This window comes from Raphanus sativus, chromosome 4, assembly GCF_000801105.2.
Source record: "Raphanus sativus cultivar WK10039 chromosome 4, ASM80110v3, whole genome shotgun sequence".
Lineage (NCBI taxonomy): Eukaryota > Viridiplantae > Streptophyta > Magnoliopsida > Brassicales > Brassicaceae > Raphanus > Raphanus sativus.
The window spans coordinates 26144255-26216343 of NC_079514.1; the positions used below are offsets into that span (position 1 = coordinate 26144255).

At 36.0% G+C, this 72089-nt stretch overlaps 3 protein-coding genes, 1 long non-coding RNA gene and 1 other non-coding gene across 5 annotated transcripts; 4 read left to right on the forward strand and 1 right to left on the reverse strand.

The window, feature by feature from the left end:
- The first annotated feature begins 13956 nt into the window (after window positions 1–13956).
- On the forward strand, window positions 13957–14064 carry LOC130512140 (small nucleolar RNA R71). The gene has a single exon (XR_008945701.1). It is a non-coding gene; the product is annotated as a small nucleolar RNA R71 (small nucleolar RNA).
- A 7554-nt stretch (window positions 14065–21618) lies between these two features.
- Window positions 21619–26570, reverse strand: LOC130511496 (uncharacterized). Its single transcript, XR_008944979.1, has 6 exons — window positions 23669–26570; window positions 23409–23586; window positions 23044–23323; window positions 22902–22952; window positions 22529–22697; window positions 21619–22434 (listed from the first exon to the last, which is right to left on the reverse strand). It is a non-coding gene; the product is annotated as an uncharacterized LOC130511496 (long non-coding RNA).
- Window positions 26571–26717: 147 nt separating this feature from the next.
- Window positions 26718–30496, forward strand: LOC108831088 (uncharacterized). Its single transcript, XM_018604654.2, has 6 exons — window positions 26718–27008; window positions 27285–27371; window positions 27492–27608; window positions 27693–27779; window positions 27859–27930; window positions 28489–30496. The coding sequence occupies exons 1-6, from the start codon at window positions 26823–26825 to the stop codon at window positions 30289–30291; spliced, it is 2352 nt and encodes a 783-aa protein (XP_018460156.2). The 5' UTR covers window positions 26718–26822; the 3' UTR covers window positions 30292–30496.
- An 11843-nt stretch (window positions 30497–42339) lies between these two features.
- On the forward strand, window positions 42340–42917 carry LOC108831086 (uncharacterized). Its single transcript, XM_018604652.2, has one exon. The coding sequence runs from the start codon at window positions 42418–42420 to the stop codon at window positions 42790–42792; it is 375 nt and encodes a 124-aa protein (XP_018460154.2). The 5' UTR covers window positions 42340–42417; the 3' UTR covers window positions 42793–42917.
- Window positions 42918–62514: 19597 nt separating this feature from the next.
- Window positions 62515–63029, forward strand: LOC130511241 (uncharacterized protein At4g04775-like). Its single transcript, XM_057008146.1, has 2 exons — window positions 62515–62709; window positions 62799–63029. The coding sequence occupies exons 1-2, from the start codon at window positions 62515–62517 to the stop codon at window positions 63027–63029; spliced, it is 426 nt and encodes a 141-aa protein (XP_056864126.1).
- The last annotated feature ends 9060 nt before the right edge of the window (window positions 63030–72089 follow it).

Sequence of the window (72089 nt, forward strand, 5' to 3'; positions counted from 1 at the left end):
GTCCGGGATAAGCAAGGTTTGACCAGAAAATTGAGGAAAATTCTGGACGACTTTGCTTTCCCCGGACGACTTTAAATTAAGTCTTCTGACGGGACGACTTTATATTATGTTGTCTGGTAAAAATTAAATTATGAAGTTTTACTTTTTAATTACAAAACTAACCTAAGACGACTTACACGTAAGTCGTCTAGTTTAATAAAATATTGAAATTTTAACTTTCCCAGAGACGACTGAATTATAAGTCGTCCAGAAATAGTCAAAGATCTGACACGATTCGGTCAAATGAAAAAATAGCATGTTTCTCGTAGACGACTTATATAAGTCGTCTGGAGTGTTTTTTTTCAACAAACAAAGCTGGAGGACTTAGTTTAAGTCGTACGTTTGACCAGAAGACTCATCAGTAAGTCTTCTACATAAAGATGACTTACTTGTAAGTCTTCTACGCGAACAGATTTTGAAAAAAAAATCAAGTTTGTACCTTAAACTAGGTGAGATGACTTCGTTTGCACACAGGGTCTTCTCCAACCACCCAGAACCTCAAACGAAAGCAACTGTAAGTCAAAACTAAAGAAATATGGCTCTGTCAACCATCGCCCATATTTTGAATCAAAAGCTTGAGTTTTTTGGATGAATATGGAGAGAAAGTGAAAGAAATGTTGTTTTTAGTTCATAACAATTGAAACAGAGAGAGAGTAAAGAGATTTACGTGCATTAAAGGGCATTAAAAGCTCCAAACAGTTGTACAAGGTTGTTCGCACTATTCATGGCAGTGGCAATATTGTAAATACTTGAAGAATATGAGGTTGAGACAGTAAAGAAGCCATTTTCGAAAAACAAAAAAAAATAAAAAAATTAATGGCATTTTCGTAGATAAAATGCAGGTGTGGGTTAAAAACTCAAAAAAAAAATGAGTCAAAAGAAAATGTTAGTTTTCTGTTTGACTTCAAGTTTTGAGTCACTTTTGCAAAAAGCCCAATCATTAACACAGATATGATACATAAGGTTGGTAAGATCTTGTTGGATAAGCTTCAGTTGCTTAGCCGACAAGTTATTCTAAAGATAAGAATGAATAACTAATAGATTTAGGATAAAGCTAAGAAGTCCTAGATAAACATGTAATAGGAGAAAGTTAAGGGTTTCCTAATACCTATATATAGTGATCTAATGTAAGAGGATCAATGTAAGAAAGCAAGTTAAGAAAGATTAATAAAACAAAGCAAGAGTTTTATTACGGTTGTGTTCTTGGCTACTTTATTTGGTATCAGAGCACAAGGTTTTGTTTTGGAATCGCCAAGAAACACAATGGCAGATCCTAAAGCAGTGGTAGACTCTAAAGCGTTGACAAAGGTGAAGGAGAAGGTACCGGATGCTGTTGTTTGTCCGATGCTTAGCACAACAAACTACACGATTTGGGCAATGCGGATGAAAGTAATATTTCGGATACACAAAGTATGGGAAGCAATTGAACCAGGATTAGAAGACAGCGACAAGAATGACATAGCGATTGCACTCCTGTTCCAATCTGTTCCTGAAGCTCTACTAATGCAAATCGGTGATCAGGGTTCTCCTAAGAGCATGTGGGAAGCGTTAAAGACAAGGAATATAGGTGCAGAACGTGTAAGAGTAGCTCGTTTACAGACCTTGATGAATGAGTTTGACCGTCTGAGAATGGATGACTCAGATACTATCGACGCATTCACTGGAAAGTTAACCGAGCTCACATCCAAAGCGGCCTCGTTAGGAAAAAGTATTGAAGAATCTAAGATGGTGAAGAAGTTCCTTGACAGTCTGCCAGACAAGTTTATCCACATGACAGCGTCATTGGAGCAACTACTAGACCTGGATACAACTCCGTTTGAAGATGTCGTTGGGAGACTTAAAGCTTATGAAGAACGTATAAAGCGGAAGGAGACTCAAGAAAACCATCAAGGAAACCTATTATTCTCAAGCTCTAGCAAGACATATGAAGGATCAGATAATGCAAGAGGCAGAGGACGAGGATTGAACCGTGGTAGAGGTCGTGGCAACAGAGGCAGAGGACGAGGAAGAAATAACTCACAAGAGAGAGGTAAGGAGAAGAAGGATTACTCTCAAATAGAATGTTATAACTGCCATAAGAAGGGCCACTTTGCTTCTGTCTGTCCCGACAAGAAGAATGATGATCAAGAAGCAAATAAGACAGAAACAGAAATTGCAGACGGCGCTCTATATATGCATGAAGTTGTGTATCTGAATGAAGAGAAAGTGATGCCTAAAACATATGAAGAAACCAAGAAGGAAGAGGGAGTTTGGTATCTGGATAACGGCGCAAGCAACCATATGACCGGAGAGAAGTCTTATTTCTCCGAATTGAATGAGAAGATAAAAGGAAGAGTCAAGTTTGGCGACGGTTCTTGTGTTAATATCAATGGAAAGGGATCAATACTGTTTGAGGCTAAGACAGGGGAGCAAAAGCTTCTCACAGATATATACTATATACCAGAGCTAAGGAGCAATATCTTGAGTCTTGGACAAGCTACAGAACAGGGCTGTGAAGTAAGAATGAAGGAAAGCTACTTGACTGTTCATGATCCTAGTGGAAGGTTACTTGTAAAAACGTCAAGATCATCAAATCGTCTTTACAAAATCAACCTGAAAATAGGACAACCAGCCTGTCTACTTGCGAAGCTTGATAAAGAAGAATGGAGGTGGCACGCAAGACTCGGGCACATAAGCTTTAAAACCATGAAGAATATGGCGATAAGTGAGATGGTTTTGGGCTTACCAAAGCTAGATGGAGAGAAACAGATGTGTGATTCGTGTCTGGTGGGAAAACAAACGAGACATGTTTTTCCTAAAGCTACAAGCTACAGAGCTACCCGTGCGTTGGAGCTGATTCATGCTGATCTCTGTGGACCTATCACACCTGCAACATCAGGAAGAAACCGATATATTTTTGTGCTCATAGATGATCACACAAGATACATGTGGTCAATATTGCTAAAAGAGAAGAATGAGGCGTTTGAAAGATTCAAGACTTTTAAGACACTCGTTGAGAAGGATATCAACAAGGAGATTGTAACTCTAAGAACTGATAGAGGTGGAGAGTTCACTTCTAAAGAGTTTCAAGACTTCTGTAATGAAAAAGGGATCAAACGCCACTTGACAGCTCCGATACTCCGCAACAGAATGGCGTCGTAGAACGGAGAAACCGCACGTTGATGGAGATGACTAGAAGCATTCTAAAGGCAATGGAAGTTCCAAATTATATGTGGGGAGAGGCTGTACGTCACGCCACATATCTGATCAACCGTGTTCCTACAAGAGCGTTGAAGAATCAGACACCATACGAGTGTTTAAAGAACAGGAAACCGAGCATTGCTCACCTTAAGGTATTTGGTTGCATTGCTCACGCTAAGATTGATTCAGGACATCTAAGGAAGCTAGATGATCGATCACTGAAGCTTGTTCACCTCGGAATAGAACCAGGAACTAAGGCATATCGACTTTACAACCCAACCACAAGAAGAGTTGTAGTAAGTCGTGATGTAGTTTTTAACGAAACAGAGTGCTGGAATTGGAAGAGAGGTGAAACAGAGGAAAAGGATGAATCTGGGATGTTCAGAATGACGTGGGGAGGTATTATGGATAATGGACAAGGACCATACTTGATCAACAATCAACAAGAAGAAGAAGAAGCTGCAGAAGAAAGTACAACGCAAGCAGAATCAGTTTCTGATGGAGCTAATACAGAACAGAGCGAGTCTCAACAACCTAGAAGATCAACTCGACAAGTAAGAACGCCGAGACATCTTGATGACTATATTCTTCTGGCTGATTTAGAGATCGAGATTCTCCTCCTATCACTTGACGACGAGCCATTAAACTATAAAGAAGCAAAGGTTAGTGTTCAATGGACTAACGCCTGCAAAGATGAAATTGATTCAATCAACAAGAACAAAACTTGGAATCTTGTTGATAAGCCACCTGGAGTGAAGGTAATAGGTCTCAAGTGGGTGTTTAAAATCAAAAGAAACGCAGACGGCTCCATAAACAAGTTCAAAGCTCGTTTTGTCGCGAAGGGTTATGTACAAGAACATGGAGTGGATTATGATGAAGTGTTCGCTCCTGTTGCCCGGTTAGAAACAATTAGACTGTTGATTGGTATGGCTGCTACGAATGGATGGGAAGTTCACCACCTCGACGTCAAGACGGCGTTTTTACATGGTGAGCTAACAGAAGCAGTGTACGTGTCTCAGCCTGAAGGGTTTGAAAAGAAGGGAGAAGAGAATAAAGTTTTCAAACTCTCAAAAGCTTTGTACGGACTAAAACAGGCTCCAAGAGCTTGGAACACAAAGCTCAACAAGATTTTGATCGATATGAAGTTTATCAAGTGCTCAAAAGAAAGTTCAGTGTATCGGAAGAAGGAGGGAGATAAACTTCTTATTGTGGCTGTCTATGTCGACGATCTCTTTGTAACAGGAAGCTCGTTGAAACAGATTATGGAGTTTAAGAAAGGAATGTCTAGCAAGTTCGAAATGTCTGATCTAGGAAAGCTAACCTACTACTTAGGTATTGAGGTCAAGCAAAGTAAAGATGGGATAGAGATCAAGCAAGAAGCTTATGCTAAAAGGATTCTAAAGGAAGCAATGATGGACGACTGCAACTCAAGCTCAATACCAATGGAGTTCGGTTTGAAGCTATCTAAGTCAGAAGATGAAGTAGAAGTTGATGCAACTCTGTATCGGAGGAGGATAGGTTGTCTCAGGTATCTCATGCACACAAGACCTGATCTCGCCTTCTCCGTGGGACTCTTAAGTAGGTATATGCAGTCTCCAAGACAGTCACACGACAACGCCTTAAAACAGGTTCTAAGATACTTAAAGGGAACTGTCGGCAATGGTTTGATGTTTAAGAAAGGAGGGAAACAGAGGCTTGTTGGTTACAGTGACAGTAGTCACAACACTGATGAGGATGATGGGAAAAGCACCTCGGGACACATGTTCTTCTATGGCGACACACCTGTAACGTGGTGTTCTCAGAAGCAGCAAACGGTGGCTCTATCATCCTGCGAAGCAGAATTCATGGCAGCAACGGAAGCCGCAAAACAAGCCATCTGGCTTCAGGATCTCTTAAGTGAAATCACAGGAAAGGAAGAAGGAAGAACGACGGTCTTTGTTGATAACAAATCAGCAATATCTTTGGCCAAGAACCCTGTGTTTCACCGAAGAAGTAAGCACATCCAGAAGAGGTTTCATTTCATCCGAGAGTGTGTTGAAAAGGAGCAAATTGAAGTGGAGTTTGTGCGAGGAGAAGACCAGTGTGCGGACATATTAACAAAGGCGTTGGCAAAGCTAAAGTTCAACGACATGAAGAAGAAGATTGGAGTTCAAGATAGTTTCAGAAGCAACATGAAACTTAGAAGGGAGAATGTTGGATAAGCTTCAGTTGCTTAGCCGACAAGTTATTCTAAAGATAAGAATGAATAACTAATAGATTTAGGATAAAGCTAAGAAGTCCTAGATAAACATGTAATAGGAGAAAGTTAAGGGTTTCCTAATACCTATATATAGTGATCTAATGTAAGAGGATCAATGTAAGAAAGCAAGTTAAGAAAGATTAATAAAACAAAGCAAGAGTTTTATTACGGTTGTGTTCTTGGCTACTTTAGATCTGAACATACGTATGGTTTGAATGGAGTGATAGTCACAGTATGGAAATTTGAAATAATTTTGGCAACCTATATATGTATACGAATGTTTTAAATATTAGAAACACAATTATTACTTTTTTATTATATTTTATTACTATGATGACTTAATTTGTTAATTTAATTTTAAACTGAGAGTACTGAGAGTACGATGTTTACAACCTTTTTAGCGTGAATGAAACCCGTACCGTGAAACTTAACTGTTATGGAAACGTCAATTACGTAGGAATTTTGTTCGTGTAATTCAAGAAGTTTTAGTTTATTAAAAAATCTGCTTTAACTTGGGGGAATTTTTTTTTTTTGTGCGTTTCTCGGTATCTTATTGTTGGAGCTCAAGCTTCTGTTCAAAACGAAGCTAGTGGTGACTGGAGAATTGAAAGGCTTGTGGAGATGGAGTAGCCATTCCGACCTCACTTTGTTAACACTTCCGTTCCCAATCACCGTTCGGTCATTTATGCTGTGCTTACTCTAAAGCCATCCCATCGTCATCTTCTCCGTCCATGGTGTTGGCTTCGTGTACGACTTCTAGCTTCTCCTCTCCATCCTCAGCCTTCTTCAGCACCCACCACGACAACCACAACCACCACTAATCTGCGTCTTCACTCGTGTGAATCTATACTACCCTCGATGGCTCAATCATTTCGGTGTTCTCTCAGCAGCAGATCCATCTCGCCAACTAACATCCTGGCTTCAACTCTGAGGGAAAAGACGGATGAATCTGTGGGAACCATCAAGCCGGTGGTGCCAATTTATAGGTTTGAAATCACGAAAAAGCTGAAGAGTACAGAGGTTTTGAAGTAATTAGAGAGTTACTATAAATTGAATGCAAGGTTTAATGGCTTCTTGTTTACGGTGACTCCGTTACTCAGATTCATGGCTCGAAACTCGATCGTCGCCGCCGTCGCAGCCGATAGAAGCGCACGAAGAACACAACTCACCGCGGATTAGGGTTTGTTGAAGCGACACATTCCTAGGCTGCAAAACGCGGAAGTGAAAGCCAAACAGAAGCCCATACGTAAGCACAAATGCAATACACATCATTTCATTAAATGGACACGTGTCAAGCACTAGACGACCGAATTGTTGCGCTGGCGGCTGACGTGGCATAGCTTGGAGTAAATGAATCCCTATTTTATAATAATAGATATTTATTTGTTAGTATTAACTATTATTATACAAATAAACATTCAATACATCTAACTTTATAAACTTTAATCTATATTTTTTTTATGTTTTTAACCAAATTTACAATCAACAAATAAGAGGAATCTATCTTAATACTTTTGATTATCATTACAAATAATAACTTTACAGAGCTAATAAATTGTTTCAAAATTTATTGATGCTTTATAAGCTTCAACAAATTACATCAACGTATTAATCTCTATAAATAGTTTTAAAAAACTATGGAGCTTACTTAAATATGTATTGATGCTGTGTACGTAACCCTGATCGAGCTATTTTGAAAAACTTAGAAATAAGACATCGTTTCAATGGCCATATTTCTTTTTCCTATATATTGTTTCTGTTTAACTAACTGTAATGTAATAGTTAAATGTGTATTTTGTTCACTAAAGATTAGGGATATATAAGCCTCTTAAACTGAGATAATGGTGTTGATAAAGGAAATCCAACATAATAAGAAACACACAATCAAGTTTGAAAACCCCTGTAACGAAATAAACCCATCAATGAAATAAGCCAATCCGATGAGTTAATGAAATGAGGAGTGACACGTGTCAACATGACAGCACTCGATTTTTTGACATGGCGATGACGTGGCGCGTCCAGGAGAGAGATAATATATATATATATATATATATAGGTTTAACTGTTACTAGATTCTGACCCGCCCTTCAAAGGGCGGGTATATTTTTTGTTTTTAATTTTTTTATTTGTGTTTTATTTATAATCATATTTACTATATTTAAAAATTATTAGTTAAAAGTTTTGATAATTATATTGAATTTGTGATGTTATATAACTATACACTTGTACACAATATTTTGAAACCGATCCGGATTCGCGATTAAACCGGCAAACCCGTGGATCTGGTATGTAATTCGGTTTGAGTTTTAAGAAAAACATCATTGTTTAATAATCTGGTAAAACCTACGAAACTTGGTAAAACCCACGGAAACCCGGTAAAACCCATGGAAATCCGCTAAAACTCAAAACTCGGTTACCAGTTGAACCACTGGTTAAACCAATACGTAATTTTTAATTATTAACTTTTAGATATTTAATTATATTATTAGAATATGTTTGTATTCTAATTAGGAAATTAGATTTTTGGTTTTTATATAAAAAAATATATATATATGATCTTGTGGTTTATGAATCTATTGACAAATCTAATTGTGGTGATTTGGTATTAGTTTATTTTTGTTATCAGTTATCAATTATAATTTTATGTTTTACTTTTAGATTATTTTAGATTTAAAATTTAATTTTATTATTTACAATAGACATTTAAATACTTAAAAAGTTATTAATATTTTGTAAAATTTAGTTCAAGCACATGAGCCTTTCATAGAAAACCTACCCGTATACATACATATCCACTTTCTATATTTTATAAAATAGAAGTAAGGAAAAAATACATAAATACAGTATATTAGTCCATACCGTATATGTAGAAGGCGGTTATATTTTGATTCCTGAATATTTTTGGTTGTTAAATAAATACTATGATTTTGGAATTAGATATAGGATAATTAATAGGTGAAGTAAAAGAGTAAGGAAAATGAAACAAAAATATATATATTCGTACATTTATGTTGCAATATTTGTAACCCTTAAAAATAGGACTTAGTGGTTATGGAGGTTGACTATATATTAAGTTATGCAGTTTTCTTATTATTATTATACGGTTACTTTAGTTAGTTATATTTGGATGCCACTTTTTTAAATTGGACATAACCCATATCAATTGGACATGTTAAAGAATTAATAGTATTGATGATAAGTAAAGTATTATTTTTTCGTCTTTTTGAATAATATGTAAAATTTATTCAGAAAAAGTATTTTTACAGCTTTAGCTACTAGAAACAAAGCATGATTTGGTTAAAAAGCAGAGCACTTGGTGAAATTATCGTGTGGAGAGCCAAAGTTGGAGAACACCCTCATGGTGTCGTATCCTCTTGACTAGCATTGGTTGAATCGATCTGCAAGTAGCACCATGATGTCTTGCCATTTGTAGGTGAAACGGGAGAGGAGCAACTCTCGAAGAAGAAGATTTTTCCATACCTCCTGCGAGTAGCTACACTCGAAAAAACAGATGGTTCTTGGTTTCTAGATGTTGACAGCATAGAGTGCAGTAATAGTGCTCAAATTACCCAATAGAGCTTAATCTCTCAAATAAGAGGTACAGCTATAGTACTTAGGGATCGAATCACGAGGAACTAGGGAACCAATTAAATCTAATCAATTAACCAATCCTATGTGAAGTTGGTTTTAATGATGAAAATGTAAATAGCAATTCCTAAAATGAGCAAGGTAGTTGCTCTAACTAATAATATGATGGGTGTTTCAATGAAATGAAGAGTGCTAGACTTAGGACTTTTATTCAAGAATGGAGATTATAATATCTATAAATGCCTAACAAGTTGTTTGCATGATACAATAGAACTCAGTCGCTTAACTCTCAGTGATGTATCACTGGTTAAATAATCTAGATCTCTGGCCTCAACTGTCGTATGTTGACACAGAAAAAGAGTCGATCGATATCCTTTAGAGATATCGATCGATACACCTTTCGCTCGGCGATCGATTCACCTGTCGGGATATCGATCGACGGCTTCTAGATATGCCTAGGCGCGAGCCGATAATGACACTAGATCTCAAGGAGGGCGGTTAGATCTTCTCCAAGGAGATACTAGTTCAAACAAATAATTCAAGATATCAAAGATCCTAGTGATCTATATTCTAGTTAGCTACTCTAAAACAAGCTTAGGGTGCAATCTATTTGATGAATATCACAACTTAGCAATTATAGTTTGGGGCTAACCCCACAAACCTATTTAAACCCTAGATCTAACAAGTAGACTACTCAAACATAGCTAAGCAATTCATAACGATAGATAGATGAAAGAATTGCATAGATAGATATAAGTAGAATAACAAATGGAGTTCACAAATCTCTCCAATCTCTCAAAACATGTAAAACTCTAGTCTCTCTCTCACACTCTCTGCTTTGTGATAACTTCAAAGCTTTCTTCAAAACTTGCCGTCAAAAACACTTAGCAGGAAAATATTTAAGCATTTCCATTAGGTTAAAAACTTGTCAGGGGCAATCTCGTAATTTGGTGAAGTCTTGGTGAAGTAGTCGGCTAAACCATTTCGTCCTCGATATCGATCGACAACATTGGATGTGTATGGATCGATTATAATCTTCTAGTACGCGGATCTTCTCAGCTACATCGATCGACAACTCTGGATGAGTATCGATCGATTCTTATCACAATGTTGACTTCCGACTTGGTCTTGAATGGTCAACTCGGGTGTATCATCTCTTATACTCCAAAATGCTCCAAAACATCACTTTATCACGAAACGCTCTTGAACCTGAAAACATACCTAACAGGCTAGAAAACAAATTAAATATATAATAAAATACTAGTATACCATGGTAGAAGACGGGAAAGTAGCATTTTGAGCCTGATCTTTCTTGCGAATTGATGCTAGCTCTTTCTGTAGAAGATCGATCCTCTTGCCTAACCATTCGACATTGTTGTTGAGAGGGCTGTAGATGTCTCCAATCCGTGTATTGATGTAAGCGATCTCCCATTCATCTCTCTTAGGTGATGAACATTCTGGTCGGTCCTTGGATGTAGTCTTGCCGATGTCGATCGATAGTACATGTACTGTGTCGATCGATACTGATGGCGTAGCTTCCTTCTCAAGAATGGTTAATATGTTTCCAATCTCCAGTCTTATCTCTGCCATGTCACTCTGGAAATCTTTGTAGTTGATATCCAAAGGCTGGAAAGTGTCTTCCACCAATGTGCGCATGTCTGCCTCAAGGTGTGCCTGAGCTCTCCATACATCAGTCACCATATCATCTATCTCCTCTCTGCTGTAGGGTATTGGTGGTGGTCTGTATGCATGGTAAGGGCGTGTGTGCTCTGGAAGGCGTAAGCAACCTTTGTGAAAAAGAGATGCTCTTTCCAAAATTCTCCTTATGTGCTCCTTGGTAACAGGGATAATTTCACCATCAACTCCCCTAGCATATCCAAACTCATCTCTATGGACACCATATTCATCCTTTAATTCCCATATGAATCTCCTGGATCCATCAGTATTAAAGGCACGTCGTCCAAACTCCAAACGTCTCTCGGGCGATCTGACTTTTACTCTGTCGATCGATCTGGGATACCCGCCGTCGATCGATGGTGATGAAACGATATCGATCGATGGTGAACTCCTAGGTTGACCTAAGCTTTGAGGAAATGTATCCTCTCTCATGGTGACGTGGTGGTTGTCCTGGACGTGAGCTAGGATATATGGATGGCCACGTTGTTGTGTGAACATGTTTTCTGGTCCATTAGCAACTTGGAGGATGTCTGCTATGTCTTCTCTGATTATGTGCAGAACTCTTCTATCCATTGCTCTTGCAAAGCCATCTGTGTCCCAGAAAATTCCAAATTCATCAGGTGTTAGTGAAACATTTCTGATATCATATGGATCATGAAATCGAGATTGAGCTCTGGTGAAGGCGTCGATCGATGGTGATGTGGTGGTGGCGATCGACGGTGATCGTCTAGCTGCAGGGTTGGATCGATTGTTCATGGTGTTGCAGTCCTCCATTGTTGAGTTGCTAGTTGCTGGAAGCTGCTGGGTATAAGGTGTTAAGGTTTGAATTTTCGTGGCTGGTGTTGTCAACCTTATATACCCATGTGTTGCCCTAATCGGTGAAATTCTGATTTTGTCCTTTAAGTCGTCTGGGTCAATATCGATCAATGTGATGCTGGCGATGTCGATCGATGGAAGATGTTGTTTTGCTGGATGAAGTAGATAAGCGATCGATGGTGGACGCTTGATGTCGATCGATTTTGGGAATCGATTTGCAAATATATCATTCTCCAAGTAGTTTTCCCAAGCTCTCTCTTCCCAATAATCTTCATCATATTCTTCACTGTGGGAAGATCCGGCTATATCTACTGCAAAACTCTCATGAAATCCGCTATCTGCCCAACTCCTTACTGAGTAATCATCTTCTTTATTGCTGGGTGGGATGGCGAAATTCGGGTAGCAATGATCTGGTAGATCGAGTTCATCATCTGGTGGGTCTCTTTCGATCGATAATCCATGGTTGGTATCGATCTCCTCTAACTTGCTGGTGTCGATCGATGAGCTTAAGGTGCTGTCGATCGATCCCGAGTACTCTGTCTCATACTCGACTTCACAATGACAAACTGCAATGATACCAAGATCATCTTCTTTTACCACGGTTTTGGCTGGTGGTTTGCCAAGCTTGACAGGGTCATAGTGGATCTCTGGATCTATCATAGTCAAGCACATCCTGTTGGTGTTCATGTCACATATGGCTCATACTGTAGCCATAAATGCTCTTCCAAGTAAGAGGGAAGAGTTCCAATTTAGCTTGATGTCTAGGACATGAAAATCCACAGGGACATAAGCATTACCAATCTGAACTTCCAGGTCTCTGATCAAGCCTCCAGAGTTTTTCTGAGTGTAATCCACAAATGTAAAGATCTCTGGTGAAGGCTCTACTTGCAGACCCAAATGGTCTGCCATGACCTTTGGTAAAATGCTGACTGAAGAACCAGTGTCACATAGTGCATTAGAAAATTCAATCCCTTGTACTACACATGGTATTGCAAACTTCCCAGGATCACTCTTCTTCTTCAAAGTAATCATTTTCCTCATATCTTCTCTGACATTGTCAAACCTTCTTCTAATGTCATTTTCAGTCTCCCTTGTTTCTCTGGTGGGATTCTGATAACTCTTTTAGTGAAACCATCAATCTCCTTCTCATTAGCTTCCCTCTTAAGGTTCTTAGGAGTTTTCTCCTTCCTACTCCTTAACATTCTTCATTCTTCCTTCAGTTCCCTCTGATGTTGGTGTAGTATCTGAAGGGTTACCAGTAGTCTCTGTAGGGTTAGCTTGTTGTTTCGGTGTGGGTCTAAGTGCATTGATTCGGTTGCTGTCTATCGATGGTAGTTGCACTCGGTATGTGAGAGGTGCGTGTCGATCGATAGGTGGAGAAAAGGGTCGATCGATACGTCTCTCATCTTTGTGTCGATCGATGAGTGGCTCGTCTCGTCGGTCGATATCTTCGTAGGTGTGGGTGGGTGGGTGGGTGAGGATGCGAAGCCGTGAATTCAGCATGTGTCAAGATCCTAACCGCGTTGCAATCTGCAGTCTTATCTGGAAATGACGTCATTGGTGTCGATCGATGTGGACTAGTTGGTGTCGATCGACACCATTGTGATCATCCGAAACTTAGTGAACTTTCCACTTCAAAGTCTCCTTCTTGTAGCTTCTCATGCTTCACCACTTGCCAGAAATCATCATCTATAATGACATTCACGTGGTGGTTCCTGCTTCCTTCCCCTACTTCCTTAGAAGTTCCAATTCTCCCGATAGAGTCTTCAGTCTGGACAATCTGTGTCTCAAGTTTCTTCACTTGAGTGCAAAGGGTGTCTATCCTTGTGGTCAGATTTTTGAAGACAGAGTCAATCTTCCCATTGAAGTCTACTGTAAGTTTCTGCTGACCTTCTAAAACTCTATCAATCATGGCATCAAACTTACTCTCCTGGGTGGGTGGTGGTGGGTTTTGGTAAGCTGAGTTGCCGTAGTTCCTGGTGTTGGTGAAGGGTTTCTGATACTGTGAAATCTGGTTGTAGTTACTCTTCTGACCACTGCCAAAAAAGTTTATGTTTCCACTATAGTTTCCATATCTCTGAAATCCAGTACCTCCAATGTAGTTAACATCTTCCTCTGTATCATCATCTCTAGCCTCTCCTTCTTCAGCTGAGCAGACTGGCTGTCCCAGAAATGCATGTAAAGCATCTATCTTGGCTCTGACTTCATTCATCTGGTCTTCCCCGATGGCTGCAATCGATTTTTTCTTGTCAGAGTCAGTGTTCTTGGTGTTGCTGCTGTTGGCTAGGTTCTCAATAAGTCTCACAGCCTCTATTGGATTCCTGGTGTTGAAGTTTCCCTCGCTAACAGTATCAAGAGCCATTTGATACCTCAAGGCGATAACTCTGTAGAAAGTGCTTAGCAGCTGCACTTCATTGAATCCATGGTGTGGACAGTCTCGCTGGAAAAACTTAAATCTGATCCACGCGTCTTTAAAAGTCTCACCAGGCTTTTGCGCGAAAGTGGAGATTTTGCTCCTTAAGTCTTCAGCGCGTGCCTCATCAAAGAAATTACGCAGGAAGACGTTTTTGATGTCGGCCCAGGATGTCAGTGATCCTGTAGGTAGCTGCTTGAGCTAGTGTGAAGCTTCTCCAATCAGTGAGTATTTGAAGAGCTTGCAAAGTAGGTAGTCCTCAGGGACTCCATCCATGCGAATAGCAGCGATAAGATCCTCAAACCTCTCCATATGGTCCATAAGATGCTCGTGTGATAACCCATAATAAGGTATCTGAGACACGAGAGAGTAGTACTGAGGCTTGAGCTCGAAGTTCGGCTTCTGAATCTCTGGAAGTCGAATAGCTGATCTGTTGGTGTAGTACTCGTCTGGACGATTGTAGTCTGCCAACGATCGTGTTTGAGCCTCTCCTGTAGCCTCAGCTTCAGGCTCAGGGATTATGTTTCCATGTGCATCTAGCTTCTGACATGTTGCATTACGCAGATGACCATATTGGTCATACAGGTTTCCATTCTGTTCCTGCGTGAGAATAACAATCGCAACCATGCTTCGCGGGTTAGTATGGATCGATGTACGGTGAGTAATATCAAACGATGTAGATCGGCGAACGGTATTGGTCGACGGTGCTGTCTGAGTGTCGGTCGACGGTTGAACGTGAATATCAGTCGACGGTATTGCGGTTCTGTCGATCGATGCGGAGCGTAGGTCTTTGTGGATTGAGCGTTCTAAGTGTGCAGGATCTTCTGAGAATAGTAGTTGATTTCTCTTATTGCTTCTGGTACTGCTGGGCATGTACCTGAAAAGACAAGAAAAATTTTAATCAGAAATGGGGTAAAAAGAAAAACCTAAGATTAATAAGATTAAATTTAATGGCGATCAAAGCTCTCCGGCAACGGCGCCAAATTTGATAGTGCTCAAATTACCCAGTAGAGCTTACTCTCTCAAATAAGAGGTACAACTGTAGTACTTAGAGATCGAATCACGAGGAGCTAGGGAACCAATTAAATCTAATCAATTAATCAATCTTAGGTGAAGTTGGTTTTAATGATGAAAATGTAAATAGCAATTCCTAAAATGAGCAAGGTAGTTGCTCTAACTAATAATATGATGGGTGTTTCAATGAAATGAAGAGTGCTAGACTTAAGGCTTTTATTCAGGAATGGAGATTATAATGTCTATAAATGCCTAACAAGTTGTTTGCATGATACTATAGAACTCAGTCGCTTAACTCTCAGTGATGTCTCACTGGTTAAATAATGTAGATCTCTGGCCTCAACTGTCGTATGTTGACAAAGAAAAAGATTTGATCGATATCCTTTAGAGATATCGATCGATACATCTTTCGCTCGGCGATCGATTCACATGTCGGGATATCGATCGACGGCTTCTAGATATGCCTAGGCGCAAGCAGATAATGAACACTAGATCTCAAGGAGGGTGGTTACCTTTTCTCCAAGGAGATACTAGTTCAAACAGATAATTCAAGATATCAAAGATCCTAGTGATCTATATTCTAGTTAGCTACTCTAGAACAAGCTTAGGGTGAAATTTAATTGATGAATATCACAACTTAGCAATTATAGTTTGGGGCTAACCCCACAAACCTATTTAAACCCTAGATCTAACAAGTAGACTACTCAGACATAGCTAAGCAATTCATAACAATAGATAGATGAAAGAATTGCATAGATAGATGAAAGTAGAATAACAAATGGAGTTCACAAATCTCTCCAATCTCTCAAAACATGTAAAACTCTAGTCTCTCTCTCACACTCTCTGCTTTGTGATAACTTCAAAGCTTTCTTCAAAACTTGCCGTCAAAAACACTTAGCAGGAATATTTAAGCATTTCCATTAGGTTAAAAACTTGTCAGGGGCAATCTCGTAATTTGGTGAAGTCTTGGTGAAGTAGTCGGCTAAACCATTTCGTCCTCGATATCGATCGACAACACTGGATGTGTATCGATCGATTATAATCTTCTAGTACGCGGATCTTCTCAGCTACATAAATCGACAACTCTGGATGAGTATCGATCGATTCTTATCACAATGTTGACTTCTGACTTGGTCTTGAATGGTCAACTCGGGTGTATCATCTCTTGTACTCCAAAATGCTCCAAAAACATCACTTTATCACGAAACGCTCATGAACCTGAAAACATACCTAACATGGTAGAAAACAGATTAAATATATAATCAAATACTAGTATACCATGGTAGAAAACGGGTAAAATTCATGGTATATCATGCAGCTTGCATCAATATTGGTGTTCCAGACAAGCATTCTATTGTGCATGAGAAGCCATGCCATGAAAACGTACTTCGGTGTGGCAGAAGAGAACCAAACATTTTAATGCCAGTTCACCAACGGAGAAGAGGAGCGGATTAAAGACCAGGTATTGCGGGTAACAAACTCTGGCTTAAAAGCATCCATACTATACTTCCAGAAAGGAATTTTTTGTCTTTACCCACTGTCATCTTAGGTCGCAAGCTACTATAATTCAAGTGTAGAAGCAGAGAAACATTGCTCTTCACAACCAGAGATTTCCAGATTCATTGATCATGGAATCTACATTACCAAACACTTCCAAAACACATGGAAAGCAACACTTCAAATCTCTTATGTAAATTTAGTTAAGAGCATTTCTAACAATAACTTTATTTTAAAATTTGAACATTAGTTTGATTTTTAAAATTATGTTTCTTCGATAATAAAACCTTAAACTTAATCTTAAAAATATTTTATTTTATTTTAATTCTTAATTTTGATAAAATTGATTAAATTTATAAAATATTTTACAAATAACAGAACATCTCTCTATTTATAAAAAAAAAGTTCACTTAACTCCTTTCATAGGCCGCTTCAGTAGTATCACAAAAAGTTAATACATCTGCATGTCTAAAACTTACATTTTCTACGATAATTTTTTTTTTTTTCTGTTAAACTTTATTTTGTTGGCTTCAAATAAATTGATCTACCTCTATTAATTTGACCAGAAAATGATTTCTTACAAAATCTACCTCGAAGCCACATATTGTATTAATAAAAAAGACAAAATTCCATATATATACCACAAATGAATTTCTTTAAGTTCTTAATACTCAATTGTTTTGCTCATTTTAATACTCAGACTAAAAAAATATAAATTTAAAAAAATCAATAAAATTTTATTTTATGTTATAAGAATAACATTATGTTATAAGAATAACAGTAGTAAAAGTTTTTATAATATTTTAAACTTTAAAACTAAATCTGATACTATGCAAAAATAAGATTATCTAAAACTTAGTTAAATTTATTTTTAATATAAAATAAAAGTTGAAAATTTTAAGATTTTGTTTTTGATTTTAGGGATCTTATAAATTTTAATTTTAATATTAAAATGAGCATACATTGAGTTTTAAAATGACCAACAGAGAAGAGGAGCGGATTAAGAACCATGTATTGCAGGTAACAAACTTTGGCTTAAAAGCATCCATACTATACTTCCAGACAGGATTTTTTCGTCTTTACCCACTGTCATCTTAAGTCGCAAGCTACTATAATTCAACTGTAGAAGCAGAGAAACATTTCTCTTCACAACCATGTCTCGCTCACTGTAACATAGATATTCAGATTCTTTGATCATGGAATCTACAGTACCAACACTTCCAAAACACATGGAAAGCAGCACTTCAAATCTCTTATGTAATTTTAGTTAAGACATTTTCTAATAATAACTTTATTTTAAAATTTGAACATTAATTTGATTCTTAAAATTATGTTTCTTCCATAATAAAACGTTAAACTTAATCTGAAAAGTATTTTATTTTGTTTTAATTCCTAATGTTGATAAAATTGATTATATCTATGAAATATTTTACAAATCACAGAACATCTCTCTATTTATAAAAATGTTCACTTAACTCCTTCCATAAGCCGCTTCAGTAAACAGTATCACCAAAAGTTAATACATCAGCATGTCTAAAAATTACTTTTTCTTTAAGATAGAAAATAATTTTTTTTTTCTGTTAAACTTCATTTTATTGGCTTCAAATAAATTGCGTTACCTCTATTAATTTGACCTGAAAATGATTTTTTACAAAATCTACCGCGAAGCCACATACTGTATTAATAAAAAGAGAAAATTCCATAAATATACCCCAAATGAATTTCTTTAAGTTCTTAATACTCCGATTTTTTGCTCATTTTAATACTCAGACTAATTTTGGTCAAAACTATTACTAAGTTTCAAACGTTATAAAAATTATAAACTAAAAAAAAATTCAAATTTTATTTTAAGTTATAAGAATAAAAATAGTTAGATTTTTGGGAGATTTGCCAAATTTGACTCATAACTTGATTTAAATGCAAAACTCATTCATGTATCGCAACATACATGGGAGATGTTCAGCTACTGGAGGAGAGCTTCACTCACTCAAAGTTCATTCATGTATCGCAGATGCACAACACTAGAGCGGATAGTCTTGCACATAGTATTCGGAAACAGTCGTCTTTCGTCATCGACATAGACACAAAACTGCTTGTTTGGTTAATAGAGTCTTAATTAAATCTGTTATGTTGCTGAAAATAAAAGAATTGTTTAGCTTCTTCCTTAAAATCTAGATTTGTTTCTTTTCCGGTTAAGAAGGAATGTGGTTTTCCAATACCCTTGGGATATATTAATAATTTTTATTTTCCGGTTAAGAAAGAATGTGTTCTTCCTTAAATATTTTTTTTATTTTTAACACTGGATAGTTATGCTATTACAAACTATAAGAAATATTATAGATGATTCTACAACCAACAATTCTACATGCCTTATGAGGATTCACATCTGACTGCAACACCTGAGCCGCCATATCGGATCCATGCTTGACGGTGTTCCTTACGCCATACTGCAGATCTCTTGTAAGTCTTTTCTCCATTAATTCGCACAATTCCTCCTTTTATGAGATTCGAACCCAGACCTCCTGGTGTGTATAAATATTAATGAATCCTTAGTAAAACCATTGGATTTAGGGACTTCCATAAAATATTAAAATCACTAGAGGGAGGGGTTGAACCTCTGACCTTGTGGTTAACAGCACAATTATCTACTTTATTAATAGAAGTACATATAAAGAATATTCCTTAGAGTTGCACATTATTTACGATTCAATGCCACTAAGAATTAACGAACTTATCATTTAAAATTGCTTGTCCTTTTAAGCTATTTAATGTTTTCCTAAACTAATCAAACCTAACTAAATTGATAACTTTCCTCGCTTTGCATTTCCTAAACAATGATAATTTGCTAGCTTATTAATGTATGACACCAACAGAGCCGCTAGACGAGGTATTCTTTCCATCTCTTCTGTCAGACTTTTGTTTATTCCTTCCTACTGGCAGCCGACTTGGTTGCTATTTATTTTCAGACAATTGCACTGCAAATCTGCTTCCTGATGCTGGATACTGCGCTGGCTTGTCATGATGCTGTGAAATTTTTGGTAAGTACTGTATGTACTTCAAATCTGTTTCTTCCACCAATATCCATGGTTCTTTCTTAAGCTTGCCTTTGTTACTTTTAGTTTTAAACATGTTCCAAGACAGAATTTGTTATTCTTTCTTGTTTTTCAAGCTGCACTTTTGTCTTTTAAGCTATTTAATGTTTTCCTAAACTAATCAAACCTAACTAAATTGATAACTTTCCTCGCTTTGCATTTCCTAAACAATGATAATTTGCTAGCTTATTAATGTATGACACCAACAGAGTTTATATTCTAACCACATTTTTTTGTTTCTAAAATCATTGTTTCCCTTTAAATGTGGAACAAACAAATTTATAAATGATATTTTGTGCTACCCGAAAAATCTACACCTTCTCTAAATCTAAAATTATGTTTATAAACACATTTAAACTAATTATTGTTTTTAATTATAGTCTTAACTACTCTCTAATATTTGTGCTTACCTATATATTTTCTCAAATGATTCATTTATATTTCTCTATCATCTGATTTTGTAAAATTATCGAAGGATTTACAAATATATTATTATAATTAATTAATAAACAATCATATAAACCCACCACCTAAATATATTTTGATATCTAGCTATTAAATTTATAAGAAAATATTGTTTTAAAGAATATAGTTATATTTTTCATTATTCATTAATAATAACTAAAATAAAAGTCATATAAAAGATCATTTATATAATATATAAATAAAAATAAATTAATATAAATATATTATTTTACGTATATTACGAATTCAGTATGGTAATTGTTGAAAAGTATTAAAAATATATAGTACCAAATTTGAATAGTATATAAAACAATTTTACTATACATTATCACAAATTTTTGATTCATAAAAAAATATAAATATATTTCTGCGGATGCACAGAACATATTAAAAAATGTGGATGATACAATTGATCGTTTACAAGACAAAATAAAATCACTCAATGTAAAATATAAAATAATTATGTTATAAATGTCATATTAAAAAGTATTTAATATGAATAAATTTTAAAATCTATATGATCACTTAAAATATTATTTACTAGGGTAAACCCGCCCTACGGGCGGACAGAAAATAAATAAATAATATAAATTACTTTAAAATGTAAGTTTATCATAATTAAAATAGCAATAATTTTTATAACTTTTCCACCACAATTTTAAATTTATTTTACTATTTATTTTAGAGATTATATATTATCTAATTATTCTATAATTTTAAAATATAATAATTTACTTTTTTCAATGTTTACTTTAGTCTATGGATTAAATATTATGGTTGATGAGTTTAGTGAAATTCTAAATAATAAGCAGTCTAAAGATATTTGCTATCTAGTTTATATGCTTGTTTCATAAATAAACCATTTTTATCTGAAAAGATATATTTTAAAAAAAAAGTGATGCTTTGCGAAAGATGATAACCTATTCATTAAAATTAAACATACTTTCATGTTTATTTGTAAAGACGTTAATTTGCAGTTTCTTGTTTTATGTTTAAGTTTTATTTATAATATACGAAAACAATTAAGGTAATATTAGATATTTGTATCTGTTTTCAAAATCGGAATTAAAGAGCTTTTTAATAATAAATAATAATAAAGAAATTTTCAAAAAGAGATAATGACATGTGATTGCACAACTGTTATCTCTGATCCTTTCACCAGTAATAAACTTTTTTATTTTATCATTTTATTTATATCTTTTAACTCTTTTTCCTTTTTTCTTCTTTTTTCTTATTTTAATAAGTTTCCGTGACACGTATCGCATATGGGCGGACGAATAAATAAACTACAAATACAAAATATTTTTAAAATTTTGATTTATTTGATTTCTTACAACATTTAACTATTTATTCTACTATGCATTTAAAATATAATTATTTTTTCGATATTTATTCTTTTTCTTATAATTAAAGTTATTTCCGGAAAATTTTGAAGTCACATAAATTTTCTTAAAATTGCAGTTGATTGGGTTAAGTACAGTGAAGTTATTTTTGTTTTCAGTTATATATTTGTTTCATGAATTAATTTTTTATACATTGTTTCTTAAAACTATTGATATACACAATATAAAATAAGTAACTTATTCATTATAACTAAAATATTTGAGGATTATATTTTTCTATATATACATGTTTGTCTTATAGGTATTATTATTATTATTATATATCAACATAATTGATTAGAATTTTGAAATAAATATAACTGACTTTTTGTCCCAAAAATAAATATTTACTGACTAACTTATAAAATATAATCCTTGGAAGAAGAATTTTATTATATATGTAACTATATTGATTATAGTTTATTGTTGAATAAAAGTATTTCCTTTGTTTATTAAATATATATATATACAAAGTTATATTATGTAAATTGACTATGATAATTATTTAGCATATATGTAGTAGATATAGATGATGCTGCACCACTTGCAATAGGAAGAGATCAAATTGACATTTCAAACAACATTAAACACTAAACTAACCGCAGCTGAAACTAACTTAAAGTAACATCTGCTTGTACCAAAGATTTGTTTTAATCTGTAACATAAATGAAAAATCAAGAAGAAATTTGAAACTTTTTTTTATTTCTAGTGAATGGAAGTTACAAAAGAAAAGGCTTTATCAATATGAACGGAAGCTTTTAGACTATTGGGATCAATTCATAAATGCAAAAAAAAAGACAAAAAAACTGATAGTATGGTGTTCAAAAAAAAACTGATAGTATTGTCTTTAAAAATAACAATTAACGGGGGAAACTTGGTTGCAGGACTTGTTGATGCAAGCTTTAAAGTTTCTCCTATTATAGCTCCGTTAATGGAGTTAGATCTTCCATCACCTTCCTTGACCACCTTTTTCTCATGGTTTGTTTTACAATAAAATTGCTTGCACCAAACGATCCAGTTGCATTCCACAAGCTTAAAAATATTACAACAAAACCATAACCCGGTTTTAGTGAACTAATACGATTAGAAAAAACAGTTATGATAGTCAAAAGCTGATTTGGTTTACCTTCATGTCCAACCAGATCATAACGTTCCGTTTTCTCTTGACGTTCTTCTGCTTGTTTAGAACCAATTCAGGAAGCAGGGAAACCATAGCTCTCAAGATTCTTCCTTGTCACGGTTGAAACAACATCCTCCCCAAATCATATGCTGCTCCACGCAAAATCTAACTCCTCCTATATCAGAAATTGCTCAGAAAACTTCCACTGACAATATTTTCTTATATGAGATCTTGTGAAAAAGTACCACATATTGAATCAATCATAGTATCGGTGTTAGTGGAAACATATGGAAAAACTTTATTTAACTCACTGAAATAAGGAGCAGATATGTTCTGTAATATCTCAAAACTATATGATATAATACCATAGAACACTAACCGCCAGAAGTGTTCTCAATGTAAGACAATTTGCACTTTGCATGCTCCACCTCTGCAAAAATAAACGAAAGCAATAGTGAAGAAGTGACCTTGACTGGGTCATCCCAAGACAGGCCATGTTACCTGAGAAATAGATTACTTACGGTGTAAGAAACTCAATGAGAATGCATTTTATAGTATTACTTTAACAATGAAGCTTCTTCCACATGCCATTTTCTCTGCCCTACGAAATTAATTCTCATATGATCGATTGCTCTTCCACTGATGGATCATAAGCATTTCAAGAAACGGAGGAATCATCAACTCTTCATAATCAAGAAGAATTTAAACGCAAGTTTGAACAGAAATGGTAACCGTTAAGAAGATGTGTGAAGATGCGGTTAGATTCAGTTCGACTCCAGCTTTCAGAGATATAAGAAGAACCTGATACATCATATAATCATAAAGATTATAAGCTTTATGTCCGATCCAAACAGAGTTCTTGTCAGAAACATATTCACATTCTTACTGTTTTGTGATGGTTGCATCGAATTCGTCAACACCTTCTCTCTGGACTTCTGAATCGTCATAAATCAAAGCAAGTAAATTTAACTGATACGGTCAATGTGCGTAATGTTCTACTCGCTCCTTGTCATCGCCTCGTCGGAGGCTTAAGCCTCATACGTAGTAGAGTTAACTACAGACACCTAAAGCAATACAAAGGTTGGGTGTAGGGCTTTGGTTGTTTCAATAGATTGATAGGATGATTTTGAGAATACGGATGCTAACCTTTTTATACTTAGAAGTTCCACTGACTCTCAAGAGCAAGAGCGAAAGCTGCATTTAAGGTAGATCTTGGACGATGAATTGAAGAACGACTTTAATGGAATGAATCTGTAACTGGTGGATTCCTGGATCGTTAGAGAGAAGATGAAACAACTGGTTCGTAAATCCTAGAGATTCATCCGATATCTCAGCGGCGCAAAAGGAACGGGATGGAAAAAAAAAATTAAAAACGACGCGTTTCAATAGCTTAACCTTTAGTTTTGGGCTTTAGAAAACACAATAATGTCATGAAGACAATCGCAAGCCCAAACACAATATCATCACTTTAAATGAAACGGAACGTTTTGCGTGGGTGGACACGTGTCAGCGGCAGAGAACTCGAATTTCTGACCTGACATCCTATGTGGCAGCACCCGGAGGGAGTATACCATACTTTATATAAATCCATCTTATTAAATCAGAAACATTACAACTTCTTCTATGTAGATTTTAAAAGTGGACCTCATATATTTAAATTAAATGTCTCATTCCTTATACATAATACGTACAATAGTCTAACTTTGCATTGATATATTTCCTTAAATATAATTCTTTTTTTTGTCCATATTCCATATATAGTTTCACATTTATTACATGTCGATTTAAATAAGATAGATACTAAGAATACTAAAATATTAATCTTACTAGAATTACCCTATACAATTCATTTTAAATTGATCAGTATACTTCATTGGCCATATTGATTTTATTAGTACGAATAACATTAGGTAGATAAATCATAGACACATACATAAAGATTTGACTATTTTTTAACTACCTTGGGCCTAATCTACTTTCTAAAACAAATAACACATAGCTTTATATATTGTATAGAATATAGTAATATTGTATAGTATTATACTTATACAATAATACTAAAAACAAACCAAACTGAAATATAATATATATCGAAAATGCTTTGAACCATTACAGACAAAATATATTAGACCTCAGTGATAAAATTCAATTTCAAATTATGTAATAGTTATTTTAAAAAATTAGACTTCGTAATGTACAAAAACATAAGTTTTATATCAAATTTTGTGTTACAATAAAAAGACATAACTCGCACTTGCAAAATATTATTTTTACATACGAAAGACAGTTTTGGTATTGTTCTTTAAACAGAAAATTGAATTATACAAACTCGATACTACATAACTAAACAATACAGAATACATTTTAAAAATAAAACCCGTGCGGGTGTGCATGGCCTTTGCGAAAATTGTAGATATGTTTATATAATATATAAATATATTATGTTACACATATTTTCATATAAATAATACCCCAATGTAAGTTTTGTATTATAAATATTGAAAATACAAAATATAGCACTATATATTTAAAATAATATATAAAAAAATCTACTTTACATTATCATAAATTTTAAAAATCAAATTTAGTAATTAAACACATTGTTTATTTAAACACATTAGTACACATTGTATTTATCAAAATTTTATATTAATACACTTGCAATCATGTATAACATTTAGTACAAATAAAGATAAAAGAAGTTTGATTTCCGCTCGGTCGAGCGGGTCATGATCTAGTAGATTTATTAAAAGATGAAATAAACACCCGCTCGGATGAACCATTTGAGTTATTTACAATGGCATGCCACTCATTAATATATTTTTTATTTAGTTATGGCATCTTCTTATTCTTCAATCAATTGTTTAATTCTTTAAAATAGTTTTAGGTAACAATCCATATCATTCAATGTAACCGACTGTGCACATAAATATGTTTCATAATATATATATTTCATACGATTTTCCAAATATGCTTACCAGATTTTTTGCATTCCAAATATATAGATTCTAAAATATTCAAACAAGTAAATAAAAACTAAATTTTAGGTTTAATAAATCTATCATAGCTTTGGATACGATTTGGGTCCAATAAACTCAATTGTCTTTTTCATATTAAGGCTTCAATTGGTGACCATTCTTTATGAAAAAATGGTGATGAATTTGTTGTTCCTTAAAATCACTACCAATTAAGTTGAATTTTTTGTCAAATTTTTAATAAATGGGTCCCACTATATTCCTCTATTTTCCTCATATCTGTGGGAACTCATGAAAAAATATTTCCTCCTCTAAATTTGATGAGGAACAAGTAGAAAATTTTTAAAAATACAAAAACAAAATAAAAAATAAAGATAATTCAGAAACGTAAGACACTACCAAAATATATTTCATTGTCATCTAATATCAATTTAACTGTACAATATACCCAAAAAAAGGAAAACAGAAAAAAATTGAACTTATCTTCTTTAATCTCGTAATTGTCCCACTAACGCTATAAATTGTTAAGTATTCTTCTTGTGTTACTGCGTAGAAAATCAACTACGAAAGCAGAAGCAAAGTTAATAGATCAAAACTATACCATAGAGCTATAAAGTAAATATGAAAACATAAGTTCATCTTTTTACGTACCATTCATGTTTACTATTTGTTCAATTCTTTCGTTACATTTTTCCTTTTTATTCAATTTTCTTTTTCCAATTCAATTCATAAAATGAAAATTTGTTCGCACTTATTTTCATTCATTTCATTTATTCCATGGTCACCAATTGAAGCCTAAATGCTTTAATATATGGGTTTTGAGTTCACTTTAAATTTAAAGAAAAATAATAACTATTTTCATAAAATTAACATTTTTTGATATTGGTATCCAAAACATATAAAACAACTATTAAATATTTTGTTTTGAAAATAAATATTCAATAATGTTTTAAAACATATTATATAAAATTTGAGTAAAATTTTTATATTATAAAATTACGTATTTAGAAATAGATAATTTACGCTTTTAAAACTTATATCAAAATCTTGTTTTTATACTTATTATTCATGCAATACAATAAACACACAATTCTTTTTTTTCTTCTCTATACACAAAATCAAAATTTATAAATGGTCTGAGCCGATCTTGCCAGCCCAACCTGGCCCATTCACCTTTTGTGTCTACCTCTCTCTTTTACGATATAAATGGCCTGAATTATCTCTGCAAAGTGCATCGCCCTTCTTCTTCTCTACTAATTACTTTCCTAGGGTTCTCGGATCTGTCTTCTTGAAAACTTCGAAATCTCGGATTGGATTAGTCCTCCATGGACTCTCGAGATTCGGTATCATCCGACGCCGCTAAAGATGGGTCAATCTGCGACGAATCCATCGTTCTATCTGTCACTTCTGCACTCGCTAAAGACGCTCTCTCCTATTTCCAATCTGGCAAATTCCACGAGTGTATCGACATTCTGATTCAGCTCAACCACAAGAAGCATAACGATACCAAGGTCTGATATATATATATATATATATATTTTCGGATTTGCCTTTTATATTATCCTCACATGTTTTTTAGATCTAGACGAACAAACGAGTTGAGTTTGAATTTGAGTCACAGTTTACTAGTTTAGATCTGACTTTTTTCACCGTTTAGATATCATTTCCTCGATTGAATCGCTTTGAAATGTTGTGATGATGTATTCTTCTTAGATAGTTGACTGAGGCTTGATCTTCTCTTTGTTCAGAAAACCATGTCTTTTGAATTGTTTCACTTGATTGAGCAGGTTCTTCACAATATGGCAATTGCAGAGTACTTCAAAACTGGTTGCTCGAACTCCAAGAAACTACTGGAAGATCTTAACACTGTCAAGGTATTTTGTTTAAACTTTAATTTGGGTTTATCTCAATGTTATGTGCATCTACATTTTATTACTCTTGTAGTCTTTACGTTCATGTATATGTTTTCTTCTTCTCTTCCTTTTTAATTTCAGAAACAGAGTGAAGAACTTGCTTCTGTTGCAAAAGACCCACTGGAAGCTGTAAACCCTGGATCTAACGTCTCTGTGTCAAAGGATCAGTTTGATAGTACTGTTACAACTCTCAACATTGTATGTTCTCCCATGTTTCTTAGTCTCAGCTATACCTTTCACATTTATCAAGTTAAAGTATTGATGTTCAATTTGTCTCTACAGGCAGTTACCTGGTTTCATCTGCATCAGTTTACAAAATGTTTATCCATTCTAGATCCTCTGTTTCTAAACATTGAGCCGCTAGACGAGGTATTCTTTCCATCTCTTCTGTCAGACTTTTGTTTATTCCTTCCTACTGGCAGCCGACTTGGTTGCTATTTATTTGCAGACAATTGCACTGCAAATCTGCTTCCTGATGCTGGATACTGCGCTGGCTTGTCATGATGCTGTGAAATTTTTGGTAAGTATTGTATGTACTTCAAATCTGTTTCTCCAACCAATATCCATGGTTCTTTCTTAAGCTTGCCTTTGTTACTTTTAAACATGTTCCAAGACAGAATTTGTTGTTTTCCTATTCTTCTTTCTTGTTTTTTAAGCTGCACTTGTGTCTTTATTTGAGAACAATTGTCTCTATTGGCTTCCGTACTTTTCAGCGGAATGTCGATGGTTTTCTCTTAGTAAGGAATGCTTTACTTGCGTATCACCTGTCACATAGAACCAATAGTATGTTATATCTTCAAATAGGGAAATGCCATGAGCGACGGGAAATCAGTGGGTGTCCTAATCTGTATACTAGAATACAAGTTAAACGATCACAGCAAAATTCTACATAGCTATAGTCTGATGGGAAGGTTGTACATGTAGTTCGATGCTAGGTACTCGACTTTCACTTGAATGATCTACAGTGGTATCCTTGAAAGAGTTTTGTTTTGCATTGATCGGTTTGTATTTTCATTGCATGGATTCTCTCTGTAGATGTTTCGTTTTCTATCTATATCTGACAAGTAGTTATTTACAGGAGGTGTTTGGCCATCTGGACAAGTCTTTTGGTGTTGGTTTTGGAACTCACGAGGAAATTGGAAGCACAATGCAACTTTCTTCAAATCAGGTGTCAAAAACATCTTCTCTCCTGAGCAGCTCAGCGGCCTCAGATGCTTTGAAGTCTGATTTAACAGCTTCTGAAAGTGGTTTGTGTGAGGAAGCTCTAGAGTATGACAATGTTCTAGCGGAAATTGAGGCCGAGAAACGAATGAAGCCAGTTGGCCATATTCCAGCAAACAATCTTCTCAAGACAATAGGAGAAAGGTCGATCTTGACTGTTGATGTGAAGCTTGAGTTGCAGCTTTACAAGGTCCGGTTCTTACTTCTTACGAGAAACATGAAACTGGCTAAGCGTGAAGTTAAACATGCGATGAACATTGCTCAAAAAAGGGACTCCTCTATGGCTCTCCTCTTGAAATCTCAGCTTGAGTATGCTCATGGGAATCATCGAAAGGCTATAAAGCTTTTGTTGGTCTCCGGTATACAAAACGAATCGAGGACTTCAGGAATCTTCAACAACAACCTTGGTTGCATATACTATCAGCTTGGAAAGCATCAAGCCGCCTCTGTGTTATTTTCGAAAGCTCTAAGGAATTGTTCATCGCTAAGAAAGGATAATCCGGTGAAGTTGTTTTCTCTCTCACAGGATAAGTCTCTGTTGATCACTTACAACTGCGGTGTGCTTTATTTAGCTTGTGGAAAGCCTATACTTGCTGCTCAATGCTTCCAGAAGGCAAGCTTAGTTTTCTGCAGACAGCCCCTCCTTTGGCTCCGTATAGCTGAGTGCTGTATACTGGCTTTACAAAAGGGTCTTTTGGAAGAGGGAAACCTTTCTTCGGATAGATCGGAAATCAGAGTCAATGTGATTGGGAAAGGGAAGTGGAGACAGCTTATGATGGAAGAGAATGGATTCGTGGAACTTGGTGGCAGTGCCCAATGGCCAAAGCTTTCATTACCACTAGCACGGGTTTGTCTCTCGAATAGCATGTATTTACTCAATGTGTCTCTCACTACTGACTCTAAATCTGATCTTGAGTCACCATTACCCGTGATGATAAATGAGACCAAGGAGGCATCATGGTCTGATCATGGCGAAACTAATACCAACTCAGAATTGAAGGAAGCAAAAGGAGGAATGAACCAGGACATAATTCAAAACTCTCTCTCCGCATACAAGGATATCCGTAGAAGGGAGAATCATTTGCTCAAACAGGCTCTTCTTGCCAATATGGCTTACGTAGAATTGGAGTTGGAGAATCCTATCAAAGCCTTGTCAGCTGCTAATTCACTCCTGCAACTTCCAGATTGTTCAAAGATATATGTTTTCTTAGGCCATATTTACGCAGCGGAGGCTCTCTGCTTGCTCAACAGACCCGGTGAAGCTGGTTCGCATTTATCTGCCTATCTACTCGGGCAGGAAGATTTTAAACTGCCATTTGCGCAAGAAGACTTTGACCCGTGGCGGATGAACATGAGTTCCGACTGTGAGGAGGCATCGGATTGTTCCACAGGAAATGCCCGGGTTTCACTCAAGCCAGAAGAAGCTCGTGGAGCACTTTTTGCAAACCTCGCCGCCCTCTTTGCAACACAAGGGCATTATGACCAGGCCAAATCTTTCATTCAACACGCTTTAACTGTCTTACCGAACAATGTACAAGCTACGATTACAGCGGTCTACATTGATCTCATGGTGGGTAGGTCACAAGATGCCGTTGCTCGGTTAAAACAGTGTACCCGTGTGAGCTTTGTCCCTGGCAGATTGGGAGTGAGAGCCTCGTGAATGGTTTGTACTCTGTTCTTTAAAACCAAGCTTCAGAAGTTAGTTCCTTCTATAAATATCAGAGAATTACTCCTTTTTTTTTTATTACTTCCTGTATTGGTGCTGTGAGATGTGTTTGCATTCTTGACTTAGATTTGGGTTGTAGACTGGGAGAACTAAACACAGGTTTTTTGTAATTTCCTTTACAACAAACCCTTTTCTTTTCTTTTCTTTTTTTTTTTTGGAGCAAAAACAGACCCTTTTCAAATCAATTGTTTTCCTTTTGGTTTTCTTTCGTTATACTAAACACCTTTTTTAGTTCCCCTTCGTACAATAACTTTGCAAGTTTTTTTTGTTCTACTTTATGGATTTCAAATGGTTTGTTTATGACAACTAGCTTGCAAGATGCCAATTTTAAGTAATTTATCCAGCGTTCCGCTTTAGTCGATTAAAATGATAGTGTTAATGATTCGTGGATAAGTAATTTGAATTAATAAGTTGTCGTGCAACCCAGAGCGGAGCGCGTCGGATCCTTCCCGTCTTGTACACCTTTTTTTTTTTTTGACAAACCGTCTTGTACACCTTACTACAGATAAAATTAAAACTAGCGCTGCGTGATTTTTTTTTTTTTTTTTTTTTGATCAATTAGCGCTGCGTGATTATGTTTCATTTTTCATTTGATTTACAAAAGTAAAATCAAAGTAGTAGTGAAAAACTTTGTGATAATAATGTGTTATTTTTGTTTTCTTTGTGATGCTTATTTGAGTCTTGGATCAAAATATTTTGGTGTGTGCCTTCTTTTTAGAGAGAAAAATCATTGGACAACTGATCAGAGCCGATCCAACTACATTATATGCCCCACTCAAAATAGAGTTTTTATCTTGTAAATTTTGTTCGTTTAAAAACAAACAGCAGATTTAGCTGTAAACTTTTTGAAAAACACTTGGACCATAAGCCACCTCTTATAATGCTTATGTCCTGGGTCGGGCCTACAACTGATACAAAATATTATTTTTAAAATATTTTTTTTTGCAGTACTGTATCAATACTATTAAAAGAGAAAGAATTTTGAAAAAATTACCTATACAAGTTGTTTTGGATACTTTTATGTTTTTATTTTTTGGTCTTACTTTATATTTAACTAACTACTAGAGTTTGACCCGCTCGCTCGAGCGGGTGTTGGTTCTAATTTTTTATAAATACATAATTAGCGATATATATTTTTAGGTGTACGGCGGATCCAGATATCTAGAAAATTCAGAGTATTTGAACAATGATTTAGTGTCCGGATTCGAATATGTGTCTTTCGGATATCCAGATTTCAGATATCCGTCTAGACATTATGATATCTACGAGTATCTGGTTCCAGATCGATATAAATAATTTTAAAAAGAACAATATTTTTTTTTCCAAAAAGAACAATATTTTTAAAAGATAAAAATATTACATAAAATAAATATTTTTACAAAATTTATAAAATATATTTATGCATATAATATTATTAAAATTAAAATCTAATATTATAAGAATACTTATATATAAATATGAATATATCATATATAGTTATTAATAAATTAAATTTTTCATGTATTTTTAAAACATGAATCCGATTCCGGATATCAAGATCCCAATTTGGTTTTGACGGATCCAAAATTTTACTATCCGGATTCGAACATCCTAAATATTCTATTTTCAGAGCGAATCGTAGATCAGAATCGAACTCCGGATAATAAATTATATGCCTATATATTTTAAGATAAATATAACACACAAAGATCAAAATAATCAAAATGTTTCGATTAAGAAAGGTAAAATGATATTTATAATCCTACGTTTAAATAATATATACTTAGGATTGAGAAACATAGTTATAAAAACGAAATCTATAACACAATCAATTTGTAGGATCTAAAATACTAAACTATATCAATCCTAAAATGAGTACAAAAAATCAATGATTTGCTTTAGAGTTCGTGTATTTTATATCACTTTATAATTTGTTTTTAATTATAAAGTTATCTTATGCGTCGGTCTACGGCTGGTTTTGCAGATTCAGTTTACAATCATGAACCGGTCAAAACAATTATAGGTGATCGTTAGATTAGAAATAGTGTTTGTATCAAATGAATAAATGTTGGACTATATAATTAGTGGGTTTCACCGATATATCATATTTCAAATGGGAGTGTAAATGGTAATATATATTCAGTCATAATACAGTTAGTAATTAGGCTTTTGTTTTGAGTTAAAAGAAAATAAGGCCTGACAACATTAAGTTGTCGGTTTAATAGTTAGACAAAATAATAGTGTATCACAATAGTGGCATTCTATTGTAATTTTTGTGCAACTTTAAGGGGTAAATACTATTTGTACTTCCCCTTTAATAATTTAGATAGATACTAATTTATATTTAACTAACATACTATCTTATATTTAGGACCTTTCCTTTTATTTAATTTTGGATTTCCCCAACATTTTATAGCAGCATATGACCTATATATTATAATAGAATATCACGACCATTAAATGCTACTAATTATTTTTGGTTGCAGCCAAAATATAACTGAACCTTTTTAAGTACATACATAGAACCAGATCCATTGATAGAACATAATCTATCAACAATCTAGAACCATCAGTTTATTAATAAACACCACTTATGATTCAAACTTACATGCTTGATACCATAACCTTTGATTGTATTACCAGAAAATGAATATATCAACCATAGCCACCATATTAAAACAGACGAGACAAACACGATGGATTCTGAGTTTCTTCTCTTCCTGAAACAAAAACAACTTATAACTCAGCACATAATTATTCATCAGAAGCTTTTACAATTAACTTCATACACATATAGCATTATTACAATTCTTTTAACTAAATCAGAAACTTTAAAAAATCAATACTATTAGATTTGGATCATGACCTATTCATATAGGTTTAGTCCAATAATTATTTTCGCATGTTATCTATTTAAAAAATAAATAATACTTTTTTTGTAAGAAGTTTAGATATTGTGTCTACTTTCTTTTGATTATTAAGTTTCTAATGTGTTTATAAGAGTCTAGATTTTAATTAAAATTTACAAAAAATATAATTACAAAAAACATAAATATAATTATAAAACAATACAACTAAAAAAATTAAATTTTGAAAAAATAATAAAAATAAAAAATATACCCGTCCTTTCTAGTATTTACTGGCTTTCAAGGAATGAATATTATCAAGCACTATCAGGGGAATATCTATCTTTCTCTCTCTTGTTTCAAGACTTTGTACTTTCGCCGGCCTTCTGTATATCTTCTGGAACTTCATTTGGAAATGGTCAAGACGTGTTCCTTTGCTGCGGACCACTCGACAATAGCTACATGTTATGGTCGGATAGATGAAGCTCGACCAGTACTCGGATAGTACTCGACCAGTACTTGGATGGACCTCTAATCTGTGACTAAATCTTACTCGCAGGTCCTTTCATATCCAACAGATTCTCTAGTCTCATGGCTTTGCCATACCGTGGACACTTTAATTTAATTATTGACTCAGACATACTTCTGGTCACTATGATGTCTCATGACTTCTTTTATTGCCGTGGATAATGCTATGTTTCCGAAACATATATATTATGTCATGGATCTTATTTACACGCGCCAATTTACCAATAAATGGCTAAGATATTGCAGCCTGATATTGCAATTATATGGTTGGCGTGGTCCATCTCATACTTCAGTGGAACATGTCGGATTATAGACCTCGACCAAATTTATGATGATTGGTTCCTTTCTTTTCTACGGATGTATATACATCTAGTAGTCCCATTTACTTTGTTTGTATGGTCCTTGACCATATGTTTTATGTAGGGAAAGACGACCTATTTCCCCACCGGAACTATGACATAGTAATAAATGTACACAAAGTTTCGACCTCGTCCTAATTGCACACCACCAAAGTATAACAACCGATTTCTACATACGAGAAAAGTTCGAAATTCGTTTCCCTACAGACCAAGATTTGACTTGGTTTTAATGGTTTGTTACATTAACCGATAGTAAACCAGTTATATTGGTACACCTCGAACCAGATAAAGATCCGACTATGGTTCAACTTAAACCCGACCCGAAACCCCTTTAAAATCCCCAAAATCGAGTTCATGTCTTAAGAACCTTAAAATCTAAAAAATTCAGAGAGATTTTGTTTCTCAGACCGAGAAAGTATGAATCATAAATATAGAAACTCGAGTGGAGTCTCTAGCGCACGAGCAAGAGGTCGTGTTGTTGGTGTTCCAAAGAGATGTTGGTGTGGAGAATTTATCCCCTTGATGTCAAATTCGAAGGCAAATCCTTATAGGAGATACTTTCGTTGTGTTTTTGCGGCAGAGAAAAGGGTTTGTAATTTTTTTAATTCGGGTCATGGGTTGGTTGTGGTTAATTTAATCTGATTTTTATTCTCTAACCGGGTCATAATCGGGTAGTTTTTGGTTTAAGTAGGTTAGTCATTGGTTAAGTTTAGGTTTAGGAAACACTAACCAACTTTAAACCACTATTTGTTGGGATTAGTTTGGTGTTCAAAGTTTAGGGGGAAACGAGTTTCGAACTTTTCTCGTATGTGGAAATCAGTTGTTATACTTTGGTAGTATGCAATTAGGACGAGATCGAAACTTTGTGTACATTTATTACTATGTCATAGTTCTGGTGGGAAAATAGGTCGGTTCATGTTGATACATCGACCAACCACAAATTATACACACAATTTCGTTGGCTAATGTGCAGAAATGATTTATAATCTGCCTGAACCAATTCATTCCTCTTTGGGCTGGTTTAGTATAACCACAAACACAAGGAATTATAATATCTCCTGTAAAGATATATGGACTGATTGTACTAAGTATCTTCTTAGTCTTTCATTATCATTTGAAGCTGCCTTGTTTCAGTCCATGAATAGCTTAGGAACAAAACTATTCTTTGAGAATTTATTTTCTCATCTTATCTTTATCCAGTGATCAGTATGCTACTTACTACATTTCTTTTACTTATGACCAGACCTTTATCATTTTCGAATTTGTAGTAGCATCCACCACATAGGAGTATATCTCCTTATAATCTGTTCTTTGGTCTCTATGAGTATCCTTGTGTAATCAGGCCATTCTTTGAATGCTATAAGTAGGAACATGAACACCTTAGTCCATGTATTTCACGATTTCTTTTCTTTTCCCACACATGACCCATTTTTCACTGGTTTTATCTTATTAGATAGTGTTTCTATATATGGCCAATACACCCATCTCTTTTATAGATTCTTTGAATCTTTCTTTAAACCCCCACGGTTTCAATCTTTTAATCTATGAATGCATTCTTGTATTCTCGTGGGTTCTGATCCTCGCTAATATCTTTTAAATCTCAAGTGCTATTTTCTTATGCATCTTTATCTTTTAAGTGTCGACACTTCTTTTGTATGTTTCCATTGTGTTCCAGACATGAACTAATTGATTAGAGATTTCATTCTTACTAAGAACCTTCATTACCTTGCAGCTTGGCGTCCCAAGCTACATGGTCTGGTACCTTAGATGTTTAGCTGCGCAGCCTTATGTCATCATGTCCCCGATCCTAGATAGGATCGGCCGGACGGATCATGGTGCGAGGTGATGCACCAAAGCAGGTCAGATGACCTTAGGCAAGGCGTATCTTGGTCCAAGAGGGGTTAAGGGTATCAGAAGGCTGAGATTTAACCAGGAAGAGAAGGATGCAAGCTTAAGAGAGCTGGACGAGTGTTTAGGCAGCTGGCCGATGCGGGGAGCAAGCTCGGTTAGCTAGGCCAAGTGTGGAGGAGTTCACAGTAGCTCACAAGAGTTCAGGTCAGCTCCAGTAGCTGGAGTGTTAGCTCACTCAGCTGGAGGAGCTAGTGGTCAGCTCACCTCAGTTAGATGGAGTGTTATGGTCTTGGATGGTGTGACCGGACCATGGACGGTTATGGGTCCGGTTAGATGGTGGTGTGGTCCGATGGGACCAGGAGGCTTGGTGGTGCAGCCAAGCACTTGGAAATGTACCTGGAGAAGGAAATCGATGCAAGGGAGCAGTTGGAGGGCAGTTGAGAGGCGGTTGGGCCGAAGAGATGTGTTGGTTCACACATGTGCCCATTCGGCCATTCACTCACACCCATTCGCCCAAGGCTCATTTCTCTATAAATAGAGACCCTGGGCATCGATATTTGTCATCAGACAAAGTGGGTAACCTCTGCCAAAATTGCCAGAGAATTCCAAGAGAGAAAGAGACCGGCGGTTCAATGTGTGCGGCCGTTTGAGTGTGGTGGTGATTGTTTTTGACTTGCGACCAAGGAGAAGGTGCAGGAGAGAACTGTGTGAAGATGGATACAAGAGGAACCAAGAAGGCAAGTGGGAAGGACCAGAACCCATCGTCGGCCACTCCTAAGGTTAGTGATGCTAACCACTTACCATCGCCCATGACCATCGGTCCGGTTGGATGAGCCGGTTGGTCCATGTGATGTTGGTTGCATCCGTTCTTCTTCTCTTGTTAATCTATCTTTTTTCTTCTATATTATGATGTTGTCTGTGAGTTCAAACTCATAGACAGGCCGCCAGGCCTTGGCTAGATCAGTGTCATCTCTCCATGGCCTTGGTTGGGCATGTGTGGTCAGATCTTATAGTTCCAAAGGGAATTGATAGGATCCGACTTTGAATATCCCTTAGTGGGTATTTATCATGAATTATTATGGTGAAAGATTAGTTTTATCTCATTGATTTAGAGTTGGTCAGTTATGGCCGGTTTGACTGTTCATGGCCGAGATCAGTATGATCGAGGCCGGTTCTAAGAAATCTGATTGGACCATTCTCTTAGTTTAGAGTTATCATGAATTTGATTTAGTTTTTAGGGACCTTTCTGAGTAGGTCAGATTTGGGACAAAGATTCATTCTAAGTGTTCTAACCATGCCTTGATAGAATTGTTGTTAGGATATCGGTTTAAATATGTATGTGATGAGATTTGAATGATTGCAGGATCAGGTCAGGATCATCGCAAAGCCAAGGAGCGGTGAAGACTCAAGCCAAGGATGGATGTGTGATGTGTGTTTAGTTAGATTGGAACTTATGATAGCCTATTGTGCAAACTGAATAATATGAATACTTTGTATGGATCACATGGTTTATATATATGAAATGAATGTTTACTTAGCTTCAGCATTGCTTCTTATTTATGTATGAACCTCAGATTGCTTGAAAATGACTTAGAAAATATTGGACATAAACCGGCTGAATTGCACTTAGATCATTAGGTTAAGGTCGCGGACTGGTTGGGTCAAGGGATCCAGGTTTGGGTCTTACAAGTTGGTATCAGAGCATGCTTGATTCTAGGACTTAGGGGTTATGGTTTGATCATCACACATCCGGCTTTGGGTCTCACAGTATAGGGCTTGTTTTTATTAACCTTAGGTATTGTTTATGGACCATTGGTCATGAGATTACTAACTTGGTCTTGTGTTTTGTTTTTGATGCTCCTAAGGGTGGTAAGAGTCGGACCAAGACTCGCAAGGGTCGAGATGGAGCTGGAGCGTCCGGCCATGGGGGTGCGGATGGAGTCAATCCAACTGTGACATTGCCCAACCTGAGCAGTGGAGTGGACAATGCAACTGGATTGCCTTTGGCTCAGGCAAATCCGACTGAGGTTCATGGTGGTCTAGCTGAACAGTAGCTTAAGGCAGCTGAGGAGACTAGGCAGCAGCTGGAACAAGCTGAACTAGCTAGGCAGCAGCAAGAGCTAGTTGATGGAGCTAACATGCAGCTGGATGGTGACATGGAGGGTGAGGGAGAGTCCTCACATGCTGGTGTTCAGGATGGCCGAGGCATTGGTGCAGCCGATGGTGGAGCCAATCAAGGAAACCAGCTGGTGGAACCTTCCATGAAGGAGGTGCTTGATGCAATCAAGCTTATGGGTAGTCAGATGCTGGCTATGACACAGGTGATCACCCCATTGGTGAATTCCTCAGTGGGACAAGCTCCACAAGTTCAGGTGGTGGCACCAGTGGCTGCTGGATGAGTTGCACCAGTTGATGAGGTGATTGAACTCGATCCACCAGCTAGAACAACTGGAAAGGTGGACTACCTGAAGGTGCTGGAGCACATATCACGCCTGGGGACAAAGCACTTTGCTGGAAGTGTTGATCCCATGGAGGCAGACGAGTGGAGGAACCGACTAGTCCGTAACTTCAGATCGACCTGGTTTCCTGAAGAGTATCAGAGAGACATAGCTGTGCACTTCCTAAAGGGTGATGCACACAACTTGTGGCTGTCTCTGGAAAAGCGCACCAATGGTTCTATTGAGTGTTTCTCTGACTTTGAGGTTGAGTTCAACCACAAGTACTTTCCGGCCGAGGCGTGGGATCGTTTGGAGGCTAAGTTCTTGGACTTGACTCAAGGCCGCAGGTCAGTAAGGGAGTATGAAGAGGAGTTCAACCGGCTCAGGAGGTATGTGGGTAAGGAGTTGGAGGACGAGTCAGTCCAGGTCCGCCGGTTCATCAGAGGCCTTGGTCGAGCTCCGGACCTACTGCTCGGTCCGTACCTTCCGCACTGTATCTGAGTTGGTTGAGCGTATGGCTATGCTGGAGACTAACCTTGCAGAGGAGTCTAGGCTCAAGACAAGGAGCCAGGCAAGTATTACTGGTCATGCTGGTGACCGGAAGACCTCAGGCGATGAGGGCAAGACCTCAGGTGGTCGGCCGGAGTGTCAAGTGTGGGAGGCGCCATGGTGGTGAGTGATGGAGAGCTATGGGAGCTTGTACCAGATGTGGCAAGATGGACCACTCAGTTCGGGACTGTCCCGGACCGGACTAGGGGCGTAGCCAAGCTTCTAGTGGAGATTCCAAGACCTGTTTCCAGTGTGGAAAGGCTGGGCACTTCCGCAAGGACTGTCCCAAGCTCCAAGATGGATTAGGAAGGATGAGGGCAGAGGTGAGCAAGCCTGAACCAAGCTGGGGCCAGACCTCTGCACCTCGAGTCTATGAGTTGTCTAAGGAAACTGATGAGGCCAAGCCTTTCATGGCGATCACTGGTAATGATCTGATCTTATTCTTTTTAAATAAATAGAAATGCATGGTATGGAACCTAGAATGGATTAGATGCTTAGATTGGGTTTTCTGTAGGGATCTTAAGTATTGGTGGTGTGGAAACACATGTACTTTTCGATACTAGAGCTACACATTGTTTTGTGAGTCCATGTTTGATCGGAAAGGGTTTGTTCCAGATTGGGACAGGGGATGATCCTGGCCTGGTGAGTGCGGCCGGAGGCCAATTGATGCCCTCATTAGGACGAGTGAAGGATATCCCAGTTGTGATCCAGGGCAGGGTAATGCCTGCGGATCTTGTTGTGGTCCAACTCAAGAATCTTGAGGTGATCTTGGGTATGGACTGGCTTGGAAAGAATCGGGCCACCTTAGACTGTCACCGGGGAAGGGTGCTGTTTGAGAGTGGGTGTGGACCCCCGATCAAGTTCCAAGGTATTCGTCCGACCTCTGGATGCTTAGTGGTATCAGCAATCCAAGCGGAAAGGATTCTTGAGCAGGGTTGTGAGGCTTACTTGGCCACAATCACCAATAAGGAGGTCGTTTTGGGTGGTAACCTGGATGGGATTCCGCTGGTCAGTGAGTTCGAGGATGTGTTTTCGGCGCTACAGGGCATTCCCCCTGATAGGGCTGACCCGTTCATAATAGAACTGGAACCAGGAACGGCCCCAATGTCAAAAAGTCTCTACCGCATGGCTCCTGCTGAGATGACCGAGCTAAAGAAACAACTGGAGGAGTTGTTGGATAAGGGTTTCATACGCCCTAGTGTGTCGCCTTGGGGAGCACCAGTCCTATTTGTGAAAAAGAAGGATGGTAGCTTTAGGCTGTGTATTGATTATCAAAGGTTGAATAGGGTTACTATTAAGAATAAGTACCCATTACCTCGAATTGATGAGCTGATGGATCAGCTGAAGGGAGCAAAGTGGTTCTCTAAGATTGATTTGGCTTCAGGGTATCATCAGATCTCAATTGAACCAAATGATATTAAGAAGACTGCATTCAGAACCAGGTATGGCCACAATGAGTTTGTGGTTATGCCATTTGGTCTGACCAATGCACCAGCAGCATTCATGAAGATGATGAATGGTGTCTTTCGAGACTTCTTGGATGAATTTGTAATCATCTTTATGATAATATACTGGTATACTCCAAGAGTAAGGAAGACCATGAAAGGCATCTCCGGGCTGTGCTGGAAAGGTTGAGAGTGCAGCAGCTCTTTGCTAAGTTAAGCAAGTGTAGCTTCTGGCAAAGGAGCATTGGCTTCCTTGGACACATAGTGTCAAGTGAAGGTGTTTCAGTCGACCCGAAGAAGATTGTGGCCATAAGAGCGTGGCCTCAACCTAAGAATGCCACATAAGTCAGGAGCTTCTTAGGGTTGGCCGGCTACTACAGGAAGTTTGTGAAGGGTTTTGCTAGTTTGGCACAGCCCATGACTCAGTTGACAGGAAAGGATGTAAAGTTTGTATGGTCAGAAGAGTGTGAGAGAAGTTTCTCTGCACTTAAGGACATGCTTACTAAAGCACCTATCCTTGTCCTGCCTGAGGTCGACCAACCATATGTGGTGTACACAGACGCCTCCATCACTGGACTAGGCTGTGTACTGACCCCACATGGAAGGTCATAGCATATGCCTCACGACAACTGAGGAAGCATGAGGGTAATTACCCCACCCATGATCTGGAGATGGCAGCCGTGGTGTTTGCCTTGAAGATTTGGCGTTCATATTTATATGGGGCCAAGGTGCAGATACTTACAGACCACAAGAGTCTAAAGTATATCTTTACTCAGCCTGAGTTGAATTTGAGGCAGAGGAGATGGATGGAGTTTGTTGCAGATTATGATCTGGACATAGCTTACCATCTAGGTAAGGCTTACCTTTGATCATGATCTAATACCCTAACTTTCAAACATGGTCTAATCAATCCTAAATCCAACATAAGGAAGTATAGAGATCAAGGGAGCAAGATGGGTTCGGATCACCTCACCTTAGCCTAGATCTGGAAACAAGGAACGGAAGAAGATGAGATCTGAATCACCACCACCAATCAGCTACACCACCACCACCACCACCACGGCGCCGGTGAGGAGGAGAGAGAGAGGAAGCCGAGGTGAGAGAGAAGAGAGATCACGAGAGAGGGGGAGGAGAGAGAGAGACGTGCGGAGAGGAGAGAGAGAGGAGAGAGGCGGCGACCAGGAGAGAGAGGAGAGAGGAGGCTAGGATTTATGGTATTCGGGAAATCTCTATAGAGCTCCGCTTCAGTTTGTGAATGAGATAAAAAGAAAGAGAGACTGTTCTATTTATAAGAGAAGGGTGGAAACTCTAAGTCTTAAAGCAATCGGGCTGTAGAGAGGCCCGTTCTCTTTTGAAAAAATTTGGGTCCGGTTATGAGATGTTACAGTAACACTCTCTCCGTCTAGAAGAAAAAAAGGTTGGATAAAAGATAGATAAGCAATACAAGAGAAGTTGTTTCATAGTATTGGAGATGGAAGCATCAGTGTTTCTACAAGAAAGTTGATTTCCGTATAAGAATGAAGATAGAGAAGTGTTTCTAGGAGGTTCACAGTGGAAAAAGTTCTATGGCAGCCAAGATTGCCATTTTTAATATGGGGAATTCATGTGAGACGCGTGTCATGTAATAGTTTCAGAAATCAACATTTTTTTTTGTTGGACAACTTTCAGAAATCAACATATGAACTAGCGTTAAGCATCTTCACCGCTTTCTTTAATTGGGCTTTTAAATTGTTTTGTTATATGAGCCTTTCTTGCAACCGAAATCAATGTATGTTTGCCCTATTGGGCCTTGTAAATATATTTGGTTGACCCAAAAAAAATAAACCGAATAGAAAGTAAAGAAAGTTGTGATTGGGCTAACGAGAAATAAAAAGAAAGAAAAGAAGATAACCTTATCCCAGCGAATCACACTTAGAAGCTCAGAAACAGCCACGTGGAACTGATATCTCCCAGCCCTCAGATTACATATTTATTTTATGTTTCCTCCACCTTTTTTTTTCTTTTCAAAGCACAAACTCACATTCACAAATTAACTCGAAAAAGATCGAAGAAGAGAGACTCAGAAATGGCTTCTACCTCCGCTGTAGCATCGGTCATGCCACTCACCCAAAACCGATCATCTTCGGCGAAAACCATTGCTTTTCTCAAGCCACTGCCTTTGAAACCATCTAAGGCGTCCTCCTTCTCCGTAGCCATGCCTTCACGGAAGTTTCAAGTGAATGCGTCTAACCTGAAGATGGAGAAGGCTGTGAGCGGCTTAGCCGCGGCAGCTCTCACTGTTTCCGTGGTGATCCCTGAGGTGGCTGAAGCGGCAGGCTCAGGTATCTCTCCTTCTCTCAATAACTTCTTGCTTAGCATTGCTGCAGGAGGCGTGGTGCTCACGGTCATCATCGGTGTTGTTGTTGGTGTCTCCAACTTTGATCCTGTCAAGAGAGCCTAAGAGAGAGAGAGAGAAAGAGAGAAAGAGAAATGATCTCTGTTATTACTCTTTGTTGTCTGTTATCGATTTGTGTTATCATGTAATGAACTTTTGGCGGTCTTCTTCAATCTTATATGCTTCTTATATATTAAGCTATCATGACCAGATTTGGCCTTCATATTAAGGATTCATCTTTGATGTCAAGATTTATTTATATGTTATCCTAGAAGTGGCTTCCAACAGGCCCGTCTCAAGTATTAAATGGATCCCAGGCTAAAAAAGTTTTTCTCATACCAAAATGAAAATTAAAAATATTGGACCCTATTCTGGGCTAGAAAAAAGTCAAAAAATTTAATGGACCGTGTGTCACTGCACCCCCAGCACATGCCTAGAGCCGGGCCTGCTTCCAAGTAAACCTCACAAGTGTCTCTCAGAGTCTCATATTTATCATAGACCAGAAGATTCGAAGTCAGAGACTCACAGATAAGCTGATCTGAAGCCATTATATAGCCAGAGCCCGCAACAATCAGTCTCCAACAAGGTAACAAGAAGGCAGTACTAGTTCATGATGAATCTTCTAGGATACCGAGCTCTCACTCATTTTCTGATGTCTTACACTTGGCGCATTCTCGTAATCGTTAGCTGAGCTTGAGGGACCCGAGCAGCCGGAGCAGATGTGTGGTTAACATTTTCTTCCTTTGGAGAATGGTTGATCACAAGATCAGAAAACGGTGTCCTCGGTCCTAATAATATTTGAGAAGAATGAATTTTACTATGATAATTTTAAAATAATTATTTTTATATTCTATATATTTAACTTATTATTTTGTGGTTATTTTTATTTATTTTAATCAATTTTAGTTTGTCATTATATTATTTATTTTCAAATTTATTTTGTTACGAATAAATATATTTAATAATATAATTCTTAAAATTATTATCATTAGGCTTGTTAAATTGATTTAGCTTAATTTTAATGATAAAATTAAAAAAATATGTGAAATTCTCTCTTTTTCATTTTTCTAGATTAAGGTATGACATTTTGTAGATATTCCTACACTTTATTAATTTTCGTAATCATTTTCCCAAACCTGTGTAAATAAAGAAAACTAAGATGATAGAAATTTAACTCCCCTTTTGTTATTTTATAAATTTGTATTAGCATATAATATGTACAATTCTGAATACAGTAGCATGAATACATATACAAAAAGTTGATAACATTTTGGATTAGTCATGGACTCATGGGTAAAGGAAAAAATCTATACCATCTATTTCTTTTGTCACCTTTCTTAATTAACCATTATCCTTCTTCTCCGACCACATTACTCGTTTCAAGAATAAACGTATTACTACAACTACACTGAATCGTTAAGATAGAGAAGATTTACATCTCTCTTGTAAATTTTCTAAAAAATCACGGTTTCAACTCTTTATTATTTCTGCCAATACATGTATGAACAAACCTCAACATGCAGACAAACCCTTTTAGCTAGATTCTATTCAACATGATATGAAGGAGACTTTAGTATTCGTGACATCACGTCATATCTATATATATGAATTATAAAGGAACTCAACCCCCATGGCCGTTCATTAACAAAGAAGAAAGCTTCGTTGGATTATGTCCCTGCTTCACATCTATGTTTCCAACCATCTTTTCATTAAGTGCTTATTTGGAAGCTGAGCTGTAAATGTCACTATACGTTGTCTGCCTTGTGTGTCGTCGTTCACTGTGCTCCTAATCACGCACAGTTCACCAATAAAGCTGGCGGCTACGTTTCACAAACTGAAACATAGTAGATAGATAAAACGTTCTTCTCTTGAAACAAAAACACTCACTTTGCTCTTCTTGTACTGTATTCAGTAGCGGCCCTGATACCAAGTATGGAAGCTTGTGCTTCCGGCTAATAACAAAATATATAATATATCGGCCTTAATACTTGCTATATTTGTCTATAGCATAATGGTTAAGACATTGATTAATCTCTAAAAGGTAACCAGTTCAATTGCTACATCTTTTAAATTCCGTTAAATTTTTTCATACATATTTTTAACTGGTCTTTGGTTTCTGTGGGGCTTCCGGCCTTCATATTCGTCGGGCCGGCACTGACTGTATTCCATCTCTACTCTAGGAAAGCACTTGCGATAGCCATATGAGGCATGTAACTTCCATTCTATATTCATCAATCTTGATGAAATCACTGTGGTTCAACTGATGAGTCTAAAGTATGTCCTCTCATCAAGTAACTCATACTGTCATCACCATAAATCAATTTCAGCATCAAACAATAGAAATATTGTCTTTGAAACTTTATAGTATGAGGTGTGGCAGAAGTACCACTATGACAAAGTTATCCCTTATGGGTTCTTTCCATAATTCCTAAAAGTAATGCTTGAAGAACTTTATAGATCAATATAACAGACTGACAATATCACAGTTATGTATATGCCTTAAAAGCTGAAGAATGTACTTACAACAACTATACGGTGAAGGCAGGAGAGAAGACATGCTTCACTAAAGTTTTGCATGGACGCTATCATAAGTTAAATGTTACTAAGTTGTGTAGACATGGAAGTGGCCCCATGTGACTGTTTATCACCCTGACAAATCAAACTACTTATTAATAAATGAATACTCTGTTTTTTAATCAAAAAGTCTGAAATTAAAATCCAAACTATATAACCTGAACCAATTATCAAACTTGAACTACTTCTAACAGTTTCAAATTCCGAACACATGTGTTCGTTGCTTTGTAAGATTTTAGTTTCACTTGATGACTTTCTCAGACACGACTTCAATAGTTTCAGGATTTAGACACAAATCTCTTAGAAGATCCCAAAGCAAATAGGAACAAATACCTCGTTCTCGATGAGCTTGGTAAAGAAGCGCTTGGCTTGAGCAGCATAGTCATCGCCGCGGTAGACATCGGTAGAGGAGAGTCAAACAGTTTGAAGTTGAGGTTTCTCCGCTTCAACGTTAACTGAAAGACACATAGTTCAACCCACTTTAATTGATATAGGTTGATTAAAGTTGAGTTTTTGAAAATAACATAGTTCTATAAATCCACCTACATAAGTTCTATACCTGATTTATAAAAATGATAAGTGTTAGCGATAAGAGAAAGAGCCGCTCAGTTTATGATTTTGAAACAAAAGCACTCACTTGCCTCATCAGTCTGGCTTGGATAGCCATATGAGCATCACACATGTCATACTCCAGTGCTACTTGAAAAAACATAAACAGAGAAATATAAAGCTCGGACCAAACTCAACGATCCATTATTCATCTCATATGAATCACCTTATTTACACCATGAGCAACCATATATTTCCACAACCTGTATCTATTAATAAGAAGAACAGTAAAAAACAACCCAAATATGCTACTTTTCCAGTGACGAAGCTTTTAGCGAGAGTCTATTGAACAACTCAAATATTCAAAATTATTGACGCCAGACAACTAATAAGGATCATGAGATTTTGACAATTTTTTTTATAAATATCTGGCTTCTAATAGAGATCTTACGCAAGAGGAGATTGCAACGGGATTCAACGATTTTGGTAAGAGGAGATGAACCTCGATAGTGGAGCTATAACAGACAGTATTTAAATCAACGGAGGAGGACATCGGAGTTGGACATTTTTATCACTAGGTAAAAAGCTTATGATCTAGGGATTGAGTTGGTGAGTTTCACGGTAGAGAACATACATTTTTATACTCAAGATTCAGAGAAAGGGAATAAGGAGGATGCATTAAAGACGATTCGGTAACGTTTTGCAGATTTCTCTCTCGGGAAGATGAATCGTAGAAGAAGATAGAGAGTAGAAAGATTTGATCGTAAGTTCCCAAACAATAACTCTAAACATAAAGCCCAAAACATAGCCCACGTCAATTGCTTTCTCATATAAATGAATCTGTGTGTTTTTACAGAAGACACGTGTCAGCATGTCATGCAACAAATTGTTGTGATGTCTCTATGAGAAGAGAGTCTTCTTTTCTTTATATAGATAGATTACAAAAACCATAATTTGATATTCATTTAAAATGCATGTCAAACTTTTTGTTCTATGTATTAACAAAAGTTACATCCAAAGTTTAAAAACAATAGTCAAATTAATATATATATTTTTAAATGTTATCTCCAAATTTATTAATTATTCAATCTATAAAAAATAGAAAATCAATTAAGTGAAATCTATATTTTTAAATACAAGAAACTTAAAAGTGAAAAAAAAAATATTTTTTCTTTTAAAATCTAACTAGGATAAGATCCGCGCCTTACGCGGGATGAAGTTGTTATTTTTATTATGTTTTGGAGAATGTAATAATAGTTCGGTTTTATTTGGATTAGGGGTGTTCAATCCGAATATCGGGTTAGTTTCGGTTTGGTTCGATTTTTTCGATATTTCGGTTTGTAAAATATAACTAATATTCTATATAAAAGAATAAAAAACAAAAAAAATCTTCTATCATCTAATAAAATAATCAAATCTAAATTAATATTAAAGTTCTAAATTTAAAAAAATAAAAATAAAAAATAAAACAGAAGCATGAAAGAAAAGTTTTATTATTCTTCCATATTTAGTGTTCATCAAATTAATATGTCTTCGATTGAACACAACTATGTTTGTTTAAAGATAAAAAAAAAGTTGTAAAGAATTTCAACTAATTGTTATCCATCAAATTTATAATATTTACTTCAATTTAGTTACTGTTAAAATAAATCAAAAATACCAAAAAAACTAAGAAAATAAGAAGCCTCAGTTGTAGTAAATTGTTACTTAATTATAGTTCAAGTGATTTAATATATAGGGGATATGTTGGGCTGAACATCTAATTTATTAAAACTGTAGTATAAATAGTACTTAAACCTGATTTTTTCACAAAATTACATCATAATGCCACTGATATTAAACACAGCCATTTTATGCATTGCCTATCTAAATTATTAATTTGTTAGACCATAAAAGTCGCTTAACATTCCTTTCCTTTCGTTATGCATTGTTGTCCTTCGGTCATTAACAAAAAAGGGAATATTCTCAGCTATATCAACTAATTTACTTATATATGCCTACAATCTTAGATCTCTTACTTAATTGACTCCATAAAATCTAACTATTAAATACAAAATAATAATATTATATATTGATATGCACGAGTCATGACCCTATATATTTACATTTCTTCTGTTCAATTCTTTCACACAGAACGCACAAAGAACAACACCAGTTGGCGAGTACACATAGACGTTAGTTCACTCCGCCACTAACTAAAATATTTTTCAATAACTATTATTAAAAAATGTTTTTAATATATATGAAAAAAATATAATACAAAATCAAATTTCATATACCAACTTAAATTATAATTTTATATTTCACATTAAATTTTAAAATATAATATATGTGATTATTTATATGATAGTACGTATAAAATAATATTAATTATATGTTTGGTCTGTTTTTAAAGGAAAAAAATAGATTGTGAATTAGGAGTACGCGTTTGGATATCCATTCGGGTTCAGTTTGGGTCTGTTTCGGTTTCAGATTTCTAGGGTCAAAGATTTCAATTTCATTCGGATATTTTTAAATTTTGTTCGGATTCGGATCTTTGCGGGTTTGTTCGGGTTCAAATAACCAATTTAAATTATTTTTAAAGTTTATTATGTACTTTAAATTTTCCAAAATATATAAACAAAATAATATATTACATATAAATTTGAATAACATATGTCAGAATACCTTAACTTAACCTATAAATTGGTTTGATTAAATATTTGAATAGAGAATCAATAATTATTTAAAGTATTTTTTTGGTGTTTTGTGTATACTTTAACTATTTTAGATATTTACATTTGAATATTTATATATATTTTCAATTATTTAAACCAACTTAAAAGTAGCATATATATTCTGGATATTTTTATATACATTAAAATCTAAAATAATATATATAACTACATAAATCTATTTCAAATACATTCGGATATCCGAAATACTTCAGTTCGGATCAAATTCGGTTTAGTTCTCTAAATACCAAAATTTTGATATTTAAATTTTACTTTTTTTTGGACCGGGATTGGTTCGATTTTTGTATTCGGATTTTTTGCCTAACTCTAATATTAACATAAAAACAACATATTTTACGAAAAATACATCCGCACGGGCGTGCGGGTCAAAATCTAGTTTGTAATTGTAGTTGTGGACCAAAATCTATTTTGAATTTATAATGAGCCTGAACGATTTGGGTTTCAATTTTTTATCACTCTGTTTATACTATAAAAACTATAATGTGGTCAATAAGTCATTTTTATTTCAAAAATAAGTTCTACAATTTTTTAATATTTAACTTTCACATAATTAAGAACCATTTTAATGATTTTAGAACCATCACCTTATTATTTTTAAAATCGAATTACTTTGACTTTAGTCTTCCACATAGTTTTGAAAGATTTCAACTGGGCGACTTAGTTGATGCAGCCAATCTTGTTGCTTTAAATCATTAGTATTTACATATATATATATATATATATATTATTTAATTTGAATATTTATTAAATAAAAATTCATATTAATATAAATAAAATTCATATTTAATATTAAGCTATTGATCACAAAATTTTCAAAGTGGGATCTTTAAATTTCTAATAATTTATAGACGTTTTGAAAAATTCAAAATACAACATATAAGAAAACGTCTAAATGTTTTTATTATATAGTTAATGTGATTATTTAATATCTTTTAATAATATAAAATTAAACAAAAAAAACTAAGATACCAAAATTGTTATCAAATATTTATTATTCATAATCATTAATTTTCATATATACGTTAATCATATTAGGTAATTTCGTTGCTTTTATTTAAGGTGAGTTATTTAATTTGAATATTTATTTAATAAAAATACATATTTATACAATTTTATGATCATTTGTATGTTATTATAACAAAACAAATTAAGCTATTGATCACAAAATTTTCAAAAAGTGAGATCTTCAAATATCTAATAATTTATAGACGTTTTCAAAAATTCAAAATATAACATATAATAAAATCTAAATGTTTTTATTATATAGTTAATGTGATTGTTTAATATCTTTAATAATATAAACAGATAAAAAGAACTAAGATACAAATTTTTATCAAATATTTATTATTCATAATAATTAATTTTCATATATATATTAATCATATTAGGTAATTTCGTAACTTTTATTTAAGGAAAGTGCGAGATTTTTTTTGTACATTATTTATCAATTCGATAATTTGTTTAATAAAAAGTGTAATATGAGTTAAGATGGACCAACATATTTTTCTAAGAATACTATATTTTATATAGTTATTTATTAAATGAGACTTCATAATCATATAGTTCTATCATCAGCGCTTATATAATAAGTTTATAATTTATAAATGTTTTTGAAAATTCATTGAAAGTTTTAATATTAAAGTATTTATGTAATCTTATATGGTATATATATATATTTGCTTTATTATTAAATGATACTTTTTACTCATATGATTTAACATCATGTGTATCTTTTTATAATAAAAATTTTAAACTTTTGATCATTAATTTTAACATAATAATTTTAATAGTTTTAGTCATTTATTGTCGTTTTTTAAATTAAAAATATAACATTCGAAAAAATCTAAATTTCAAGTTTGTAGCTAATTTGATTGTTTAATTTATTTTAATAATATAAAATTATACGAAAAATGATGGAGGAAATAATTTTTTTTATTAAATCTTTACTATTAGAATCATTAATTGTCGTATATATTAGTCATTTATGGTAATTCCGTAGGTTTTATTTAAGGAAAGAAAAAAAAATTAAATTGGATCATTCACTTTTTCAATTTCAGTCTAAGCTTGCCACATAGGATAATTTAACACTCCAATTGAATGACACGTAGGATAGGGTTTTTTTAATTAATACAAACTTGGGGTTCTAATTTTCGAAATGTTCCTCTTTTAATATATAGGTGATTATCCGAACCCGATCCAAAATAATTGAACCGAACTAAAAATACCCGAACCCGACCCGAAGTATAGAAATACCCGAACGGTACCTATATTCCTATATCGAAATACCCAAAATCCGAAATACCCGATCCAAACCTGAACAGGTATCCGAATGTCTACCCCTACTCACTAGTATGAACTTTAAAAAACTAAGATGAAACTAACCTGTCAAAATATAGCATTACGAGGGTCAGCCCTCAGATTTAATGGGTTGTAGACAATATATTAAAGATTTCAGCTATTTTTTTTTCTTTTTAGCACTTGGGCTTAATTTCAGCTGAATCAATGTATTGCTTGGTTGGCTGACCAAGGGAAACCATGTAACCATCCTTGAACATCACCGGTTTAGCATATTCAAAACCAATATTTCCACTTACAGTGATCCGCAGACAAATATTCTGTAAGATGATGTGATAAAGCTTAACTAAGGTATTATTGTTAAAATGAAGTGAAATACAATCCCAAGATCTCAAGTGAGAATTTAAGCCCATACACAAGAGATCTCTCTATGCGTCCTACAATTTCTTAGAAAATGTCCAACTCACTAATGAAAAAGATGAGTTTGTTATATATTTTCAGTTGTTGACTTGATTCTCAAAACCTTCCCCGTTAGCTTCTTCTTCCTTACTTGCCAGCTCATCTCCAAGAAGTAAGGTATTTATCATGATAAGGACACTTTACTTACATCATGATACACTAAAAATGAATCCTTGCTACTGTCAAGTTAAAAGTTGTGATTATAGTACTTTAGATTCAATTCCAGAGGACCAGTCTACACTTTACTCTTATGAGTTTCGAAATTAAGCTAAGAATAAAATTGGATTTTGATTTCAAGGTGACGTAGAAAACAAGTGAAACTAGAGATTGATTCAATTTAACAAGAAGGTAGCCTAGGGTATTTCATCAGGTGTTTAATTGGAGCCAAACAATTATTCAAGCGCGATGCAGTGCTTTCTAGAACTCGGATCACTCAGCTTGAACACCCCACTATCGTGGTGGTGATCCCTTTGCAGATAGATCTCACCATCTAACTGTCGTTAAGATGAGAATAGATTGCAAACCTTAGAGATCAGGTCTGATCTGCGGTTAAGTATCAATCGATGACACAAGATGTGTATCGATCGACGCGCGTCTCTCCTTGTCGACCTCGGGTGGTCGATACGGTCCTCTCTGGTGTAATTTCTAAAGTGTTCCAAAATGCTTCAAAATCATCATCTTTCTTCCATTTGCTCCTCAACCTATAAATATGCAATATAGACTCCAAAATAGATAGATATATCTTAAAACACTAATATACTATGACTAAAAGTGGATCAAATTCATGGTATATCCACTCCCTCAGACTTAACCTTTTGCTTGTCGTCAAGCAAAACTGGTGGTCTTTTTGGAAAATGTTTGAAAACAGCAGGGACTAAAAATGTCTATAAATTTTAGTCATATCTTTCTAGTAGTGCAATCCAAGTTATAAACATCCTAACTACAAAAGCGCATTATACCATATCCTAGTATAGCAACCAAGTTTTCCTAGTCAACAACTCAACCAATCATGTCTAAAAATTCCCTCTACTAACCTCATTTCTTGCATAAAATAAATGTGTAATCTTGACAACTTTGACTGGATCATAGTGAATCTTTGGGTTGATGAGTGTCAAACTGATGCAGCAGACGATAGGGTGAACGGTCGATCAAAGAACTTTTAGGGTTCTAGAGACATGTTCTTGGATCAATCAAGAGTTTCTTTCGATAGCGTCTTGAGACCAACTTCCTGTATTGATGAATTTAATCAAATCAATAACAAGGCAACTCAAAGAAGATGAATTTAATCAAATCTCTTTCAAGGTATAAAGCAAAAGCTCGTTTATTAATTATCAAAGTCTGAATACAACTTTAGGCTTGAATGCCTATTTATAATAAATCCTTAAATCTAGAAAATCATAATCTTAACTAAAATAGGAAAACTATTAAAATATAGAAAATACAAATAAAAGGTAATTATCTAATTCAATATAATTAACAAAATAAATAATAAGATATTTGGAAATATTCCAAATACTTATCTGCATCATTCTCTCCAGATTGGAAAAGATTCGTCCTCGAATCTTAAATAGTTTTTTTTTGTGGTTGAAATCTTCAAATATGTATCTTCAAATCCGAAATTTGCACAAAGCCTGATCTTTTGATTTTGTCTGAAATTCGCACGAAACTCGTCATGTACGAATTTTGCACGGATCTCGTCCAGTCCTATTTTTGCACAAACGAAATTTGTAAAAGAATCTTCACTGAAGACAAAGTCGACAACACAGACATCATCTTCGTAGATGTCGTAGATCGAATCACCAAAGATCTCTCGATAGATCTCAAAGTTTTCTTCTCTCTCAACAAAAGGACTTTCGTCCTGGATAGGATAGATGTCCGCATTCACCATGACATCCATAATCGTTCTTTGATTAAGAAACCAAAAAGACGAAGCTCTGATACCAACTGATGCAGCAGACGATAGGGTGAACGGTCGATCAAAGAACTTTTAGGGTTCTAGAGACATGTTCTTGGATCAATCAAGAGTTTTTTTCGATAGCGTGTTGAGACCAACTTCCTGTATTGATGAATTTAATCAAATCAATAACAAGGCAACTCAAAGAAGATGAATTTAATCAAATCTCTTTCAAGGTATAAAGCAAAAGCTCGTTTATTAATTATCAAAGTCTGAATACAACTTTAGGCTTGAATGCCTATTTATAATAAATCCTTAAATCTAGAAAATCATAATCTTAACTAAAATAGGAAAACTATTAAAATATAGAAAATACAAATAAAAGGTAATTATCTAATTCAATATAATTAACAAAATAAAAAATAAGATATTTGGAAATATTTCAAATACTTATATGCATTAACATCTTCGTAGATCGGATCACCGAAGATCTCTCGATAGATCTCAAAGTTTTCTTCTCTCTCAACAAAAGGACTTTCGTCCTGGATAGGATAGATGTTCGCATTCACCATGACATCCAAAATCGTTCTTTGATTAAGAAACCAAAAAGACGAAGCTCTGATACCAACTGATGCAGCAGACGATAGGGTGAACGGTCGATCAAAGAACTTTTAGGGTTCTAGAGACATGTTCTTGGATCAATCAAGAGTTTCTTTCGATAGCGTCTTGAGACCAACTTCCTGTATTGATGAATTTAATCAAATCAATAACAAGGCAACTCAAAGAAGATGAATCAAATCAATAACCTCCAAGAGTTGGTATCAGAGCTTCGTCTTTTTGGTTTCTTAATCAAAGAACGATTCTGGATGTCATGGTGAATGCGAACATCTATCCTATCCAGGACGAAAGTCCTTTTGTTGAGAGAGAAGAAAATTTTGAGATCTATCGAGAGATCTTCGGTGATCCGATCTACGACATCTACGAAGATGATGTATGTGTTGTCGACTGTCTTCAGTGAAGATTCTTTTACAAATTTCGTTTGTGCAAAAATAGGACTGGACGAGATCCGTGCAAAATTCGTACATGACGAGTTTCGTGCGAATTTCAGACAAAATCAAAAGATCAGGCTTTGTGCAAATTTCGGATTTGAAGATACATATTTGAAGATTTCAACCACAAAAAAACGATTTAAGATTCGAGGACGAATCTTTTCCAATCTGGAGAGAATGATGCAGATAAGTATTTGGAATATTTCCAAATATCTTATTATTTATTTTGTTAATTATATTGAATTAGATAATTACCTTTTATTTGTATTTTCTATATTTTAATAGTTTTCCTATTTTAGTTAAGATTATGATTTTCTAGATTTAAGGATTTATTATAAACTAGTGTACTCCCGTGCTATGCACGGACCAAATCTATTATTTTTCAACTTTTATCATGATTTGAAATTAAAATACATTTTTTAAAATTTTTTACACATCCTATAAATATATTTACATAGATAATATTAAAGAAAATAGGCTGTTAATATCTGATGTTGTTTTCAAAATAGTTTTTTTTAAAGGATTTTGTTTTTTTTTTAAAGATATGATGATATATGTTATTTATATATTTGATTCATTCAATTTTATATATTTTTCTTACAAATAAATATTTCAAATAATATAATTTTGTGTCCTGAACAGAAGTAATTTGAAAAACAATAAAATTATAATAAATTATGACACAGAAAAAAACAATTATTAAAAATAATCTCAATGTTCTGATGCTACGAAAAATATACGTGTGAGATATTTCTTCACTATTTTATGGTATTCATCATCCTCTAAACTCCACAAATCCTTATATATATTTAGTGGCTTCCTGTATTTTCCTTCTTTATTTCTATTTGTTACTGACTATATAAGAAAATTGATCATTTATGTAATAACACGCGTTAATTAAAAAATAATAATATCTCAAACTTCTTACATTTCTAATTTATCCTGAAACTGAAAATTTAAATTAAATGTGCGGGATCAAAAATCGTGGGTAGTTACTTCATATCTGTCTCCTTTTATTTTTTAAATTAATATAATAGGAGTTTGTATCTATCTAGATTTATTAATATCAAATCTAGTATAATTACTCAGGTTTTGTGATATAATAAACGTGAGTGAGTAGTTAAAATATACTAACATATATTATAATTTTTAACTTATATATGAACCTTTTTAAAATAATCGACACTATTTTCAAATTAATAGAATATGAACATAGATTTCTTAAGAAAAAAGAAATCCATTTGAAAAAACTGACACAATTTTAAGATTAAATATGAACATAGATTTCACCTTCTAAGAACCTTTATCACAAGTTCCACCCTCTACACACATTTATCTCACGCTTTGCCTTATTGATGATTCATCAAATTTTGAGATAGCTGAACATAGTTGTGGTTCTTGTCATCTTCTTTAAGAATTGTTCTCTCCATCTATAGAAAATATGAACAGAGTTTTAAAATATAATTGAGAGAAACAGATTCAAAAACTGATATCTAGATTTATATTATAAGTCAAAGAAAACGCACATTGATTATGGTTGTACATGAATAAGATTGATGATGTACACTATGTATTATTGTTGCAGGAAACATAAGATTGATAATTTTGCAAAAAAAAAAAAACATAAGATTGATAACAGTGAGACACTTACTTCTTTCTTTTATAACGTGATCCGGTTCTTTATTTTAATAATTCAACAACAGAAGAAAGTAAAAGAAAATATTGAAGAAGCTGGGTATAAATTTTGTTAGTCATAGTGACTATGTAGAAAAAAGTAGCATAGGTTTGCAATTTATACCGGAGAGGAGATGAAGAAAACAGTTTCAGAATATGCAAGTTAACGTGGGTTTAGATTTTGAGAAAAAGTAGGAATATGAGTAGTTGCAAATTTAGATTGCTGAAAAATAGGATGAGAAAACGAAAGTTAATTGTTTTTCTTTTTGCATTTTTTTTGTTTTTAATTTTTTTTCCATATGGCAGTTTCTGATTGGACAGGCGACTTGCGCTTTAGTATATAGGGATAGGCATTCAAGCCTAAAGTTGTATTCAGACTTTGATAATTAATAAACGAGCTTTTGCTTTATACATTGAAAGAGATTTGATTAAATTCATCTTCTTTGAGTTGCCTTGTTATTGATTTGATTAAATTCATCAATACAGGAAGTTGGTCTCAAGATGCTATCGAAAGAAACTCTTGATTGATCCAAGAACAGGTCTCTAGAACCCTAAAAGTTCTTTGATCGACCGTTCACCCTATCGTCCGCTGCATCACAAACACATCTGGCTTGTTTGCAAATCACAAACGGCCCCAACAGTGGCTAAGAATGCTCTTCCAAGTAGTAAAAAAAGAGTTCTAATTTAACTTGATATCTAGGACATGGAAGTCAACTGGAAACATGGCATTGCCAATCTGTACCTCAAGGTCTTTGGTGATTCATAATGAACTCCTCCTGGAACAATCTACAAAGCAGAATGATTCCTTCGTAGGTTCTACCTTCAAACCTAGGTGGTCTGCCATAACCTTTGGTAGGATGCTGGCTGATGCTCCTGTATCACATAGCGCATGGGAGAATTCAATTCCTTGGATTAGGCATGAGATAATGAACTCTCCAAGATCACTCTTCTTCTTCAATGTAATCTTCTTCTTCAAGTCTTCTTTGATTTGGTTGAACATCTTCTCAATGTCAGCGTCTGTTACTCTTGTCTCTCTAAAGAACATCCACAACCTGAATGTGAAGTATGCTTCTTCAAAGGGTCTCTCTACTGGGATCTTCAGAACTCTCTTCTTGATAGCTTCTGATGTCTGAACCACCTGTGTCTCTAACTTCTTCACATGAGTGCTCAGGGTGTCAAACTTTGCATTCAGGCTGTTGTGCCCAGCATCTATCTTCTCATTGAAATCCACTATGAGCTTCTGCTGATCCTCTAAAATTGAATCAAGCATTGCTCCAATCTTGCTCTCTTGATTAGGTGGTGGTGGATTATGGTAGAAAGAATTGTTGAGATTCTTGTTGCTGTTGTAGTTGCTGTTGCTGAAGGGTTTCTGGTACTGTGAATTCTGATTGAAGTTACTCCTCTGACTGTTGCCATAGAAGTTTATGTTCCTATTCTGATTCTCATACCTCTGAAATCCTCCTATGTAATTCACATCTTGTTCCTCATCATTCTCTACAGCTTCTACTTCTTTAGCAAAGCTAACTTGCTTCTTCAGTATCTTATTAACGCTGTCTCACTTGTGTTGCATGTCGTCCAACTGCTCCTTTCCTAGGGTATTGGTCGCTTTTCTTCTCTCATAGTCAGTGTTCTTGGTACTGTTTCTAGTTGCCAAGTTCTCAATAAGTCTCACAGCCTCTTCTGGATTCCTGGTGTTGAAGTTTCCTTCACTAGCGGTATCTAGGGCTATCTGGTAGACCATATCTAATCCTCTGAAGAAAGTGCGAAGCAGCTGCACTTTGTTGAATTTATGGTGTGGACAATCTCTCTGATAGGTCTTGAAACGAACCAACAGCGTCTGAAAGGTTCTGCAGGCTTCTGCATGAATGTAGAATTCTTGCTTCTCAAATCTTCTGTGCGTGCTTCATCAAAGAAATTGATCAAGAAAGCATTATTGACATCATCCCAGGATGTAAGAAATCCTGGTGGTAGTTGCTTAAGCCATTGCAAAGCTTCTCCAGTAAGAGAGTACTTGAAGAGCTTGAAAAGTAGGTAGTCAGCTGGTACTCCAGTGGTTTTGATAGCAGATATGAGATCCTCGTACCTCTCTAGATGGTCCATAGGATGCTCGTGAGATGCTCCACTGTAGGGTGTCTGTCCTACAAGTGTGTAGTATATAGGCTTCACCTCAAAATCAGCCCTCTGAATGTCTGGAGGACGGAAAGCAGATCTGTTGGCATAGTATTGATCTGGACGGTTGTAGTCAGCCAATGATCTGTTTCTGGTGGCCTCTTCTGCAACTTGAGCAGAAGCTACAGCAGCTTCAGCTTCTAGATCAGGGATTTCAGCCCCCTGATCATTAATCTTTTGACCTGCTGCATTACGCATGTGACCATCTCGATCACGCAAGTTCCCTTCGTTGTCTCTCTGAGTATCAATGTCGCGACCACGTTCTTGGTATCGATCGATAGGCGAGTAGCCGTATCGGTCGATGTCGGATGAAAGATGTTGTTCGACGGGTACTGAAAAGTATCGGATCGACGCGGAACAGATCTGTTTGCGGATTGAACGTTCCAAAACAGCTGGATCAGCAAATAAAAGTTCTTTGTTTTCCTTGCTTCTGGTTATGTTGGACATGCACCTGAAAAGAAAAGAAAGAAAAATTTATCAGTAACAAATTTTAAAGTAACAAAACCTAGACTTCAATAAAATCTAACGACGATCAAAGCTCCCTAGCAACGACGCCAAATTTTATAGCTTGCTCAAATTACCCTATAGCAAATTTACTCTCACAAAAGAGATCAAATTGTAGTATTTAGGGATCGAATACACAGGGAGCTGAAGAATCAATAGATCTTATCATAACTAAGCTAGGTTGGAGATTTCAAAGCAGTAAATAACAAATAAATTAAAGACTGGTTTGAGCAGGACAATTACTCAATTTGATTGATTTGGGGTTAACAAGTATGATTAAAGAGCTAGACTTAGGATTACTATTCAGGTTATCAGGATTATAATGGTATGAATGTCTACTTGAGATGCTTCCATGATATTAAAGAACCCAATGAATGCAATAGTCTAACTGTCGTTATGACTATCTATTACTAGAACCAATGAAACTCCCTTTGGCGAATCATAGATTAGGGCGTCGATCGGTGTGTTGTCGCCGATGTCGATCGACAGTGCCCTGTGTCTATCGATCGATTACTCTATAGGAGTATCGATTGATGCCCTACTAGTAAGCTTTAAGCGTGTAACTTATAACAGTTCGCTAAGGAGTTTGCCAAATCAGCTGTCGCTTGTTTCCAGCAAATTCCTAGCTAAGAGAAGATAGATACAATGATGATATCTTTGTTATCATGTGTATGTTAGCTACTCCTACACAAGCATTAAGCATGATCTCCTAAGATGAATATCACATGCTCAGGTATCCATATTTGGGGCTAATCCCTCATACCTATTTGAATCCTAAATCTAATAGAGGTGTTTACTCAGACATAGCCAAGCAAACATAATCAAAGTAAATATAAAAAGCTTCATAGAATATAATAGAAACAATGGTGTTCAAGATAGCTCTTAGTAGTAACTCTCTCTCTCACCAAAAACAAAGAAACTATGTCTAATGACTTTTAGAAAACTCTTGTAAAAACTGTGAAACTCTTGTAAAAACTGTGTTTGTCCCAAAACACATATGCAAGACATAAATACTATAGAATTAGGTTAAAACTCGTTAGGGGCAGTTTGGTAAATAGATGGTGTCTTGGGCTTCAAGTCGGCTCTGACCAAATCCGGGCTTTTCGATCGATGACACAAGATGTGTATCGATCGACGCGCATCTCTCCTTGTCGACCTCGGGTGGTCGATACGGTCCTCTCGGGTGTGATCTCTAAAGTGCTCCAAAATGCTCCAAAATCATCATCTTTCTTCCATTAGCTCATGAACCTATAAATATGCAATATAGACTCCAAAATAGATAGAATATATCTTTAAACACTAATATACCATGACTAAAAGTGGGTCAAATTCATAGTATATAAAACATCTAAAAAAATATATACATTGTTTCGACCAGAAATACCTTTGTGACCCCACGTGGTCGTAAAGAAGGGAATGCCGCTCGCCTCCACGGAAGCATTGTCAACTTGAACAAAGAAACAGAAGTCTCTCCAGACGTGATAATTTGAGTAGAAGTGCGTTATGATCGCCATGGAAGGATGAGGCTTTAGCTGGACAAATATTGAATTCCCGCAAAGTCTCAGGAGAGCTTCTAAATGGTTAACTCCCAGAGTTACAACAAGTTCGTAACTCAACGCCAAAATCCCGACGAGGTGATGTATGCTGCATGGATAAAGCTGGCTAATCGATATGTTAAAGCAGTTGAGGAGTTTCGCGATGACCTACGGAATGGGAAACCACAGACGACAATGCATCAAGTAAACCTCGTAACATGTAAAATAGCCCTCTGGCAGAGTAAAGTGCTCAGGTACTCTTAATGAGGCAAAAAGTGATCTGGCATACTCTCACGTGATCTGGCATACTCTTATCTGTTTGAATACTCTTGGGGAGTGTGGTTGATTACGAAAATACCCCAGACCGATTTAATGAATAATATATTCATAAACTCAAATTCTCTCTCCTCCTCCTCCGATAATCATCGGGAGGAACTACTCAATCGGCGTTCAGTTGTCGTCGAGTCTTCTTCTTCTCCACTCCTCCCTCCTTATTCTTCCTCGGCATCATCGAATTGCGATCTCGTCGCTTGGATGTTGGATCATTTACAGGGTATGTATCTCAAATCGTCGTTAAGACCAATGTATAGAATCCAATCCACCATAGACGAACTCATTATTCGCAGGGATTCCGATTAGATAGTAGATTTCATATTTGTGTATGAACTAGCTGATGATTGGAAAGTTTGAATGGTCTGTTTATTAGGGAATTCGATAATCAACAACTGTATAATTGAATGTCGGGAATCAAAGGTGATTACAATTTGGTTTTGAATTGAAGACTCGACTCAATATTTTGGTAGTTGTAAATGAAAAATTCTTATTCTTTTGGGTAAACTAATCGAGGATCGGAAAGGAATGATTGAATGAATACTCTGATATAATGTCGGGAATGAAAGGACGATTCAATCAAAGAAGATTAGACGTTCACTAATTACTAATTGATTACTGAAACAGCTGTGTAACATGGTATAACGAAGTATAACTTTAATGGTATAACTGTGTAACCAAGTAAACCGCTAATGGTATAATTGGATAACCAAGTTTAACTTTAATGGTATAACTGTGTAACCAAGGGGTTAATTTTTTTTATTGCAGAAAATGTGTACTTTTTCGACGAACATACACTTTGATTATGATGGACATTATTCGAAAGATGGACATGATTATGAATGGATTCCAACCGATGCTCATTTGTATGCTATATCCTTTAAGACATCATCGTTGGAGGAGATCACTTATTCGTTGTTGAAGGAGAGGATATGCAGGAAGATGAGAATAGATCCGTTTACGAAGAGGCTCAATTTGTGTTACATTCCATTGGTAGTGGAACCTAAGAGGCAATCGTATATTTTGGATGATGAAGATGTGTATGTTTATCTAACATCAGTAGATAGAGAGAAAAGAAGAAGTATTTTGCATGTGGAGGACATCGAAGAATTGCAAATAGTTCAAATAACCGAGCAACTGTCGAGAGTTGAAGTATTTTGTGAGCGTGAGAGTGGATATGGGAAAGAAGAGAATGTGGGCACTGATTTACACGATGAACATCCCCACCAGAAACAGAAGAAGAGTAGGTTGTAAACCTTTTGTTTCAGTGTTTCAATTTTGATGTGGATTAGGGTTGTAAGACTTTTCACTTTCAATTTTGGTGTTTTTATCGCATGGGATCGTTGTGGAGTTGAGTCAATTTTTTTTGTATTTGTGTGTTGTATGACTAAGTGAAACCTGTTTTCTTTACTGGTATAACTACGATAGGTAAACTGAGTAATATGATTGTAAATTCTAAACTTTTAAATTTTATTAGTCATGGAGGTAATAAGACTGTAATTTAATATTAATGATATGTTAATTATGATTTAATCGGAATTATTAAAATTCCATCTGTAGCAATCATATAAGAAATACAATGTGTTATCATAGCTTTATCGCTAAAACTGACCTTGTTAAATTTGATAACTCTCTATGGCACGAAATCAAGTTTATGTTTACATGATCGTATGAGAAATGAACATAGGAAACATAATTGCATTGGTATAACCATAAAATCATTAATCAAACTAGAGTATAACCAAGATAAATGGAAATAATTAAAAAGTACAACTTTGATGCTTTATGTGAAACTGAGTACTTGGTGAAACTTAGACCACGAAAAAACCTGTGCAAAATTTTTTCCGCCCAGCTCTGCGAATTTTGAATTTCCCTCTTCCCAATTTGCTAAAATCCCAAAATCGTATTAAAGACTTTTTTTTTTAGATTTTCCCCATTTTCATCTTCAATTTTCTCTCTCTTCCATCTCTCTTCTGCTCAATCGAATAATCGTCTCCTTTCCCTCTCCGTCAGAAAAGATAATGTCCAACCCAATAACGTCCGCTTCATCGTCCATGACTGGAGATATTACCATTACCAGTGGTCTGGAACGAGCAAGAACTGGGGGAATACCTAGAAATTGTTCGTGCGGGGAGAGAATCGTCGAGCTAATATCCAAATCCCGGCCAAATCCATACCGTCGGTATTATCGGTGTCTCTATGCGGCTTCACTTAGGGTATTATCGGTGTCTCTTAAGCTTCACGTTTTTTTTTTATTTTTACATAATGTGTCGGATCTAATGGAGTATTCGATCTAATGTTGTAGCTGGAGAACGACGACCACTTCTTCAAATGGGTAGATGAAGCTTTCACCGATGAGATTCGACAGTTGCACAACCAAGTTCGAATCCTAGAACAAGAAGTTCAATTGCTCAAGGCAACAATAAGGAGCGAACGTCCGACATTAATGCCTAAGATATCAGGAGGTTGTGTCCCTGTTATTGTCGGCATCAGTGTCGTAGTTGTAGTTGTAGCCGGTATTATGATGTACAAGTAACTATGTATTTTCTCCTTAGTTCTGCGAAGTTGGATAAAGTTTCTATTATTTTTACGATGTCAGACCATTGAAAAAGTGAAACTAACACAAAATCTGACTATTTATACGAAAAGCCGAACAATTGATTAAGTGAAACTTAAGTGAAACTTAAGTGAAACGTAAGTGAAACTAGAAGTTGGAACAATTGATTAAGTGAAACTTAAGTGAAACCAGAAGTTGGAAAAATTGATTAAGTGAAACTTAAGTGAAACGTAAGTGAAACTAGAAGTTGGAACAATTGATTAAGTGAAACTTAAGTGAAAGTTATGTGAAACCAGAAGTTAATACAATTTTTTAGAGAAACCAGAAGTTAATACAAGATTTACACAAGGAATACTCTTACACAAGACCTAATTTACACAAGACCTTCAACTCCATATTTATTAACATAAGGGTCGCTGTTTATTAGAGACTGCCTGAAGTACTCAACCTCGGACAAAGGCGGATTGAACCTGAAGTCCGACAGTCCATCTTCGGTCTCAAGCCATAGATCAGCAGGACCAATAATATCTGTATAAATAATGACTTTAGTAAACGTTTAACTCAACTATCACATTTAAAAGTAGACACAGAAACTACACTTACTCCAACAATGGCGGACCCTCCACATCTTAAGGGCCACAATCACCTGTCCTCTCCTGTTTTTAAGACCATCCCAGAAGGCATAGGCCTGCTTGCCAGTTATCACACATTTTATCTGGCTGTCACTATTGAGAGAAGGTGTGTCAGTTACAATATAGATAAATTTATCTTGGATAATATGTTACTTTCTACTTACATGTTGTCCCTTATGTAGAACACCATCCTTGGTCTTGTAGGGTCATCAAAATGGGCTTCCGTATCGAAGACCACTCCCATTGTATCTACCATATAAGTGTTACTCAACTAAATCAGTTCGTTTCACTTACATATACATAGTTACTCAACTAAACAATGTTCGTTTCACTTAGTTTCACTTACATCTACATAGTTACTCAACTAAACAATGTTGCGATTACCAAGATCTACATATGTTAGCAGAACTCATACCTATGGGATAGTTTTGTTCCCTGTAGGACAAGTGAGGGATTGCATGGATGTTCATGAACTCCATGAAGAGCCGATTGTTCAGAGGCTCGATGGTGCGGACTTGTGTGTCGGGCGTAACAGTTAGTGTGAACCGAGACTTAGTTGCCTGGAAACCTCCACAGGAATGTCCAACTTGTACCCAAAAGATCTTCACCCACATCCTCGAAGCCTCTAAACTTATCATTATCCCCATAAACGCTCATCTCCATCTTGGACCCCTACATTAATAAATAAAGTACAAGGATCACTGTCGGTAAGATAGGTGATGTTATGAATGACAAACTTGAGAGGTAATGATAACACTTACATTTTCATCTGCGAGGATATATGTATAGAAAGGTATGGAGGTAAGATAGGAGAGTAAATAGACAGGGTAGACCCTGTGTATTTTGACTCTGAAACGCCAAGCCCTGAGCTTGGGGTTATAACAAACCTCGGAAAGCTTGTTGTAGTGTGTCATCTTGGAGTTGTTTGTAGAGAGATGGAGTAGAGATGAGAGAAGAGATGCTAGAGGAGATGAGATGATGAATCATTTCTTTTCTTTTTGGTGACTGAAGTAAGTTACTTCGGTGGAGTTTAAATGCAATGAGATGATGGTTTCTTGGCGTTTCAATGCAAGTGTAGAGTCGCAAGTGTAGAGTCGCAAGTGTAATGATTATAAGAGACTTTTTCAATATCATTAACTACAGGAGGTTTGGAATATCATTAATTACAGGATTTTCGATATCATTAATTATATTTTTTCTATTTGTTTGCAAAATAAAACAATATAATATCTAGATATACATAGTTTCATAAATTTAAACTATCTAAATTCTGAAATTTTGGTTAGTTTCATAAATTTAGACAATCAAAATTAGTTAGTTTCACTTAAATATATAGAGTTATACATAGTTCCAAAGCCTATAGATACTATTCGAGTCAGAAGCGTGCTTGAGAAGTCGTGACGGTTTGAAAATATGTTTGAAAATATCAAAGGTACACACTATCTATGGTGATTAAATGAATATCTAACTCAAATAAATCATGAAATGACATTTATTAAAATAACTCACTCAGTGAGTTTCACTAAATTATTCACAGAATATCTCTTCTTTATTGCATGTTCGTTTTTTAACCCATATGCCTGTTCTTGCAGTGAGAAGTCGTGTCTTCTCGTCTTCTAAAGACGTCTATCAAATCACTCTTAAGTGGGATAGTAAATACAATCTTATCTGTAAGAGGATCATCCCCATTATAAATATGTTTATCACTTGTCCAAAAACGTTAATCTTTCCATTTACTCGACTAAATGAATATCTCGAATATCTCTCCACACTCCTCCATGTCGAACTTGGCTTCTCTCCCTCCTTCCATCCTCCATAAGATTCTCTCAAAGGTAGCAACATGTCACATCCGGGACTTCCGGTAGTGCTAGAATTGCTTTCTCCGGGTTTAATCAAATCGGCTGAGATGACTACTTCTACCGATCGGCTGTTCTCATTCACTTCAATGATTGGATTTATGATGTTAATGATGTAAGAAAATTCCGACTTCTGTGCTACCAAGCCGGTAATCTAGAGGCCATCTACTTCCGCGGTATGTATGAGTACTTCTACCTCCATTTACTTGATCAAGGAAGAGAGAAAATCCATCTTGCTGCTGAGAGAGGATTGTTGTTGGCCAAGTATGTAGATAGAATGCTCAACTTAGCGTTTAGTGTAGATGATGGAGGGTTGGTTCACAACTATCCTAACTTCAGTCGTGAATTTGCTGATCGGCTGTATTACATGATCAGGAATAATATATGCTCAGCCCATTGGGGTTATGAAAAACCTGAGGTGTTTACGTCTCTACTGCAAAGAATAAAGCCTTTGTCTGTCTCAAAGGATTGCCGGTGCTCCGCAGTAAAAGAACCGGTGTTTGTAGTCTCCTTAGATGGATCAAGAACACAGTGGATATGCGATCGTTGTTTCTGGCAATGTGCAGTTTGGGACTTCTGCCATGAAATTCACATGACCGCTGCCCACTGGCCAATTGAAGATTAGTTTCTCTAGTTATGGCATGTAGTTTTATCTACTTTTACTAAGTTTCGGATAATGTAATGTTTACTTTTACTAAGTTTCGGATAATGTAATATCTACTTTTACTAATTTTCAGATAATGTAATGTATAGTTAAACAATATAAATCCCAGAGTTTCACCTACTTATACATTATTATAATTATTAAATTTATGTAACTGACTCTTCACATTTTGACCAAAATCTATTTATATAAACTATTTTTTAATTTCAAAATCAATAAATATGTAAATAACAACAGTTGTGTCTAAACAATAACATAATAAAACTTTCCAAATCTAAAAGTGAGATTTAGTTTAATTTAGAATAACTTGTGTGTATGTTTGTTGAAGATTAATTACGATATACAGTTTCACCAATATTGACAACTACACCAATTCTTACAAAGGTTTAGGAAGTTATGGAGAAAGATATTCGAATTTCATGGATCCGGCATGGATGGTCCGCGATATGGTTCTGGTTGGGTTGTAATTATGCAAGTTTCCGTTGGGTTTGTGGTCTTTTAATAATTTTTCTGATTTAATTAAAAATATATTTAATTCCAAATCCGGTCAGTTTCGGGCAGGAGTATCTCAGATCATTTTTTGGGGCAGGAGCACCTGAGCGTTTAATTCCCTCTGGCAGAGATACATCGACTTCTCCAACTTTGGGAAGACGAAACTCGACTGACTCCGGAACTCGGTAAAAGTCCCGGATGACGGCAAGACCATTGGGCCAACTCCTGCTCAGACAACCTTCAATGGTATTAGAAGTGAATGGGGGGAGGGTTCCATATCCCAGGCTTGGGGGGGGGGGGGTTTACTCCGCCAGTCGCTCCGTTATACGCCTCTACTCCTTCGGGATCTACCGGGGGGATCTCATATTTGACTTTCGGCACAGCGTCGTCGAATTACGAGCTCGAGCTGCCGGAAGCTAAGTATCTACTTCGGGACTTTCTTGAAATTCTCTTTCTTAAATACATGATACCAAAGGGGGAATTTTCATTTTGTATGCTAAGGGAGAGAAGAAAGAAAATAATTTTCTATCTTTGAAAGATGTGGGGAAGTGAGCAAGTAAAGAATTTGAAAACTTACTCCACATACTTATAGACAAGAATTTTATACTATTCACCTTCGAAGTTTCCAACATCAGATTTCGCCTAACTCAACATGTCTAACTCACTCGCAAGAATATCGCAAGTCTAACAAGTTGTGGGGCTAACTGTTGGAGTCAAAATCGGTCAAGACAAAATCGGTCGTCGAAAATTTCTCGAAGGATACTTTATTTTGGAAAAAGAAATAAAAAGCACGCAAAGCTTAAAGCGAGTTTCAAACCAGTTCCAAAAAAGAATAAGGAAAAATTATCGAGAAAGATTACTCTAAGCCGCGAACAACAAAACGAGTACGAAGAAACAATCGACCGAACGCACTAAACAAGCGGGTCGAGCTAAACAAGATGGCGAGTTCGACCAAGACGCAGGGCCAACTCGCCACCTTGGCGAGTTGGAGCACCTCCAGCTCGCCAAGATGTCGATTTGGACCAAGACGCAAGGCCAACTCGCCTCTTGGCGAGTTTGATCACCTCCAACTCGCCAAGATGGCGAGTTAGACCAAGACGCAAGGCCAACTCGCCATCTTGGCGAGTTGGAGCACCTCCAACTCGCCAATATGGCGAGTTGGACCAAGACGTATGGCCAACTTGCCATCTTAGCGAGTTAGAGCACCTCTAACTCGCCAAGATGGCGAGTTGGAAAAAAAAAAGAGAAGATGCCAACTCGCCATCATGGCCAACTCGCCATTTCGGCGAGTCGGATAGCCAAAATCAGCCTTCATCCCGTCCTCATAACACTGTCCTTCGAAATCGGAGTGAACTCCTTGTTTTATCTCGATCGGAGTTACCATCGGAAGCTTACAATAAAAACCGCGAGAACTTGGTTCCGTTTGTGGATTTCGAATTGATCGTATAAGAATGGCAACGATCAACTAAACACCTTGAATTGCCTTTGATATACGTAAACACCTTGAATTGCCTTTGCTATACGATAAGTTCGAATTCCGGAAGACGACGTCGCTTCTTGAGAAATGTTCTAAAATCGAGAAAAACGCTTTAGTCGGAAAACGGCCCAAAGGAGTCTAGAACATGGCAAAAAGCCCACTCTTGATTTTATGCAAGAATCAAGCCCAATCACTATGATGGTTTACTTTTGTCATGCAGGATAGGATAAATGTTAAGTTCGAAGGATAAATGTCAAGTTTCCGCGGATAAACATGAAAGTCGGAGAAAATGGAATATTTCCACGAGAGGATAATCTTGACCAGGGGGCAAGAAAGGAAAGAGCAAACCGCCTTAGGAGGAGTATATAAGAACGTCAGGACAGAAGATGCAGAAGGATTCAAAATCACAGCAGAAAACTTAGCATTCTAGAGCAATAGGCAATTTTCCGTTTTTGTTTCTGAGCTGCGACTCAATTAGGTTTTCATAGTCTTCGGTTGTTAGAACTAGGGAACTCGCTGACAGCTCTTGTAGCCAAGGCTCTTACCTTGTTGTAACGTTTACGCGAATTCGGAATAAGATCTACCTTGCTCTCTTTTCAATATTTATTTTATTTTCCATCCGTTTATTTTCGTGTTTTTGATTGCTTGGCGTGTGGTTTAGCAGATTTTGGTTCCTAAATTTCCCAAATCGAAGGAAATCGACAGTGCGAATTTTGGTTCCCACAGAACTCAACTCTTTAATGTTTCAATTTTAGGTCTTGCCTAGCTTTTTGTAAGTATTTTCTCTTTTTCTGCAACTTATGACTTTTCGTTTTCCTTTAGGAATCTTCGTTTTCTTCTATTTCTCTACTTGAACTCATGTTGCAGACATATTTTTCATTTACTTTTATATCAAAAACTTTCTCTGAAACTTATGATTCCTATGTCCAGTTCTTGAACATCGATTTCCTAGGAGAGTGATCTCCATAAGCACATGTATTTTCACTATTGGGGGTTGCCCTCACATGCTAAGGCATCAAGCTAGTGTTTGATCAAACCATAGATCTAAAACTGAAGTTCATCATCCATCTCGACATCTATCCACAGATCCATCATCCCTTCATAATCAGATCAATGTTAGTAACCTGATCCTTTATCAAATCGGTCATGTTTGTGCCAGTAGCCTTCAAGATCTTCACAACCCTAATAATTCGATCCTCAACATCATTCAAGGGACTGCATCCTCATCTGGATTTTTTCAAGACCCAAGGCTTCTGATTTGGGGTTTGATTTTAATCTCTCTCTCTCTCTCTCTCTCTCTCTCTCTCTCTCTCTCTCTCTCTCTCTCTCTCTCTCTCTCTCTCTCTCTCTCTCTCTCTCTCTCTCTCTCTCTCTCTCTCTCTCGTTTTTTTTTGGGAATCTCATTTGACTATGCAATTCTTTTCTATCTATATGTTGTATCTGCAAGAGGGCTAACCAGTTAAAAAAAATTAACAAAGAAAGTTGAAGAGAAATCCAACTTGGTTGAAGAGAAATCTGGCCTGGCTGAAGAGAAATCCTTCTCTGGTGGTAAAGTGATAGTGCTCAAATTACCCAGTAGAGCTTACTCTCTCAAATAAGAGGTACAGCTGTAGTACTTAGGGATCGCATCACGAGGAGCTAGGGAACCAATTAAATAAAATCTACAAATCAATCCTAGGCAATGTTGGTTTATATGATAGAAATGAAAATAACAATTCCTAAAATGAGCAAGGCAGTTGCTCTAACTAACAATATGAAGGGTTGTTTAAATGGGATAAAGAGTGCTAGACATAGGGTTTCTATTCAGGAATGGAGATTATAATCTCTATAAATGCTTTCATAAGTTGCTTGCATGATACTATAGATCTCAGCCGCTTAACATATGTGAATGAATCACTGGTTAAAATATCTAGATCTCTGGCCACACCTTTCGCATGATGACACAGAAAAAGAGTCGGTCGATATCCTTTTGAGATATCGAGCGATACACCTTTCGCGGCGCCGATCGATTTACCAGTAGGGTATCGACGGCTTCTAGATCTGCCTAGGCGCGAACCGAATATGACCGCGAGGTCTCAAGGAGGAACTGTCGTTCTTCTCAACGGGAAACAGGCATCGCTCAAATGGATAATTCAAGATAATCTAAGATCCTAGTGATCTATGTTCTAGTTAGCTACTCTAAAACAAGCATAGGGAACAATCCATTTGATGAGTATCACAACTTAGCAATTATAGCTTGGGGCTAATCCCACAAACCTATTTAAACCCTAGATCTAACAAGTAGACTACTCAGACATAGCTAAGCAATTCATAACAATAGATAGATGAAAGAATTGCATAGATAGAATAAAGTAGAAATACAAAAGGAGATGAGAAATCTCTCCAATCTCTCTCAAACAAATAAAACTCTAGTCTCTCTCTCACACTCTCTGCTTTGGTTGTAAAAAGCTTCAAGCTTCAAAGGGTTTCAAAACTTGCCGTCAAAAGCACTTAGCAGGAGTATTTAAGCATTTCCATTAGGTTAAAAACTCGCCAGGGGCAATCTCATAATTTGGTGAAGTCTTGGTGAAGTAGTCGGCTAAACCATTTCGTCCTCGATATCGATCGACAACACTAAATGTGTATCGATCGATTATAATCTTCTAGTACGCGGATCTTCTCAGCTACATCGATCGACAACTCAGGATGAGTATCGATCGATTGTAATCGCAATGTTGACTTCCGACTTAGTCTTGAATGGTCAACTCGGGTGTATCATCTCTTGTACTCCAAAATGCTCCAAAAACATCTCTTTCTCACAAAATGCTCCTGAACCTGAAAACATACCTAACAGGCTAGAAAACAGATTAAATATATAATAAAATACTAGTATACCATAGTTAAAAACGGGTAAAATCCATGGTATATCATAAAGCCTCTTGCAACCAAAAATCTTGCAATTTGTCTATCTTTTTCTTTTCTTTTGGGGCGGGGACTGTCGATCGACTCCGTGTCAGATTTGTCGATCGATTCTGAACGTTGGCCTTGGTACTCAAGATTGCTCTGCATAGTGCGTATCTCATTCTTCAAGAGACCAGTAGCTCTGCAAAGGTTGGTCACTCTTTCATTGAGAGTCTCCTCAATGTTATCACTTCTTTCTATGAGTCTCTCCTCCATAGAATTCATGGCTACGTACAGCTTATGTTTGATCTCATCAACTTCTGCTGTGGTGCAAGCTCTCTTCGCTGGTGGTGGTTCGGTGTCGAGCGATGTTGGTCGAGGCCTGTCGATCGATGCTTCATTGCTATCACGTAGATCAATATAAGCCTTAATGATGCTCATATCTCTTTCTAGCTTGTCTAGCTGTCGTGAAAGCGTATCCAGGTATCGCATGATAGGTGAACTTAAAAGATCATGCTTCTCTTCGTACGATTTCATCCTATCTTCCAGTTTTGCGAACCTCGTGTCGATCGACGACGAAGTATGTGTGTCGATCGATGGAAAAGTAGCATTCTGAGCGTGGTCATTCTGGCGAATTGTATCCAACTCTTTCTGTAGAAGATCGATCCTCTTGCTTAACCATTCGACATTGTTGTTAAGAGGGCTGTAGACGTCTCCAATCCGTGTATTGATGTAAGCAACCTCCCATTCATATTTCTTAGGTGATGAACGTTCTGGTCGGTCCATGGATGTAGTCTTGCCGATGTCGATCGATGGTACATGTACTTTGTCGGTCGATACTGGTGGCGTAGCCTCTTTCTCAAGCGTGGTCAATATGTTTCCAAGCTCCACTCTTATCTCAGCCATATCATTCTGGAAGTCTTTGTAACTGACATCCAAAGGCTGGAAAGTGTCTTTCACCAATGTGCGCATGTTTGCCTCAAGGTGCGCATGAGCTCTCCATACATCAGTCACCATGTCATCCACCTCCTCTCTACT

What these genes read in the sequence shown, in the direction of transcription:
- LOC108831088 (XM_018604654.2), top strand. Translation starts at nt 26,823, where the DNA reads ATGGACTCTCGAGATTCGGTATCATCCGACGCCGCTAAAGATGGGTCA. An exon ending in AGAAGCATAACGATACCAAG is followed by an intron (nt 27,009 to 27,284) that starts GTCTGATATATA and finishes TTGATTGAGCAG; the next exon opens with GTTCTTCACAATATGGCAAT. An exon ending in CTGTTACAACTCTCAACATT is followed by an intron (nt 27,609 to 27,692) that starts GTATGTTCTCCC and finishes TTGTCTCTACAG; the next exon opens with GCAGTTACCTGGTTTCATCT.
- LOC130511241 (XM_057008146.1), top strand. Translation starts at nt 62,515, where the DNA reads ATGTCCAACCCAATAACGTCCGCTTCATCGTCCATGACTGGAGATATT. An exon ending in TCTATGCGGCTTCACTTAGG is followed by an intron (nt 62,710 to 62,798) that starts GTATTATCGGTG and finishes CTAATGTTGTAG; the next exon opens with CTGGAGAACGACGACCACTT.
- LOC108831086 (XM_018604652.2), top strand. Translation starts at nt 42,418, where the DNA reads ATGGCTTCTACCTCCGCTGTAGCATCGGTCATGCCACTCACCCAAAAC.